Genomic DNA, 72089 nt, shown 5'->3' with positions numbered 1-72089 from the left:
GACCATGGTGCATTATCCCTCCTCATCCTTCTCAACCTGTCTGCGGCCTTTGACATGCTCCACCATGCCATTCTCCTCCAATACTGGATGCCAAGATATGAAGGAGATATTAGGAGGGCTGATGAAAAGCTTGGTCAGAATTGGGTTTTAAGAAGGGTCTTAAAGGAGCAGAAAGAGGTGGAGTAGTTTAGGGAGGGAATTTCAGAGCGTAGGGGCTAGACGGCTGAAGACATGGTCACCAATTGGTGGGGTGGAGAGATGGGAGATCCATAAGAGGCCAGAATTGGAAGAACTGAGTTGTTTGAGGCTTGTATGGCCAAAGGTTACAGAGATAGGGAGGGAAGAGGCCATGATAGGATTTGAACAAGACAATGAGAATTTTAAAATGGAGGCACTGGGGGACTGGGTGACAATGTTGCTCTCTGAGCACAGGGGTGATGGGTGAGGAAAACATGGTGCGGGCAATGAAGTTTTGGATGAAGTGAAGTTTATGGCGGGTGGAAGATGGGAGGCAGGCCAGGGAAACATTGGAATAGTCGAGTCGGGAGGTGACAAAGGCATGGATGTGGGTTTTTTTTTTACAGTCCACCTGTTCGGTCGGGAGAGCGGGAGGCTCCGCTCGGCGATGCAGAGAGCCCTGCAGACGGAGAAGATTGTCAACCAGAGTCTGCCAGATCTGCACAACCCTCCACTGGGAGCATCGACCCTCATCTGTGTGAATTCCTGGAGACCCGCTATCCGGATGAACAAGTGAAGACGACCAAGAAGCTTGTAGAGACTGTGACCCCTGCCTTGTAGGCATGAGGGCTTGTGACTTTGTACAAAGAGCTGAGACTTGAGCTCTGTAAATGTGATTTACTGTAAAATGTTCAATTTTAAAATTTAAAAAAATGGATGTGGGTTTGCACAGGATGAGCTGAGGAAGGGGAGGAGTCAGGCGAATAGGTGAGGGGCAACCTCATTTGGATTTTCAGAAGGCATTCGATAAGGTGCCAGACAAGAGGTTATTAAACAAAATTAGGACTCATGGGATTGGGGGTAATATATGAGCATGGATTGAGGATTGGTTAATGGACAGAAAACTGAGAGTTAGAATAAACTGGTCATTTTCGGGTTGGCAGGCTGTAACTGGTGGGGTACCTCAAGGATCAGTGCTTGGGGCTCAGCTATTCAAAATCTATATCAATGAAATGTAATATATCCAAGCTTGCTGATGATACAAAGCTGGGTGGGAACGTCAGTTGTGAGGCGGATTTGAGGAGGCTTCAAGGGGATATAGACAGGCTAAGTGAGTGGGCAAGGACACAGCAAATGGAATATAATGTGGAGAAATGTGAAGTTATCCACTTTGGTAGGAAAAATAGAAAAGCAGAGTATATTTTAAATGGTGAGAGATTGGGAAATGTTGGTGTTTAGAGGGACCTGGGTGTCCTTCTACAGGAATCACTGAAAGTTAACATGCAGGTACAGCAAGCAATTAGGAAAATAAATGGTATGTTGGCCTTTATTACAAGAGGATTTGAGTATAAGAGTAAAGGCATCTTACTGCAATTATATAGGGCCCTGGTGAGACCACACCTGGAGTATTGTGTACAGTTTTGGTCTCCTTACCTAAGGAAGGATATACTTGCCATAGAGGGAGTGCAACGAAGGTTCACCAGACTGATTCCTGGGATGGGGGCATTGTCCTATGAGGAGAGATCGAGTAGACTAGGCCTATATTCTCTAGAGTTTTGAAGAATGAGAGGTGATCTCATTGAAACATACAGAATTCTTACAGGGCTAGACAGGGTAGATGAGGGAGGATGTTTCCCCTGGCTGGGGAGTCTAGAACCAGGGGTCACAGTCTCAGAATAAGGGGTCGGCCATTTAGGACTGAGATGAGGAGAAATTTCTTCACTCAGAGGGTGGTGAATCTTTGGAATTCTCTACCCCAGAGGGCTGTGGAGGCTCAGTCATTGAGTGTATTCAAGACAGAGATCGATAGATTTTTGGATATTAAGGGATATGGGGATAGTGCAGGAAAGTGGAGATGAGGTAGAAGATCAGCCATGATCTTATTGAATGGCGGAGCAGGTCCGAGGGGCCAAATGGCCCACTCCTGCTCCTATTTCTTATGTTCTTGCGTTCTTTTCACATGTTCAGATATCACATTTTCACAGCAAATCATAGAATAGAGCCAAAATAAAAAAAAACAGAAAATGCTGGAAACACTCAGCAGGTCAGGCAGCATCTGTGGAGAGAGAAACAGAGTTAACGTTTCAGGTCGATGTCCTTTCATCAGAACCGGAAAAAGTTAGAGCTGTGACAGGTTTTCAGCAAGTACAGAGACAGCGAAAGGGGGAGGGGTGGAAAGAACAAAAGGGAAGATGTATGATTGGGTGGAAGGCAGGAGTGATTAAATGACAGAAGGGATGATGGTGATAGAGCCATTGATTCATGGAATTGTACAGCACAGAAGAAGGCCATTCAGCCCATTATGCCTATGCCAGATCTCTGAAAGAGCTGTCCACTTAATCCCATTCCCCTCCCCTTTCCCCCTATGCTATTGCGTTTTATTTTATTTTTCAACTATTTTGCCATTTACCTTTTTAAAAACTAATTACAAATCCTGCTCCCGTCACTGTTTCTGGCAGGGCATTGCATGTCCTAACTAGTCATGATATAACCTCTCCTATTTAGAGAGAGAATGAAAAATTGTACCTTCTGTATCATTTCGTTTGGTGGGAAATAAACCTTTAACCAGCTCAATGGGAACAGAGGTAGATGAATCACTGTCATTAATGACACCACATTCTGCTTAAGTATCCTGTATGATGGCTTCCGTCTGCTCAGTGTTTTTTGTAAATCAAGCGCCTATTCACTCCAGTCTAACGGTATTAAAGCTGTATTGTGTGCCTTTGTGCACTGGGTTTGGAAGCTAGCCAGTGGCACTCTGCACCTGTTTCTGATGATGCACCCGTCTGTGTCTAATGACTGCATTTCTAGCCTATTCTCTTTGATGTAATCTGATCCGTACATTTCCATATTATGGGATTTGAGGATTATAAAACCACATTTGAAGCACGTGCAAATCAAAAATAACTGGAGAAGGAGGTCGCTGGAAGGAGAAAGGTCGCATTTCAAATTGCATATGCAAAATATGTCTAGTAATAAGCGGATTAAAACCACAACAATGCAAGTGCTGAAAGACTGAAGTGTGGAAAATGATTACCATTCAGCACTGTGCATTAGTTACAATCCTATATAATTGAAATACAAGGAACAAAATTAAAAATCAATGAGAATAAACACAGTTGTAGTTTCCAATCTGCCTGTGAGTTGGAATATTACTGAAGCTGATCCTCATATTAGACTCTATCATTTACATTATGACATACCACAATCTAGTCTTTGTGTCGTTAGTGTGGATGTCAGTTCAGTTTCAGTAACTATTGAATTTTCAGCCTATCGGTTGTAATTATCCCCTTGGACAGGAATTTTGTAATGCCTGGATAAACATGACACAAACTCGTTTGCACTACTGTTTGCTGGTGCTAATTCAGAAGGTTAGCACAACAAAGCACTGCACCCAGCTTAAATGATATCCAAATACCGTGCTATATGGCATTTCTGTTTCCCTGTTGATACTCCAGGACAAACCCTCACGCCTTTTTGTGCATTCATGAACCATCGGTGCCAAATCTGTTAGCTATACGTTCTCTTTGCCGTTGCACACCCAGTTGTGCCAGCGACCTTTGCTGTTACTATTGCACTCTGAGGCACTCACCAACTCACTACTGGCCTAGGGTATAACACAATGAATGGAGATAGGCGCAAATGGCTTTAGAGCCACAATATTGCATGTGGCTCCCGAAGCATGATGACTGGTATAAAAGCCCAAATAATTCTAACTCCATTTTGTCGCCCCCCCCCTTCCCCCATGGGCGAATAGCTTGCTATCGTTCCTTGTCTGGGCTCGCCCATGAAGAACGGCCATTTGGGTGAGGAATCAGAGGGTTGCTGGTGCCTTGGGAAGTAAATCCAAGCAAAACTCAGTGCCTTCCAGCGAGGAATAGACAAGAAGGGGGAGAAAGTCCATTAAAAATCAGTATCCAAGCTTCAATTCCTCGTTTTAAATAGATCTCGTTGTCAGTTGTGCAAAATGGATTGAGATACCAATCTTGAAAATGTCAATTGTGCACCACCGTTATAATCAGCCTGGCTGCTGGGAAGTGTCTGTTGAATGTAGATTTGTGAATTTTTTAAAAATGCATTGAAACTTTAACTAGTTAGATAATAATCTGTTCAAATGTTCATTTATGAATAGGTTCTTGCATAAGGAACCCTGGAAGCAAAGCAGCAAGGAGACTGCGAGCCATTTACAACCCCAGGCAAAAACCAGAGTTTTGGCTCAGTGGGCAGCACTCTCGCCTCAGAAGGTTGTGGGTTCAAGGCCCACTCCAGAGACTTGAGCACAAAACCCTCGGCTGACACTCCCAGTGCAGTGCTGAGGGAGCGCTGCACTGTCAGAGGTGCCGTCTTTCGGATGAGATGTTAAACCGAGGCCCCGTCTGCTCTCTCAGGTGGATGTAAAAGATCCTATGGCACTATTTCAAAGGCGAGCAGGGGAAGTTCTCCCCGGTTTCCTGGCCAATATTTAACCAATGTTGCTAAAACAGATGGTTTGGTCATTATCTTATTGCTGTTTTTGGGATCCTGCTGTGTGCAAATTGGCTTATGTGTTTCCTACATTACAACAGTGACTACGCGTCAAAAGGACTTCATTGGCTGTAAAGCACTTTGGGGCATCCAGAGGACGTGAAAGGCGCTATATAAATGCAAGTCTTTCTTTCTTTCTTTCTTGGCTTCATCAACCTATTGGAAGCAAAACATATATGGACTAATGAAGCATCCGAGGAGCAGTTTGACACTGGCTGATGCCGTGTTGGGCGACAATGCTTCTTTCCAGGGTAAGTTGTGTATATCTGCAGAACGTGTCACGCTCTCAGCGATTCCATTCTGTTTCCATCTGTGAATAATTTAGTCAGAATACTTCGGGATGGGCTCTTCTGTGTGATGAAACAGAAGCAGAGCTGGAGGAGACTGTAATAAATGAGTGACAGCACTCGGCTCCTGGGGTTACCACATGTCCAAACCCATTTAAACATCTGTTTGAAGTTTCCAATTAATAACGCGACATGCCAAGGCACTTCGTATCACTTTCCAAAGTCTCCAGATAAAACAGCCACTGTCTCCATCATTTCAGATCAAAAAAAAATTCTGAATGGGACTGTAATGTTATATTAACAGTGTTACCTGCACCACACAATGTGGTTGCAGCCACTTTTAAGAATCTATCCGTAATGTATATCTTACTTTGTGGGTATCCCAAATGAGTCATTGTTAATTTCCTGTAACGTCATCATTTAAAAATGAGAGTTGCAAAGAACTGAATGTATTCCTTAAAACAGAAACTGCAACAAGATAAGCAATCATTCATTAAAAGTTAGGACATACTTTGCATTTGCATTCGAAAACATTAGGGTCTTCACAGCTTATTAAAAGACCATAAATATCCTGGCTAAGACCCGATGAACCATTTTAGGGTAGGAGGAATATTGTACCTATTTAAAATGTCAAGCATATTTATCTGATGAATGAATCTCTGGATTATTCTGTTTAAATCCTCCTTATAGTTGGACCACTTTGATCTAATATAATGGATCCCATTTAAGATAGACTCTGACAAGATCAAATACATGTTAAATAAACGTTCCCATGAAAAACTGGAGTTGGTCTTATCAGGGCTCTACTGTACCACTTTGAGGTTAGTTCTGCTGTAGACAGGCTCAGTCAGGTGGCTTTTGAAGTGGCTATTGTAGTCTAATAGTATTTCCCAACAGCTGTGGTTTACGTTCTTGAAACCTTTTGTCTAATCCCTGAGCTGACCTGCAGTACATAGCTACCAGTTTTAATTTGGATTCTTCAATGCTGCAATATTAGTCCTGAAATAGGACTACTTAATGATGTTTACACTGGGGAGGGAGAGCCAGACAGTACTGAAAAATATGATAGCAAAATACTGCGGATGCTGGAAATCCGAAATAACAACAGAAAACGCTGGAAAAACTCAGCAGGCCAGGCAACATCCGTGGAGAGAGAAACAGAGTTAACATTTCAGGTCAAAGACCCTTCGTCAGGACTGAGAAAAAAGCAGGAAATGAAACGGATGAAAAAGCAAGTTGGGGGCTGGGAAATGGAGGAGGGGATGAAAGAACAAAAGGGAAGGTCTGTGAGAGGTGAAGAGACATTAAGACATATTCAAGGCGAGACGAGATGGTAATAGGGCAGGCTTGCTTTTTCATCCGTTTCATTTCCTGCTTTTTTCTCAGTTCTGACGAAGGGTCTTCGACCTGAAACGTTAACTCTGTTTCTCTCCACGGATGTTGCCTGGCCTGAAAAATACATCATCGTGCAGCGTGTTTCCCCAATTTGTCCCTTCCTTTTCCGGAGCCAATGCCTTTTCTGCCAGCGGCCTTCTGGTGCCTCGCACAATGGGCCATATTTCACGCGTGGACCTAGACAACCTGTAACAGCTCACTTTTCAACCTCACACAGTATCACAGCCCACCCTAATCATATTCTCGCCAGTCTCCACACTATATGCATTCCAGCAAGGGGGGATCACCAGAGAGTGATCAGGTGTGGAAACCCTGGCTGATTGTTGCACCTCCCTTGCACAAAGGTCAATGGTAGCACCCCTACTCTGCTAACTAACCACAGGCCAGGGATCAAACCTGCAACCTCTTGCTTTGTATGGCTCGGTGCAAGACTGAATCAGTGGTACCATTACTTACTAGCTGTCTCCCTTCAATTTAGTGCAAATAGTGGCCAGTTTGTAATGTAGACCCATGCCCACTAGTAATTGTAAGAAGTCACACAACACCAGGTTATAGTCCAACAGCTTTATTTGAAATCACAAGCTTTCGGAGCGCTGCCTGACGAAGGAGCAGCGCTCCGAAAGCTTGTGATTTCAAATAAAGCTGTTGGACTATAACCTGGTGTTGTGTGACTTCTTACATTTGTCCACCCCAATCCAACTCCGGCATCTCCACACCATCACTAGTAACTGGATTGTGACTGTCCACATTCATTTCATGCAGTGCCCTTGCAGCCAGTGGCGGAGCTAGATTTGGCCGACTGGGGCGGGGAGAGGTCGAGGTTGAGATTTGGCCAACCTAGGCAGGAAAGCTGGGAACCGGGGAATGCTGACATACCCAGTCTGAAGGCCAAGCAGACTTGCAGGCCAAAGCTGGAGGCCAAAGGCGGGCGACAGAGGTTCCTGGGAGAAAAATGGAGGCAGTCCTCCAAAGCAGTCCTCCAATTGGCCGACCTCAAAATGATTCGGGGGAGGGCGGGGTGGGGGGAGGGTGGGGGTTGTTGATGACCCCACCACGCCCACCCCGGCTCCATCACTGCTTACAACCAGCAGAAAAAGAACATCTCCATCCTTAATGTGGTTGGGATTGAAACCCAAGACCCAAAGACAGTGTGTCAACCCATCACATTACCTAGACTGGCCTGAATTTCATTTGCTGCATTTTGTCAAGCAGAGCTGCTTGACTCTTCTGGGCACTACAATGAAGGCATTTTCCTGGAAAAGGTTGCTATTGCAGACTACTTTTTCTTATGGTGATGGAGTTTTACACCATCTTACTTAAAACATTACCTTCATCATACTCCACTATCTCCTTCTCCCAATTAAGGGAAAGATGTCCTGTTCTGAGCCAGGCCATCTAAATGAACATTCAACAACAACAACAACTTGTATTTATATAGCGTCTTTAACGTAGCAAAACATCCCAAGGCGCTTCACAGGAGTGTTATAAGACAAAAAATTTGACACCGAGCCACATAAGAAGAAATTAGGGCAGGTGACCAAAAACTTGGTCAAAGAGGTAGGTTTTAAGGAGCATCTTAAAGGAGGAAAGAGAGGTAGCGAGGCGGAGAGGTTTAGGCAGGGAATTCCAGTGCTTAGGGCCTGGGCAACAGAAGGAATGGTCACCAAAGGTTGAGCGATTATAATCGGGGATGCTCAAGAGGGCAGAATTAGAGGAGCGCAGATATCTCAGGGGGTTATAGGGCTGAAGGAGATTACAGAGATAGGGAGGTGCGAGACCATGGAGGGATTTGAAAACAAGGATGAGAATTTGAAATCGAGGCGCTGCTTAACCGGGAGCCAATGTAGATCAGCAAGCACAGGGGTGATGGGTGAACGGGACTTGGTGCAAGTTAGGATATAAATGAAAGGAAATGGCCCCCGATTTAATGGCTGGAATCCTGGCAGAAAAGAATGTCCATTACCTGACAAATCCACCCTGTAGACACATCAGGTCCCGTACAGTTCACCAATGAATTGTGCACCTCTCACTAAACCGTTAGATGGACTTTCTTTTTTTTACAGTTTTTTTGCCAGTTAGGACACGGGCAGCTGAGTTTTGGATGACCTCAAGTTTATGTAGGATGGAATCTGGGAGGCCAGCCAGGAGTGTGTTGGAATAGCCAAGTCTAGAGGTAACAAAGACATGATGAGGGTTTCAGCAGCAGATGAGCTGAGGCAAGGGCAGAGACAGGCGATGTTACGGAGGTTGGGGAGGACTTGTTTAAAAGTGGCTTAAAAATATCTGAACAAAAGTATTCAAAATGTCAGTGGATGAAGACAAAAGGATATTAAAAATAATCATAGAAATAGTTTCATTAATTTTAAACTGATCCTGGTAATAAGAATCCATGTTTAAGAAGATTTAAAACAAATTATCTTAGCCTGATAGCTTGATGTTGGTCACAAAAGATGGTGCTTTTTTGTCTTGCCAAACTTATTAAGCTGAGAAGTTCACAGAATAAGTGAAATCCAAAATGAAGGGTGGGAATGATGTGGACGGCATGCTTATATCATTAGTACGATAGCAAAATACTGCAGATGCTGGAAATCTGAAATAACAACAGAAAATGCTGGAAAAACTCAGCAGGCCAGGCAACATCCGTGGAGAGAAAATAGAGTCAACGTTTCAGGTCGAAGACCCTTCGTCAAGTCTTGACAAAGGGTTTTCACCCGAAACGTTGACTCTATTTTCTCTCCACGGATGTTGCTTGGCCTGCTGAGTTTTTCCAGCATTTTCTGTTGTTATTATGCTTATATCATTGCCTTTATGTCATTAAGCCATAATTTGCCTTAAGATCAAACGACTACCTGAGTGCTTGGAGACATTAGCACAAGAGGTCCAAATATATCAACTTCCCGGCCAGATATAAAAACATCCTCAACTGTAGACAGACGCCAGCCTTTAAAACTTGTTCTGATGTGTTGTGTATCAAGAGAACCATCTAAAACATTTCCAAAGTATTTTCGGCAAGTCATCAATATGTAAACAAAATATGTCTTTCCAGTTAAGTATCATTGGACGTTCCCATTCATCATTTACTTTACCAAATCCCCAGTGTTAACGATGACAGTCTTTCAGTGTAGACTCCTCACTGACGGTCCCAGTTAATTCATGGAAAATACATTGCTGAAGCTTCCATTTCTACCGGGAGTAGCACTAAAAGTAGAAATACTGCATTGTTAAAACCGGTGCATAAAACACAATCTTACAGTGACTAAGGTAGCACTTTGCACTGGTTATGACAACAGTTAAACAATTTTGTCGACGAATTAGCTTACAAAGCATCCTTAATTGCGCCATGGTGTATAACAGATTAAAAATCAATTTCGCTCAATTTGCTTGACAGCCTCTGATCAGGAGAGGGCTAAGCCACTCAATCCTGACACAAACATTCTGTTGATTTGTTCAAATATATGTTTAATTAGTAAACTCTTTTATGAATTTAACAATTATTTAAATTCTGCTTGATCCCAGGCACCGTTTCACAGGTAATTAAGGGTTACGGATCCAGGGCAAGTAGATGGAGTTAAGGTACAGATCAGCCATGATCTAATTGAATGGCGGGACAGGCTCGAGGGGCTGAATGGCCTCCTCCTGTTCCTATGTTCCTATTTATCGGCCTGTCTTTTCCAAAATTGCGTGTCTGTCTGGATGCTCCAAAGAGAGTTAGTCAAGGTAGGTAACATGGTGAGAAAAAGAAAAACACACCATTATGTAAGAAAATTATTTGTATCTTAGTTTAGCACAGGAATTGGAAACTATTTATTATTTTCTACTGTACAAGGAGCTAGCAAAGCTTAATAAGCACTGTACAAATATAGGTTGTGTTACTGTTACTGTTCAATTGTTTTAGTGTTGTTTGATCATTCTGGAAGCTAAAGCCTAAGACAAAGTTTAATGTAAAGTTATCCATTTTCTGAGAATAAGGAGGATCCCATGAAGGCACATGATAGAGCCAGTAGCTGAAATAACCAAAAATGGATTCTGTTTTTTTACCTAGACGCAAGGATTAGTGCAAACTCTCTCTCTAGGACATAGGAAGCTCGGACTCTCCTGTGAGAGGTCATCTGAAACACACAAACCAAAGATTTTTAGAATAAAAAAGTCAATTTTTTTTGTCTTATAACACTCCTGTGACGCACCTTGGGGCGTTTTACTACGTGAAAGGCGCTATATAAATACAAGTTATTGTTGTAAAATAAATATGGAAAAAGATACAATTTGGTGTAGGATTTCAGTATAAACCCTGGCAATGGATAACAGACTGGCTGAAGGGAACAACGAGTGCCTGTTAGAGGAGTAATATCAGAGTGCAAGGAAGTACTACCCCGAGCTTCTGGTCGCCTGTCACTTTAATTCTCCACTCCACTCCCACCCTGATCTCTCCAGCCTCGGCCTCTTACACTGTTCCAACGAAGCTCAAAGTAAGCTCGAGGAACAGCACCTCATCTTTCGATTAGGCACTTTACAGCCTTCTGGACTCAACATCGAGTTCAACAATTTTAGACTATAACCTCGGCCCATATATTTGTTTTCCCTTTTTTTCCTCTCATGGAAGCTGTTGATGATTCTGCCATCGCCATTTACACCTCATCTAGAGTCATCTTTTGTTTCTTAACTTGTCCCATTACCTTCTCTTTTTGAGTTGCACCATCATCCCTTTTGTCGGTCAATCTCTCCTGCCGTCCAGCCTATCACAGTCCCTCCCTTTGTTCTTTCCTCCCCTCCTCCCTGTCCCTGCCCCTGCTTAAAAATCTCTCTTCGCTAACCTTTTCCAGTTCTGACGAAGGGGTTCTCGACCCAAAACGTTAACTCTGTTTCTCTCTCCTCGATGCTGCCTAACCTGCTGAGTGTTTCCAGCATTTTCTGTTGTTATTTCAGATTTCCAGCATCCGCAGTATTTTGCTATTGTTTTTGAAGTTCTGAGTGTGGTGCCTCAGGGCTCAGTGCTGGGACCACTACTGCTTCCAATTTACATAAATGACCTGAATTCAGAAACGCAATGCAAAGCGGTCAAAGTTGCAGATGACACCAAACCAGGAGAGGCAGAGGAATTGGAAGAGACAGCTCAGAAATTACAGAACGAGTTGAAGATATGTAAGGAGACAGAACAAAAGCAGATTAAATTCAATGCAGCAAGTGTAAAATTGCTCTACATAAGAAGGAAAAATAGACAACACTCGTAATCCATGAAGGATATTAAAGTAGCTAAGGATGAAGCTGAGAGACCTCGTAGCTTTAGTAGACCTGATGTGAACAATGTCTAACCAATGCAAATCAGCAGCCAACAAAGCCAGTAGGATAATCGAAGTGTTAAAAGTGTCAAAAGGATTCGATAGGGTAGATAGAGGGAAAATATTTCCTCTGGTGGGGGCATCAAGAACAAGGGGACATAATCGTGAAAATAGAGCCAGGCCATTTAGGAGGCAAATCTGGAAGCACTTCTACACACAAAGCCTAGAGAGAATAGAATATGCGATCAATGTCTGGCTGGCGAGGTTGAAACAGAAATGCATTTCCTCCTAAAATGCGAAAAATTCAACACATCAAGAAACATATTATTCAACAAGCTAAGCCAAACAACCCCAGATTTCAAGGAATTGGATGATCTGTCAAAATTGAGATTAGTCCTAGGAGAAGGAGACAGACCATACCTTGGGGCCAAATATGTAACAACATGTCACAACCTGAGGACTGTTTAAAATTAAGACTGTTTAAAATTAATATTGAACGTACCAAATGAAGTACAAAGACTGTTTAAAATTAATATTGTTTAAAAGTAATATTGTATGTACCCAACAAATGTCAAATCGATTGACACCTACAGAATGTTGGAAAACTGTACCTTTTTGCTATGTAAGCTTTGGCAATATGGTTCTCTGTAAACTTTCATGCCAATAAAGCATTTTAATTGGAATTGGAATTGGAATTGGGTAGTGGAAATCTAGAATTCTCTCCCCTAAAGCCTGTAGATACTGGGACAATTGGAGCTTTCAAGACTGAGATTGATAGATTTTTGTTGGGTACGGGTATCAAGGGAAATGGAGCTAAGGTGGGTAAATGGAGTTGAGGTGCAGATCAGCCATGACTCACTGAATGGCGAAGCAGGCTCGAGAGGCCAAATGGCCTACTCCTGTTTCTCTGTTGAAATTAGTAACCAAAAGAGTAGAATATATGTCAGAGGAGGTGATGAACAAACTTAATAGTGCTCTAGTCAGACCGCACCTTGAATACTGCATCTAGTTCTGATCACCAAGAAACAAGAGAGATATTGAAGCACTGGATACAGTGCAGAGAAGAGCCAGGAGACTGATCCCTAACATCCAGGACCTGGGTCATGAGGAAAGACTGGAGAAACTTGAGCTTTTCAGCTAAGAGAGGAGGCATCTGAGAGGTGATCCTTTTGAGGCATAGAAGATTGTTAAGGGTATAGAAAAAGTTAACCCTGAATATTACATTATATTAAACTGTTGGAGAAGAACCAGGGGACACTGGTTCAAACTAGTAAAAGGTCGTTTTAGGACTGGTGTCAGGAAATTCTTCTTCATACAAAGAGTGATCAACATTTGGAATAAACTTTCAGAAAGTGTAATGGAGGCAAAAACCGTGGAATCATTTAAGAAACAATTGGATGCTACAATGGGGCGGGTGAATTAAGACGGGCCAAATAGCCTTCCTCATCTGTAATTATCTTGTGGGAAAAAAATGGAGCAGTGACGCAAAAAATATAAATATTTTTTGTTTGGTAGCATGAAGTGGGCTTTGGCCCCAACTACTGAATGTTTAAAATCTAATTATATCTCCTTCAGCCATGAACTTGAATGACTAGCTACCAAGGTGCCAGTGCTGAAGCATAGTCCTGCCCTAATTCTTTCATGAGCTCTTTTATATTGGGTTCAGGTGCAGGTTGCTGGCTCTCAACTCAAAGTCTTGGACTGCCAACAGTATCGGCGAATTGACCTTTCTGGATTCACGATGACCAACTGCCCGGTAGATTGAGATTTCCAGGTGGCTCAACCGTAGCAGATCCTGCGAGTTTACTTTGGGGTTGCTGGTGGTTGCGTGAGACCTGTGCATTGGGAACCACTGGCATTAGCACAGCAAGAAACCAATATAAAAGCAGCTAGTCAGCTTTATGATAGAGGGCCTACAACAACAACAACAACAACTTGCATTTATATAGCGCCTTTAACCAACGTTCCCACTGAGTTGCGCGGCTGCGCAGCGGTCTGGAGGTCCCGCGCAGGCTGCTCACCAGCTTTTACATGGAAGAAACTGCGCATGCGTTAAAATTTGAATGGGCCACGCAGCCAGTTACAGGGACTGCGCATGAAAAGAAAATTGAAGGTAACATTGCCTTTAACATAGTAAAACGTCCCAAGGCAATGGCCTAATGATCTATTGGGGTGTGCTGATGGCTCAGTAAGTTTGTTCGGTGACTCACTTAGCCAGACAGATGAGGAAGGTTGCTGGTTTGGTCCCTGTCTATGTTGCTAGTGAATCTCAACGATGAAAGCAGTAATAGAACTACAATTGCCCTCTGTGTTCCTGGGTAAGGACTGGACAAATCAGCTAGAGATGCCTCTACTGATTGCGACCCATCCGTTGGAAGTGTGCGCGTGCGTGTGGACGGGATCAAGCCTGGCTGGGATGCCTCCACAGCTGATTAGCCTGCTGATGCTGACTGTCGAAACTCACGCATAAATAATCACCACTTGGTCAACGAGAAGGTAACTGGCGTCTGTGCAACCGTAGTTTAACAAGAAGTCAACGTGTTCCGAACAGGAGGGGAAAGGAGAAAGCTGGCAGAGCAAATTGGTGAGATAAAATAGACTGCTTACAGGCAAGCTGAGTTTCATGGAATGCTGCTTATAACACAAAACCATCTTTAAGTTTATGCACAACCACATTTTGAACTTCTCTCTCTCTACATATCATTCAATCATGTTTTGAACTCTCTCTACATATCATTCAATCATGTTTTGAACTCTCTCTACATATTATTCAATCATGTTTTGAACTCTCTCTATATAACATTCAATCATGCTTTGAATATCCCTCCCGGTATAACGCCTAACCACATTTGAACATCCCTCGCTATGTAATGTTCAAATGCAGTTTGAACATCTCTAATACTTTTGTTTCCACCGTCTTGCCTGGAATATCAATCTGAGCATTTCTGAGTAAAGGAATTCTTCCTAATATCTAATTTATTTTTCACTAATTTAAACTTTTGTCCTCCAGTCCTATTTTCCTGATTTACTTTGAAGCAGTATTTTTTTTGATTTAACTATACCGTTTTATATTCTATAATAATACCTTGATGAGGTCCTCCTTTAAACACCATATTTGCTGTCTACAATGAGCCAGGGAACGCCTGTGTGGCTTGGCTGAGATTTCGATTGAACGTGACACAGTGGAATCTTTGGACTACAATGATCTCACCAATGTGTTTGCTATAATAAAAGCAAGAAAGTGTTCATTTCTGATTGTACTCCATTGTGAACCAAATTTCCTGGCATTTACTGTAGTTGAAGCCAAAAGAATGCAGCTAATCAGTGGGATACATGCACTGTAGATATTATAAACAGTGACCGTTTTGTATTGTGCTCTGATGATATAGTTATGCGTTTGTTCTGCTTTATTTAAATTTTCAGTAAAGTGTGCTCTGGTATCCAAATGATTCTGGATTTTTTTTTTAAAAAGGAGTAAATTTCACTATCCTTTCTTAGATGAGAAAATTTGGATGGACAATCCATTCTAGAGTTGACATTATAGCAATATATGCTTATTTAGTTTGTGTGCTATAATTCTTCAGTACTCGGGCCATAAACTTTAATAACATACAGAAAGTTTTACCAGCTCAGTAGAGAGATACGATAGGCCAGATTTTGCTGGGGTGGGGCATCTCGCAGTTAGTTAGACTTGTTCGTGCACATTTAGGTTTAAAAAAATTTTGCCCACCCAGTTGCTGGAAGTGCGAGTGGATAATGTCGCAGTGAGGGAAACGGGGCATCTGGGACCTTGGTGAACAACGGGACAAACAGTGTATCTCCTTAACCAATGAGATTAAAGGAGAAATAAACAGAGGAAGGACTGAGAACAAGGGGGAATTAGAGTGGGTGAATTCAATGCCAAATCAGGTACAGAAAGAGATTTATAGAGAGGGAAAGAATGATTGGATTAGGAGAGAGAGAAGAAAAAAAAGAGACAGAAAGGAAAAGTAAGAAACGAAAATTTAAATTTAAATTCTGATGGCTTTAAAATCTCCAAAAACAATTCACAGCCTGAAGGAATGAGACTCCACACTTATAACTGTTTACTTTCTGGGTGAAAGATTGATTGGCAGTCATTGCCAATTATCACTTTGTTAAAAGGCTATTAATTACTAGACTTAACTTTCTGTGGCGCATTTAATGGGCAATTAATGTGCAAATGCAGCAACCTCATGAAAGTCATGGGGAGGTTATGGGTGAGATGCAATGTTCCCCCTAAGGTGCACAGCCGCACACCAATCAGAAGGTCCCACACAGGCCGCTCAACAGCTGCTGCCGCTGGAAGATACTGCGCATGTGCAGCCGCGCAGCAAATTTAAAGGGACCGCGCACTTAGACCGCAAATTAGGGGGAACATTGGTGAGATGCCATTTTTGCAAAACTAATGGCAGAGCGGCACAAATCGGCCAGCAACTTGTGGCCATTTGCAATTTGCGGGGCATCTCTTCCTTGCAACAGATTGCTGGCCGATTTGCGCATTAATAACAGCATGCATCAGGAGCCCTGAAGTGTCAGCTGCATAGGAGCCAGCAAAATGAAAGGACAACCCTAGGGAGGAATAGCCAGACACTACACTAAAGAAGGAAAGAGATGGAGGGAGAGAAATGTGCAGTAAGCGTGGGTGGAGGGTGAGAGAGATCAAGAAAAAGACTTGCATTTCTATAATCTCGGGACATCCTTACTGAAGCTTTACAGCCACTGAAGTACTTCTGAAGTGTAGTCACTGTTGTAATGTAGGAAGTGCAGCTGCCAATTTGCGCACAGCAAGCTCCCACAAACAGCAATGAGATAATGACCAGATCATTTGTTTTAGTGGATAAATAGGACTTTCCTGCTCTTGTTTGAAATAGCACCATGGGATCTTTTGCATCCAACTGAGAGGGCAGACGGGGCTTTGGTTTAATGTCTCATCCAAAAGACATCACCTCCAACAATACTGCAGCCAATATAGCGTTCCCTCAATACTGCAGCCTGGATTTTTGCTCAAGTCTCTGGAGGGGGATTTGAACCAATAACCCTTTGAATACACAGGTGCTACTCATTGAGCCACAGCCAATACATAGCTTATGGTTGTTATTTTTTCTTCTGTTTCTCTACCACTTTTGAGCAGTTTAGTGGGCCAGCGCCTGAGGGTGGCTTGCCCTTAGTTCAATGCCTCCCCATGATGGTTCAACTGAGAAAAAGAATTCACCATGTGGGGAACCATGGATCTGAACCCATGGCCTACCACCCTGCGGTATAGTAAATTGGATGCCTGGTTTGGTGTGGGACTGCGTCACCTCACGGCACCACCCTCCCACAGAGGAGCCGATGCAAGAAATAGTTGAGTTAAATTGCTTAACTCCTTCCAGAAAGAACGGCCGCTGGAGAAATGTCTTGTTGAGAATAATGTTAGACATAACCTGAAATAATCAAATATGCCGTGGGTCGCAATGTTAGTGAGGATAGATGGAGGGCAGTAAGCCAGGATTAAATAGTAGAGATGGGAGGAAGGATAAATATTCTGTAGTTTTGCTTGTTTATCTTTGGGTCAGGGAGCATTTATGAAGAACTTTCTGTTAGGAGAGTAAATGGGTGGTAGGATAAGTTGTACATGGAAGGAGCAGGCCTGATGGGCTAAATGGCCATTTCTCGTTCATTGATTTCTTATGCTCCCCGCGCTCCCCCCTCGCCTCAGCCCAACATTCATTTGCATAAACTGGCAGAATGAAAATAAATCAAAAGAATTTTAGGATAGAAGTCTGAACATTTTATTTCTTATTTCTGTTATAATTTGTAAAGATAGTTGTGCCGAGGGCTCTGCTCTGCAGTAAAATGTAAAACACTGTTCCTGCCACTTGTTGTGCTGTATTCATGCTGATTTGCTTTCCTTCCCTACTGCTGTAATGCAGCATGCCTGAGCTAGCATAGTGGTGCTGATTCCGCTGAAAAAGGCAGTGTCTATCGAAGCCGTATAGATCCGAAGGTCTCGGGTTCAATGACCAGTTTGTGCTGAGTTAGCTAATCTTCTGGTACTTGGGCACTAAGATAAGAACATAAGAACATAAGAAATAGGAGCAGGAGTAGGCCAATCGGCCCCTCGAGCCTGCTCCGCCATTCAATAAGATCATGGCTGATCTGATCCTAACTGCCAATCCACTATCACAGAACCATCTCCTGAATCTAACAGAATTAGATACATGAAATAGGAGCAGGATCAGGCTACACGGCCCCTGGGCCCGCTCCGCTACCCACAGGGCCATGACCGATCCGAACCTAGACTCATGTTCAAATTCCTGCCCGCTCCCCATAACCCTTAATTCCCTTTACTTCTAGGAAACTGTCTATTTCTGTTTTAAATTTATGTAATGATGTAGCTTCTACAGCTTTTTGGGCAGCATATTCCATGGACCTACCACCCTCTGAGTGAAGTAGTTCCGCCTCATCTCAGTTTTGAAAGAGCAGCCCCTTATTCTAAGACTATGCCCCCTAGTTCTAGTTTCACCCATCATCGGGAATATCCTCCCTGCATCCACCCGATCCAACCCCTTCACAATCTTATATGTTTCAATAAGATCGCCTCTCATTCTTCTGAACTCCAATGAGTAGAGTCCCAATCTACTCAACCTCTCCTCATATGTCCATCCCTTCATCCCCGGGATTAACCGAGTGAACCTTCTTTGTACTGACTCGAGAGCAAGTATGTCCTTTCTTAAGTATGGACACCAAAACTGTACGCAGTATTCCAGGTGCGGCCCCACCAATACCTTGTACAACTGAAGCAATACCTCCCTATTTTTATATTCTATCCCCCTAGCAATGAAAGATTGGCCTCAGTGCCTGTGGACTAGGAAAGGGGAAAGACAATCAGCCAGTATATCATTTCCTGATTGCTTCCTGGAAAAAGCATGCTTGTGGCTGTGGCGTGACTACAGCACCAGTCTCGATTGTAACGCCCTCCACAGTTCAATAGCCCACCAGCACTCGCTGTCCAGACTGAGACTTGAGTGAGGTGCCAGGGCTCGTGGAACTGCGCCTCGGCATGAGTCAGTGCCTTCAGGAGAGCAGAGGAGACCATTGGAAGAATAATGATAAATTCGGTTTCCCCAGTGCCTGGGAACAGGTTAGTAAGCGGCAGGATTTAGCAAGTCAGGTCAGTGGGACAGGTCAGTTCAGCAGACAAAAGAACAAAGATTGCGGCCTACCGAAACCACAAAAGGGAGTCTATATCCTGCTTCAGCCCTCACCATAAAACTATAGCCTTTATTTTGTTTGAATTTAATCCAAAAACATAATTAAACAAATGTGGACAATGATCTCCAGGCGATAGCTAATAGCCTCTAGCCTTGGGGAGGTTACAGAAGACACCTGGAGGGTGCAGCAGTGACCGTAACCTTTGACTTCAGGCCTTATATTGCACTTTCTGTCGGCTCTGTGATCCCAGGGCAACAGTTTACAGCTACAGTCTTCAAAAAACAGTCCAAAGGCGATATATCAATCGCCAGGTGTACATTCCAACTTGGAACTGCTCAACACATTTGCATGGACTGGATAATGGGCTTTGCGTAAATTTAGCTTAAAGGCTCTTAATTAGAATGTACAAATGGGCGATCCTGTCTCACGTTAATTGTGAAACAACATTTTGTAACTATAGGGGATAATTTGAATCTAACTTGTCTGGGGGAAACCTGATGGTATCGGATTGACTGCCCATTAAGTTGGGAGGGGTGGGGGTGGCGGCGGTGTGGGGGGGGTGGGTGCGGGGGGGGGTGGTGGGCAAAACGTGGGGTGGGGGGAGGACGATTGGAGAACAAATGTTTGATCCAATCCCATCAGTTCCTGCCAAATAGGTTGAGTTAAAATCATCCCCTGTGTTTATTATTTCAGTTTTCACAAATGCTGCGGATTTACAGAAGCACTTATGGAAGTGTCGAATTGGAAACATATATGTTTTTTAATACACAAACACACTGCCCAATGTGATATTGAGTTATACAGACCAGGAAGGTTATGATCCAATTACGAGTTAGCTGATCCCGGCTGGAGCAGTAGCAGGGACATCACAATTGGCCTCGGTACTCTTAGAAAAGGGCAAGTTCTGAAAAACACAGCCTAGAAATCAGTCTGGGCCCGTTTATGGGCCAGGACTTGCCGTTCCGAACCAGGATGCCTAAAGAGAGAGCCCCCCCCACCCCAAATTTTGCAGTGGGACCATCGTCTGCGCAGATTGAGCGCAGGCCATCCCGCCGCTAAATCAGTATGCTTCCCAGTATCTTGCACGGTTTTGGAAAGCTGCAACATCGTGACTTTGACCAGTTTATTTCTTCTTTTCAACTTTTGCTGATCAGCTAATTTATGACCATCAAAATTAGCAACAAGTAAAAATTAATCTAAATGTATAAAATTTAATAATGTGGGCGTCCCCAAACTAAAATACTTGCTTTATTCTATGAATGAGTAAAACCCCAGTAGCTAATGATAAAGGCCAACGATTTGTGCAATGACTTGTTATTACTCAGGTCTACTCCAACACCAGTGTCTTCGCTGCTCTGAGACTGTTTATACAAAATTGTGATATTCGGGCAGCAAATGGCACTACACATGGTAAATGTAGACATTTGCAGACTGTGCCACAGGAAGTCACCAGGCACCAAATCACGTGGCTTACTGATGACTGAGGAGGTCACACACACACGCGTTGTGATTGTGTTGCTTGTGTAGTTCACACTCGCTCACTGCGCATTGTCTTTATACAGGCTGGAAAATGACTTTGTTTTTTCATTGTTTTAATGGAAATATGGACGACACTTTTCAAGTGAGTGCCCTTTCCAAATGTGACCGATTTCCATCTTAATATCAGATTTTCCAGGCTTTCTCAGTCCCAAATGACATTTATTTCATGAGAGTTATAAAGATACCATGAAGATTCAGCTCTGTGACTCAGCACAAGGGACACTATATTCACACTAGATTGATTCCTGGGATGAGAGGGTTGTCCTATAAAAAGAAAGAAAGACTTACATTTATATAGCGCCTTTCACGACCACCGGATGTCTCAAAACACTTTACAGCCAATGAAGGACATTTTGGAGTGTAGTCACTGTTGTGATGTGGGAAACACAGCAGCCAATTTACGCACAGCAAGCTCCCACAAACAGCAATGTGATAATGACCAGATAATCTGCTTTGGCGATGTTGATTGAGGGATAAATATTGGCCAGGACACCGGGGATAACTCCCCTACTCTTCTTCAAAATAGTGCCATGGGATCTTTTACGTCCACCTGAGAGAGCAGACGGGGCCTCGGTTTAACGTCTCATCTGAAAGAGGAGAGATTGTGTAGATTGGGCCTATACTCTCTGGATTTTAGATGAATGACAGGTGATCCCATTGAAACATATAAGATTCTGAGGGGGATTGACAGGGTAGATGCTGAGAGGTTGTTTCCCCTGGCTGGAGAGTCCAGAACCAGGGGTCACAGTCTCAGGATAAGGGGTCGGCCATTTAGGACTGAGATGAGGAGAAATTTCTTCATTCAGAATTCTCAGAATTTGGAATTCTCTACCCCAGAGGGCTGTGGATGCTGAGTCATTGAATATATTCAAGGCTGAGATCGATAGATTTTTGGACTCTAGGGGAATCAAGGGATATGGGGATCGGGCGGGAAAGTGGAGATGAGGTCAAAGATCAGCCATGATCTTACTGAATGGTGGAGCAGGCTTGAGGGGCCGAATGGCCTACTCCTGCTCCTATTTCTTATGTTTCTTAGAATATTTGAATATGTTGCAAATTTACCATCAACTGCTATACAGAGAAAACAACCTGTTCTCACTCCTTCAGTGAGAAGAAGGGTAGGCGCTGCTGTAAAATGCATGACTGCCGTGGACATCAGGCAAGAGTTAGAGAAATTGAAGAAGTAATTCTAGTCATGAGTTGTCACATTGCATGAAATTTCTTGTATGGACAACTTTCTTTTATAGAATCACAGAATTTTACAGCACAGAAGGAGTCTCTGAAAAACCCATCCACTTAATCCGATCCTCCATACCCTTTTAATTTTTGTTTCTTTTTCAAATATCTATACACTCCTCTTTTAAAAGCTATTATTGATCCTGTTTGTGGATGGGCAGTCCATAGCCTAACAACCCTCTGTGTAAAAACATAAGTCACCCAACTCTTTGTTGTTTTGGTAATAATCCTAACTCTTTGCCCTCCAATTAATGACTCACTGACCAGAGGAAATAGCTTGTCCCTATTTATCTTATTAACCCCACATAATTTATCTACCTGGATTAATTGAACTGCCTGGTTTAACACATAAACACTGAATTCTATTGCCTTTGATATTAATCACTTTGTCTTAGGATTTGGCCCATCAGACCCATGCCTTCCACACTCAGTGGTTCCACCCAGGTTCCGCCCAACCAACCCAACCTACTGAAGGAGCCAGGGCTACCCAACCACAAGTAAGCCTGCCAAGAAGATAAAGATCTGCTGAACTTCTCTCTAACAGTGAAGAATAAAACACCAGAATATTAATTCAATCTTACAGTCAGCAATCAAACTCTGAGCAATTGTGTTCTACAGGGCATTTGCCCGCAGTGCATGGCCCATCTTTTTCCCATACACTATCTGATTATTGGTTGTGTGGAGGGAGGAATACCAGGACACCAGGAAAATTCCCTGCTTTTCTTCAAATACTGCCATGGGATTTTTTTACATCCAACTAATCAAACAGACAGGACCTCAGTTTAATAATTCATCTGAAAGATATCGCCTCTGACAATGCAGCATTCCTTTAATTCTACAGTATCAGCCTGCCTAATACTAAAGTGCGAGCCTAGATTACGTGCTCAATTCCTGCACTGGGGTTTGAACCCACAGCCTTCTTACTCTGAGGGAAGAGTATTTCCAACTGAATGAAACTAACACCAAGAAACTGGTATTTATATTATATTACCAATCGTTTTGCCTTGATATTTAAGAAGTTCTGCCATGGGAAATGATTGTATAGAAGATTAACATAGGGCTCAATTATCTCTGGTACTTGAGACCAAATCCAACTCAGGCTGATGAGATGAAAGTTTCCTCAGTCTGATAGCTCTGTCAGAGTTACATGACATGAATTTAGCAGACTCAACCCAATGCCAAAGGCCCAACAAGACTCACATCACATCATGGCACAAATTAGGACTAAATCTCTCAGAGGATGGCCAAGATAATGGTTGGAAATGTTACACTGAGTGTTGCTTTCTGAAACTGGGGTTAGGGTGCATTGTTGGAGCAGAGTAGAATGTGCTTTAATCTGCAACAAACCTGTGCTATCTTTGAACTGGGAGTGTCCAAAGCGGAAACGTGCTCCAATCCTTAGCACTGGCATCTCTCACTTTGATGAACACCAAAAAAAAAAGCAAAAAATCTCTCTTGAGAAGTGGAGGGTATAATTCTGCTCGTTCCTGAGAGAGGTGGAGTTCTGTCAGGTAGGTCATGCCCTCCATAAAGTCTACATCAATGAGTTCGCCCTCTTCTCTCCCAGATGCTGGAATCTGCTGTGACCTGAATTGGCAGGAAGCCTTGGCCTCACAGATCATGACTGGATCCCTGGCAGATGATTGACGCTGTGGGATTAGCTCTAAATAATGTTTTGGATTGAACTTTACCTGAGATGACCTTAAGGGCGAAGAGGAAACAGATGGGGATTGATCATTACAGGGTGTCCTTTTGAATCATAGGCCCTTTGAAAGCGTGGCTATCAATGCACCGTTAGTTGCGTTGCAGTGCCACCACTTCCTAATGGTTCACGTGCTCCAGAGTTTCTGCCTCGCCTTCTATCACATTTCACTTTTTGTTTCCGTACCAACTGGTACCTCGCGTCTGCCAAAACGTCTGCTTCCTACTTGCCAGTTTAACTTGGATGAAGACGAACCGACTGCATCTGACAGGGGGCTGAAGCTGATGGGGGTAAAAAGCAGCAGCAAACGCGAAAACTTTATAAGAAAGCGAGAGAGCTGTGCACAGACAGAGAAGGGGAAATCGACAGATAGGGAATGATATTGGAAAAGTAGAGGTAGAAATTGACATGATCCCGGCCTGTGGGCTTTTTTTGTCATTCCCCATGACCTCCCTACAGCGCCGGCATTCTCAACAGACCAATTATTCATACTCCATAACGCCATGGTGTCTGTATCTAAACCACACTGACCATTGTCAGTCAGATACTGCGCACAATGTGGTCAATATTCTGTTCATTTTTGGCAGGTCCTTCAAAACCACTTCAAGGTTAGGTGAAGTTGGGTGATGCGATCTGATGGTTTAAAAAAAATGATTAAGCTGCCTGGGGATGCTTATCTTCTATGTTTCTATAGGGTACTGAATTTGGATGATCAGCCATGATCGCTTTGAATGGAGGAGCAGTCTCGAGGGGCCGAATGGCCTACTCCTGCTCCTATCTTCTATGCTATTTATTTTCGGTGGGGTGTGATAACAAGCCCAACCCATTTGCAGTTCGGTGTAAAGTAGGTTATCCTATTTTATTTCCTCCCTCTCTGATTTCGCAGACTATCATGTTCCTTGATCGGCAAACGGCGATGATCGCCCTGTAATGAATTGGTTCATTGTAGAGGGTGGTGCCCTGGGAGGTTTCACTGAAGATGCCGGCCCAGAATAACTGTCTGTGAGGCAACACGGCGGAAGGACCCTTGCAAAGGCCAGGCAGGTTCATGCAGCGCTGGTACAGATAGTTATCCTGGATTTAGTTTAGAACATAATTATTTCAAACGGATGATATTAGAAGGATATGCTGATGGGATGAGATGAAGAGGGGCAGCATGGACCAGTGGGGCCGAATGGCCTGTTTCTGTGCTGTAAATGCTATGTAACTATGGGTTCTCAGAAAGGGTGTACACGCCAACCCTGCTGACTGACCTGTTGTTGTAGTATCTGTAGCAGTCGCTTTTTATTTCATGAGCCATACAAGCTTTTATATTTTTAGTATATTTTAAAATTCACTACATTTAGGACAAAGAGTTCAAACGTTATCCTTGTAACTATCGTTTAAACATTGGACAGTTCCGAGGCTCCATCGACCTGCTCTGGCTGTCTGTTTAGTGTCAGCCAGTAGCTCAGTGGATGGCACCCTCTCCTCTGAATCAGCAGGTTGTGGGTTCAGGTCACACTCCAGAGACTTGAGCACAAAGATCTAGGACTGAGGGAGTGCTGCACTGTCGGAGGTGCTGTCTTTCTGATGAGACATTAAACCGTGGCCCCCGTCTGCTCTCTCAGGTGGATGTAAAAGATCCCACGGGCACTATTTCGAAGAAGAGCAGGGGAGTTCTCCCTGGGGTCCTGGGGCCAATATTTATCTCTCAATCAACATCACTAAAACAGATTATCTGGTCATTATCACATTGCTGTTTGTGGGATTTTGCTGTGCTTGTTTTATGTTAACCTGCAAGGGGCCTTGGTTTAACATCTCATCCGAAAGACAGAGCCTCTGACAGTGCAGCACTCCCTCAGCACTGCACTGGAGTGTCAGCCTTGATTATTGTGGGCAAGTCTCCGGAGAGGGACCTCAAAAGTACTTCATTGGCTGTAAAGTGCTTTGGGACGTCTGTTGGTCGTGAAAGGCGCTATATAGATGCAGGTCTTTCTTTTAGATTATTTTGTTTTCTCTATTTAATGCGACCCCTTTCCTTTGGGAGCTTCTGTATGGCTGCTTTCCCCCCCCCCCCCCCCCGGAGCTGACCTGATACCAACCATAGTCACTGATCCGCTGCCCTTAACCCCAAGGGTAAATCGGAGTCAAGTTCACAAGGGCGCTGGGTCAGGGGTTTGTCAACGATTGCATTCGTGGTAAATCACGGGGAATGAAATGGAGCCCCGCAGCTGGACTCTCTCCGCATACTTCTCAGCAACAAGCAGCGATAGATCTGGTATCCCATTGGAAACTGATGACCAGGTCTATTACACTTTCAGAAGCCACTAATGCCTTGGAGATGAGTATGTGCGTGTTTGTCTCATGGGTTCATATGTCATTGATGTGAAGTTCTTGGACCCAGTAACAAAGTACATTTTAATCCCAGTCCCTGGAGGAGAAACGATCAAAAGCCTTCGACTCCAATAGAACCGCCTGCTCCAATCGCCGACCCAGCTCAGAGTGCAGCCACCCCATCCAAACCATCCGTGTCTAGCAAGGTAACTCCTACCATAAGGCGATTTCTCATTTCCCTTTGATCTACCAGTACCTCCCCACACCCGCGACGGAAGTGTCACGTTGTCCCGCCACGGGCTTTGAAGTGATTATGTGATCTTGTGTCTACACCAAGGTCTTCCGGACCCAGGTAAGACATTCCGGAGGCTCCCGCCCCTGGAGATGAGGTGATAAACCCAGAGGGAATCGTGTGTGCCCGCAAATGAAAATGTTTTTGTAAATTCATTCGGAACTTGTCCCTGTGGTGGGACTCGATTTGAGACAACCCAGAGATAAGGGAAAGCGATGAATTGAAGCTGCGCCTTAATCTCTCCTAAAACCACTCTCCCCCGCCTCTCCCCCTCCTCTCCACCACTCTTCCTCCACCCCTCTCCCTCCCTCCACTACTTCCTCCATCTCGCTCCTTCCACCACTCCTCAGCGTGGCTGTGTCAGAAGGTTGTGGGTTCAAGTCCCTCTCCAGAGACTTGACCACAATAATCAAGGCTGACACTCCAGGGCAGTGCTGAGGGAGTGCTGCACTGTCAGAGGCTCTGTCTTTCGGATGAGATGTTAAACCAAGGCCCCTTTGCAGGTTAACATAAAAGATCCCATGCCACTATTTTGATGAAGAGCAGGGGTTTTTCTCTGGTGTCCTGGGCCAATATTTATCCCTCAATCAACATCACTAAAACAGATAATCTGGTCATTATCGCATTGCTGTGTGTGGGAGCTTGCTATGCGCAAATTGTTTCCTATGTTACAACAGTGACAACACTTCAAAAGAACGTCATTGGTTGTAAAGCGTTTTGGGACGAGCTGAGGTAGTGAAAGGCGCTATAGAAACGCAAGTCTTTTCCTTTATCTCTCTCACCCTCCAGCCACTCTTCCTGCACATCTCCCTCCATCCTCTCCCGCCACCTCTCTCCCTGGACCTACTCTCCCTCCACCGACTCTTCCTGCACACCGTGTCCCATCTGATCAACTGGACCTCTCCCAAGCTTTTCAGCGCCTCCCATTGCATCCTGTACCCAAGGGAGAGAACTCCGGAGCCTCGCCGCCCTGCAGTCCCAGGCAGCACATAACTCGTTAAACTTAACTTGTTTTTGTTTCCGTGTTGTTTCTTGAATAAACAACCCTTATCTCAACTCCCCATCCCTTATCTGAATCAATCACTTCAAAAAAGACACGTTTAATTGTTAATTGAAAACAGAGAAAGGGCAACCTGTTTGCTTCGCCCTTTGAATGAGGTTTCCGCGCCGCATTAGTAATCGCGCAGACAATTTAAGAGCAATGATTATACATTGAATTCTGTTGATATTGTTGTCTAAAGTGTGTGTAAACAAGCCGTGGCTGGAAATAATAGGGGGATGTGACTGAAGGCATTGGGCAGGACAGTCTGGGGCGGCTTGAGGAGTGGTGGAGAAGTCGCCTGTGGGTTTTTTTTTCTCTGTCGATAAAATCCATTTCAAAGTATAACACCGGCGGCGCATCGCTCAGTGGCCGCGTCTCCGGACAGCCTCCGCCCACACATCGACAGCTCCGGCCACTCGCCAATAAAACCTGCCGGCGGGTCAGGAGGATGATAAGGAGTCAGAAAGCAGCTCTTCGGCACTTGGATCCCAGTAATAGATTGTTTCGGTTTGGGGAGGGAGGGAGGGAATAAATAATTTGATTGCAAGCGCAATAATCGGGAAGAAGAAATGAGCCTGGGTTAGATTTCAATACGGGATTCACATTTCAAATACATGGAGCATTTTTTTTGCAAAGAGCACGAACTGTTCTCAGTGCAGACCGCCTCACTGACAGGCAACACCGGTATAATGCAATGCACTTAGCTGCAAAATATTAATCCTTAATATCCAGGAAACGGGCTTTTAAATCGCAGGTAGGATTTTCTTTTCAAATTATTTTGGCTAAACCATTTTCCTCCTTCATCAACACCCGTGGCTGGATCAATCGTGTCTGATCTTCAGGAGCAGTTACACGGCGGCGACATCAAAGGATTCCCTCTCCTGCAATATTCAATTCCTGTAATGTTTGTTGGGGAGTGGGGGGGGGGGGGGAGTCTGAACGAGAAAAAGAAGCCCGCGCTCACACTAAGCACCCCCACCCCTTCCTTTCCTTTTTTTTAAATCTTCCCTCTCTCTCCAAAAAGATCAAACGCAACGTGGAAGCACCTCACCCTAAGGAGAGAGAGCGAAAAAAAATCTGCATCTACAAACAGCATAAATAAAAGACGCCCATTTCTTCAGTCCCCAGAACCAGCGCGTTCATTGGCAGTGAGTCAGAGAGAAAATGAAATAAGCGGGGGGGAGAGAGAGAAACCTTCCGACCCATATTAATTACCTAAATGCACTGGGCTTGAAGTTGAGTATTTAACAAGCGAGGCCGAGGTAGGCGGCAGGAGAGAGAGACAGATAGACAGAGAGAGAGAGACAGATAGACAGACAGACAGACAGAGAGACCATTCCCAAACCTGCTCAGCACCCAGGCTGAACAAGGCTTCTGAGCAGATCCCACAGGTTTAGTTCAGGAATTGCACCGAACTTTTTTTTTTAATGTTAAGCAGATTTAAAGAAGAGGACTTTTGAAATAGTAATTATTGGGGGAGATTTATCGCGACTTGCAAATTAAATCATTTGGGCCGCACTTTGTTATTCAAGTCATCCGAGGGACTGCCTCAGAAGAATTCCCTAAATTCCTCATTTTTGTTAACTTTAGATTTTTTATTTCCTATTTTAACCCCCACCCCCCCACTCTCTCAGAACATTCAGTGTCGCTAGGCTGACTTGTCCTCAGTCAGTGGGAGCAGCTTCTGCAGATTGTTCTGTCTTTAGGGGGGGTGGGTGGGTGAGAAGGATGGGTTCTGACCGGAGTTGGCAGCCCAGTGCCAGGCTGTGGCGCCCGCTGCTCTTCGGCTGCATGGTCCTGCTGCAGCTCGGCGGCTCCTCCGAGGGCAGGAAGAGCTGGCGGGCCGGCCGCCAGAACTCGCACTACCGGCGGGCGCAAGGGGCGGCCGCCCGGGAGAGGAGCCAGGCGCCCGGCTGGAGCCAGCAACATCATCCGGCGGCGGCAGCGGCGGCGGCGGACACCGAGGAGAGTTTCACCCTGGACTTCACCGCCGTCGAGGGAAACATCGATAACTTCATGGCTCAGATCAAGAGCTTGGCTCAGTCTCTCTACCCCTGCTCCGCTCAGAAGCTCAACGATGACATGAGGCTGCACTTTCTGACCAATTCCTCCGTTACCTGTAACGACGGCACGCCGGCGGGGTAAGGAATTTGATGCCAGTCTGACTGGCGCCTGTAAACACTGTTAAAACTCGCAGCCCAAGTGTTGACAGTCGGCGCTACCCTCACCAAGACAAGCAACAACAAAAAGCCCCTTTAACCATGCCATGAGACCGCTTGAGATGATTGGTTTAAACCCGCTGTCCCTCCAGAGAAATACAACCCAGCCAATATTACAACGGGCGGTCGATATCCCATAAAATCTGTTAAAATTCTGACGAAGCATCCCCAGGCGCCATTTCAACCCAGCTTTCAGATGCTGGTCGACTTTGTTGTGAATCTCCTGCAATTTCTGTATTTCTTTTCTTAAAAATCCAGCTTTTTTCCGGAGGGTTTATTCCCTCCTCCCCCCCCCCCCAACCAAAAAAAACCAGCTAAAGATTTGTTGGGAAGTTGTGGATTTTGAATGAAGTGTGAAGGTGCTGCCTCCTGCTATCTGACCACCTCAACCCACCCTCGCCACTGTCCAGGGTGTCTGCGCTTCACAAACTCCAAGTGCTTCCCCTTCCCCTCCTTGTGAGACAGAATAATCTTCCTGCCACTTTCACAACCCCAGTGATCCAGCTCTCTTCCAATCACCATTAGCAGCAGAAACAATACTTCAAGTCCCAGTAAATGTATGTATTTTATATCGTTCAAATAATGTAAATGTCACCGATTGGAGTTACAAGTAATCAGAAACGCCACATTAACCTGGTTCCCTTCTCCGGACACAAGTGTGGATGGGAGGGGGGGGGGGGGAATTCGCTGATATTTCGATATTGTGATTAATGTAGTCATGTTTATTTTAAACGTGAAAATAGTTAATTAAAAGACAGCCTTGTGTGGTGGATATGGAGCCGGTGCTGGTGCTGGGACCTCTCTGATACTCTCTGCACCGCTACCTGACTTTTTTTAAGGCGAATTTAATTTTCCAGAGACTGCAACAGTGAATACATTAAAGTCCACAGGCTAGACGGCACTCAATCTCCATTCACAACCCATCGAACAATGTTAAGGGCGAAGGCGTGCAACCTGTAAAATCCAAACTTTCATTCTGCAAGATGCACTTTCTTCTGTTTTTCTTGAGTGCGAGGGATGGTCTCGGTACCAAAGGCTTCTCTCAGTGTTACAACCTCCCCCACCCCACTCCGCCCCGGTTACCTCGAAATCTTTCCAGCTTCGGGTAATAACACCCGCTGAGGTTTAACATCCCGGTGGGTAGTCTCCTGAACAACCCGATTCAGAAATAGCCAGCCACAGATCCCCTTGTAACCGTGGATTAGTGTTGAGAACGCGGCATTTGTAACAGGAATTTCCACTTGGGGAAAGGGTGAATCGACTCTCTGAGACAGACAGCAGTTGTTTTTCACTTTACGCCGGGGGCGGGGGCACCGGCTCCACACGAGGCGCCGGTTCTGACTAAATCGCTCGTCTGATGAGCTCTCCCAAACTTGCAAATCAGTAAAAATCCAGATTCCCATCTGACAACAACGGAATCTGACTTTTTCGGTCTATAGAAGCCACTGAACACAGAAACTGTTGGCGGGAGCTCCGAGTTTAAACTAGCTTTTACACCAAGTATACATATATACTTTTTAAAATAGATTCCCCTTTTTTTAAGTTCGTTTCATTAACAATCGATTGGCTAACCGATTTGTCATTGCCCTCACAGGTACTACATGAAAGAGTCGAAGGGCAGCAGACGCTGGCTAATCTTTTTAGAAGGTGAGTTTGGGGTATTTCGTGAGGATGGGTCAAGTGTTCATGTTTGAGTGAGTTTTAAAAAGAAAGATCTTGCATTTCTAAAGCGCCTGTCTCGACCTCAGGACGTCCCAAAGCGCTCCGCGGCCAATCAGGCGCTTTTTTTTGGAAGTCCAATCATTGCTGGAATGTTCTGCGCTTTGTTAGAAGAGGATAACGCCCAGGGACCGTCAACATCTATCTCGGCGTGTATTTCAAAATAAAAATGTTGCATGGCCCACTTTACATTTTCGTTGACCCGTTGCTTCCGTTTCACCGCAACATCCAACAATTGCTACCGATCTGGAGGGTTTGCAGTGACCGAGACCCCGCGTTGCCCCTTTAACACAGAACATGCGTGAGATACTCAGCGGGTCAGGCAGCATCGGTCCAGAAAACACCAGACCTTTCAGGTAGAAAACCATTCCTCTCTTTACTTGTCCTATTACCATCTCGTCTGGTCTTGAATACCTCTTAATGTCTCTTCACTTCCCTTTTGTTCTCCCCCATTTCCCAGCCCCCAAACTGGCCTTTTAATCTGTTTCATTTCCTGCCTTTTTTTCTCAGTTCTGACGAAGGGTTTCGACCCCAAACGTTGACTCTATTTCTCTCTCCACGGATGTTGCCTGGCCTGCTGAGTTTTTCCAGCGTTTTCTGTTGTTATTTCGGATTTCCAGCATCCGCAGTATTTTGCTATCATAAAACCATTCCTGGTGCTTTCCGGACGGATGCAGCCCAACCCTGCCGAATATCTCCCCAGTGCTTTCTGTGTTTTTTTTCCTATTTCGGATTTCCAGCACCTGCAGTATTTTTGCTGCTGGTTGCCCTTTTAACATTAAACATAAGAATTAGGAGCTGGAGTCGGCCATACGGCCCTATCCAGCCTGCTCCGCCAGTCAATAAGATCAGGGCTCACCTTCCACCTCCAATCCACTTTCCCGCCGGATCCCCATATCCCTTGATTCCCCCTATCGATCTCCACCTTGAATATACTCAACACTGGCACTGGTACTGAATCAGGCCACCCCGGGTCCACAAAGGGATTCCTCCTTACTTTCTGTGTCATGTCACCTGCTCCCAGTCGCACTTTTATCATCTGCATCAGATCCAACCCGGATTTACATTTCTAAAACCCTAACGATGGTTGCAAATTTTATTTTGGACAGCAAGAAGGAAAGTGTAATTTGAAAACACACAATATTTTGACAACAATTTGATATGATCAAAATAATGTTTTTTTTAAAAACGTCCATCTAACGTTTTAGTGAGAGGTGCACAATTCATTGGTGAACTGTACAGGACCTGATGTATCTACAGGGCGGATCTGTCAGGTAATGGACATTCATTTCTGCTAGCATCTCAGCCATTAAATCGGTGGCCATTTCCTTTCATTTATGTCCTAACTCACACCAAGTCCCGTTCACCCATCACCCCTGTGCTCCCTGATCTACAGTGGTCCTCAATTTTAAAATTCTCATCCTTGTTTTCAAAGCCCTCCATGGCCTTGCCCCTCTCTGTAATCTCCTCCAGCCCAACAACCCTCCGAGATCTCTGCGCTCCTCCAATTCTGGCCTTTTGCGCATCCCTGATTTTAGTCGCTCCACCATTGGCGTAGGTGCCTTCAGCTGCCTGGGCCCTAAGCTCTGGAATTCCCTCCCTAAACCTCTCTGCCTTGCTACCTCTCTCTCCTCCTTTAAGACGCTCCTTAAAACCTACCCCTTTGACCAAGCTTTTGGTCACCTGTCCTAATATCTCCTCATGTGGCTTGGTGTCGAATTTTTTCTGATTCCACTCCTGTGAAGCACCTTGGGACATTTACTATGTTGAAGGTGCTATATAAATGCAAGTTGTTGTTGTTATAGATTGACTAGTTTCTTTTTTCAATCAATTTTCCTCATCCCAGTTTTCTCCAGTTATCCTTCCGGATGGTGGTGATTTATTCTGGGGAATGATTCCATAGGGAACAGGCCCTGTAACAGCTTGGCCATTCTTGGTGTGGTACCCTGGGCACTGAATGGCAGAGGGCAATTCATGGAGGAATAAGCCCCTCCACTCATTTGGGAACCAGTTGGGTGGGTGGTTGGGCAGAGTGACAGTAGGGTCCTTTTGGATGGATGGAACAAGCTAAGTTGGACCCAGCAACCTTCTTCCTAGGTTTCTATCTTGTGAATTTATAATTCTGTGGGGACCACGTCCAATCTGCCCCTACCTAGCAAGGGGATGCTTAGGCCGACTGTAGTGACTCCACTGCAACATCAATCATTTCAGCAAAGACCACAGTTAAAACTTACCACCTCCCTGTGTCAGTCACTGTTGGTGGTAGTGGTGGAAACAATTTGAGATGATAAATTTAAGAGCATTAAAAAGTGCATTGGCATAATGGCAAAGCAAATTGGGTTACGCAAAAGTTTTCATATTGTGTATTCGTACCAATATGTTAAATAAATACATAGGTAAGGCAGTCCAGTTGTGAAATGGAATGCAATAAATTTGGTAATTTCTGACCTAGCATCATAAAAATGACCATGAATGCTGCTGGATTGTTGTAAACACTCAACTGGTTCACTAATGTCCTTTCAGGAAGGGAACCCACAGCCCCTACCTGGTCTGGTTTACATGTGACTCCAGTCCCCACATTATGTAGTTGACTCTTAATACCCTCAGGGTAACTAGCGATGGGCAATAATTATTGCCTTGCTCGTGTTACCCACATCCCCCCTCCCTCCCCAAAAATCCTAGTGCCAATATTGCTGGTTTCTGTAATAGAAAGGAGCAATTACCATACATAGTGTATCAGAGGACACTGTATATCTGAAAAATGCTGTAAACACTCAGCGGGTCAGACAGCATCCGTGGAGAGAGAAAGAGAGTTAACGTTTCAGGTCGATGACCTTTCATCAGAACTGGAAAATGTGAGAGATGTAACAGGTTTTTAAGCAAGTACAGGGGCAGGGAAAGGGGGGAGGGGAGGAGAGAACAAAAGGGAAGGTCTGTGATAAGTCATGACCCCATCTTTTCAGACGGCAGCTGTTGATGATTCTGCTATTCTCATTTACACCTCCTCTGGACCCATCTTTTGTTTCTTTAACTTGTCCCATTACCACCCCTTTTGCTTTGCACCATCATCCCTTTGGTCATTTAATCTCTCCCTACCTTCCATTCTATCACTTTTAGTCCCGCCTCCATCGACTTGTGGCCAACCCACACTATTTACCCTTGATTGACCTTGTTAAGCCCACCCAGCGGGCTCAGCAGGCCAATTAAGGGACACCTGGTTACCGGTGACGTCAGCGAGTGACATTTCATCTGTCAAGAGCTTTTGACAGATGAAATGTCATCGTTTGACTGCTCTGTGAAGCTGTCAGACACTGACAATCTGTCTTCTAAGTTGTGTCTTTACTCAAGACTCAATTAGAAAGCCTTCCTGACCAGAAAGCTGCAGCTTTTGACAGTTCAGCGGCCATTCTGCTTTCTGTGCCGGTGAGCTGAGGGACTCCCGAGAACTGAAGGGAGGAAACCTGCAGGAAGAAGTAAAGGTAAGTAAAACTTATTAAAACACTTTACACACACCTCACACATTTACCTCTGCACACATGCACTCATTACTCACCTGCACACCGGACATCTCGACCCCTCCAACCCCTGCAGACCGACGGCCTGCCTCGCTGACCCTGGCGAGGTTCGGAGCCATCGGGAAGCCCACACTTCAGGGCTCAAAATAGGGATTAGCCAAAAAACTGCCTGTTAACTACCTGTTAACAGGCAGTTAATTGGCATTAATCTCCTTCCCGACTCGAGGAGGCGGGACCCGGCGCGGGTCGGCTACCTGCCTCCTGGCAAGATGGCATGGAGGCGGGTTTGGGGCGGGTTGGGCACCCGCCCCCAAATTCTGCCATTTTCCCGCAGTACCGCCTCCTATAAGTTTATTCATTTTGGGCTGGTTTTGTAAAAGGTGCCAGGGGAGCCTATAATTGGTGACACAGTGACACTGCATCACCGTTGACTTCAGTATGTTCCATTTATTGTATTAATCTTGTGTGCCATTTTAAAGAAGAGGATTTCAAATTAATCTGATAATGTACCAGGAAAAGAAAAAAAATGCAATAAAAACACAAATGAACATTGGCTGAGCACCTTTCGACCTCTTAGTCACGAGAACTGGGGATGTATTGGGGCTTGCTCACTGTCTGTGGGTTGGCTGGGGTTCTGCGCCCAGGGTGTTGATCGGACAGGCCTGCTGTGTGTTTCCATAATTTTCTATGTTTCTTCCAGCTTTCATGTATTTGCAGTTCTTTTTCATTTTGCCCCATTTTTCCTTCCTGTGTCTTTTCAACGTCGACTTATCCACACTAATACCCTGTTGCCTCATAGAGTTGATCACCACACTTAATCCACCAGCTTTCCTAAAAACCCTGTTTGGACATTCAAGCCATTCTTTCCTCCTCTTCCTCACCACTCCCGCCCCCCCCCCCCCCCGCCCGCCCACTTTTTTGTCCATGATCTCACTTATCTTCCAGTTCCCGGTTCTGAGGAGGAGTTTGCACCCAAATGTTAACTCTGTCTTTTCTCTGGTTTTTGACGTTGAAGGACTTGTTGCAACTCGGAGGGATTCTAACGCATTAGTCGTGTCGCACTGCTTGTCCTGGTCTTGCATATTAATTTTGCCGTTTGTTGTTTTTTTGTTCTTCCAGGGGGCTGGTATTGTTTCAGCAAAGAGAGCTGTGACACTCGATATGACACCATGCGCCGGTTAATGAGCTCCACCAACTGGCCTCACAGTAAAACAGGTCAGTGTCGGCAATGGCGGCTCGGACACAGCGCCATTAGTTTAGACAATAGAGGGAAAACACTGAAGCAAAATAAAGCATTAAAATAATCTTTTCGAGATCCATTAGACCTGTGGTATGGTTATTCAGTGAATTACCAAAAACCTGTGGAAATGTCAGAACTATTTATTATTGGACAAGGCACCAGCAGTTGGTCGGTCACCTAATAGAATAAGTCATTGCACTCATACCGTACCCCTTTAAAAAATGCCCATAATCATATAATCATATGGATGTTCTTGCCATGGAGGGAGTGCAGCGAAGATTCACCAGACTGATACCTGGGATGGCAGGAATGATGTATGAGGAGAGATTGGGTCGATTGGGCTTATACTCGCTGGAGTTTAGAAGAATGAGAGGGGATCTCATTGAAACTTATAAAATTCTAACAGGACTAGACAGACTAGATGCAGGAAGGATGTTCCCAATGGCCAGGGAGTCCAGAACCAGGGGTCACAGTCTAAGGATAAGGGGTAAGCCATTTAGGACAGAGATGAGGAGGAATTTCTTCACCCAGAGAGTGGTGAACCTGTGGAATTCTCTACCACAGAAGGCAGTGGAGGCCAATTCATTAAATATATTCAAGAAGGAGTTGGATATATTTCTTAAGGCTAAAGGGATCAAGGGATATGGGGAGAAAGCAGGGACAGGGTACTGAATTTGGATGATCAACCATGATCTCATTGAATGGCAGAGCAGGCTCGAGGGGCCGAATGGCCTACTCCTGCTCCTATCTTCTATGTTTCTATGTATATATATATTGCTAACGCTCCTGTGAAATGCCTTGGGACATTTTACTACATTAAAGGCACTATATAAATACAAGTTTTTGTTGTTGTTATATGCAGGGACTGTATCGTGCTTTGGGCACTTGGATGGGATAAAGGACTACTTTCATTCACTCTTTCTCCCCCTTCTCCTCTCCCATGCTCTCTCTGGCTGTGTAGCTACTTTGCCAATGAGCTTTCCACAGTATCCTAGAATCAGTCAACCTAGTTTCCAATAGGTGGGGTCCACAACTGAAAACTACCTACAATTTATTGCAGATTGGCATTAATTGGCAACCGCACTGAGAGACACTACAAAAAATGATTCTTGTGGAAAAAGACACTTGCAGATGTGCCAATCATTTGTAACTAAATGTACCATCATTTAGCTAGAATGTGCCCAACATTCGACAACTCATACTACAAGCTAAGAGCCTGTACTGAGAAATCCTGCACCCCCCAGCCTTGACTTTCCAAACGCTGAAATCCGTGGTTGGAATTTCCTGATACGCACAACCAGCAGGCACCAGGACTGACCATAGTTTCTTTATACTTCTGACACGTCTGAACACTGGTTTCCATCAAAATGTTCCACCAAATAGCAATGAAATGTGGTGTGTTGACAAATTCACATTAAGCATGTGGACCTGACCTTTCTGGGGCTTTTATTTTAACAGGAACTGGAATCCTTTCCCCTCAGCCAGAAGAAAACCCTTACTGGTGGAACGCTAATATAGTGTAAGTTTTGGTCAACTCATTGAATCAAGACAGAAAGACTTGCATTTATATAGCGCCTTTCACGACCACTGGCTGTCCCAAAGCGCTTTACAGCCAATGAAGTATTTTTTTGAAGTGTAGTCACTGTTGTAATGTAGGAAACAAGGCAGCCAATTTGCGCAAAGCAAGCTCCCACAAACAGCAATGTGATAATGACCAGATAATCTGTTTTTAGTGATGTTGGTTGAGGGATAAATATTGGCCCAGGACGCTGGGGGAGAACTCCCCTGCTCTTCTTCGGAATAGTGCCATGGGATCTTTTACATTCACCTGAGAGAGCAGATGGGGCCTCGGTTTAACATCTCATCCGAAAGACGGCACCTCCGACAGTGCAGCGCTCCCTCAGCACTGCACTAGAGCGTCAGCCTAGATTTTTGTGCTCAAGACCCAGAGGCACGGGTGCTACCCACTGAGCCACTGCTGAACCAAAAATAGAAAATAGAAAAGTTGCACTGTGTGAATATTAAGCACAACAGTATAAAACAAAAACGAACTCACTCGATGGCTCACTGGGAAAATGCAGTGTCTGGTTTGGTACTGAATAATACAAAGCAAGAGGGTCCTGGCTTCAATTACACTTCTATGCTGGGTCAGTTGATCATAGCTGGGGCAGGGATGAAGGCATTACAATTGGCCTTAGCCACTTGGATCAGGAGGGAAAGAATGAGCTGGGGATTCCTGCTCCTGATTGCTGATCAGCGCTTCTCGTGTGAACAACGGGTGAGGATAAGATGGGGCTCACCTGTGATGCCCCTCACAGTCAGCTAGCCTGCCAACACTCACTGGTTAGACACACAAGAAGAACGCTCATTTGGGGTGAGGTGCTAGAGGGCTGTTGTCATACCCCAGCAGGAATTGGCATCTTTTGGGTGAAGAGGGGAGCAAGGTAGGAAAATTAGGAAAAATAATGAACAACATAACCCTGTTAAACACAATAGACCTGAGAAAAAAAACTGTTGCTTAGAACCACATTGCATATACCAGGACTGACATATCCGCAGCATAACAAAGACCGCCTATTTCCACCTCCGTAATATCGTCCATCTCCGCCCTTGTCTTAGCTCATCCGCTGCTGAAGCCCTCCTCCATGCCCTTGTTACCTCTAGACTTGACTATTCCAATGCACTCCTGGCTGGCCTCCCACATTCTACCCTACATAAACTTGAGGTCATCCAAAACTCGGCTGCCTGTGTCCTAACTCGCACCAAGTTCCGTTCGCCCATCACCCCTGTGCTCGCTGACTTACATTGGCTCCTGGTTAAGCAACGCCTCGATTTCAAAATTCTCATGCTTGTTTTCAAATCCCGCCATGGCCTCGCCCCCATCTCTGTAATCTCCTCCAGCCCCACAACCCTCCGAGATATCTGCGCTCTTCTAATTCTGTTCTCTTGAGCATCGTTGATTATAATCGCTCAATCATTGGTGGCCGTGCCTTCTGTTGCCTGGGCCCTAAGCTCTGGAATTCCCTGCCTAAACCTCTCCGCCTCTCTACCTCTCTTTCCTCCTTTAAAATGCTCCTTAAAACCTACTTCTGTCTAAGCTGTTGGTCACCTGCCCTAATTTCTCCTTAGGTGGCTCGGTGTCAAAATGTTTGTCTTATAATACTCCTGTGCAGCGCCTTGGGACGTTTTACTAGTTAAAGGTGCTATATAAATACAAGTTGTTGTTGTTGTTGACTACAGCATTCCCATCTTGGGAACCAAATGGGAACTTGTTATAAATTTGCTTGCATTCTCATTGAGACTATGCCGATGTTATGACTTCTTATGCTGGGATTAAATTATATTTAGTTCTCCCTGTAGTGGTTATATAAGCAGAGCTATCTGCAAAAAGGTAGAAAACACACCAAAGTATGCCATGTAATCATTCCAACAATTCCTGTGTTATCTGAAAGCCGCACAATATATATATAAATAGCAGAAGTACAGGGCGGGAGATATAAAATCTCATGCATCATTTGCAGGTTATTTTTCTGCCTCTGTCTTTCAATCCTCTGCACCAGGACAGAAGGCAGTGGTGACCTGCTCCCTGACCTCGAGTCAGTCCTGCTTTTGAGACATTAAGAGGTTCAGGAGAGCAAGTGGCAGGGTGAATGGTCCTCTCGATCTTCCTTCTCTCCCTGCAGTGAAGGGCCAGAGGTCTGTTTCTCAGTTCCACCACCTCCCCCGCAGTCATTTTGCTGAAATCTGGGACTGGCTCTGTGGGGGAATCATAGGCATGAGTGTGTGATCTACATCTATTCCCACTCATAAGCAACCTGTAATCCTAGTGACGTAATAAAACTCACTACACACTTGGTTTGAGTATAAAGCAAGGCTTTAATCAACTTGTTTCAGAACATGGAGGTCTAGTTGTACTTCACTAGCTCCTGTCTTACAAAATGTCCCTGGGGAAGCTGGGCCCACGCCTGAGTATTTATACTCCTTGGACGGCGCCACCAGCTGGCCGTCTAGTGTTATTTCATGAGTAGTTTCTTTATGAGGATGAGATTTATGACACCTATGTTACACTGAAAATATTATTTCCACTTGAATCATTTTATCAAGCACATCTATTAAATGCACTTCTGTTTTCCATTTCAGTTTCATACCTTATTGCTCAAGTGATGTTTGGAGTGGAGCATCCCAGAAATCTGAGAAAAGTAAGCTTTCATTTGCCTCCTCATGTTGTTTTAAGCAGAATTCATCCCTGTAGAACTTAACTGGAGTTACCCAAATGGATTAATGAGTACTGGGGCCACACACATTTGGAAGGTCTCGGGTTTGATCATTGATCCGAGTTCAGTTAGCTGGTCATGGCCAGGGCAGTGGTAAGGGCATTACTGTTGAACCATAGTGTCCTTGAGCTAAGGCTCCGACTCCTGATTGCTGTCCAGTGACCGCTATCAGAAAGCCTGTGTGTGTGTGTGTGTGGATGTTGCGTTGGGGCAGAATCAGACTTGACTGTGTTGTCTTCCAAGGTGAAATAGCCTGCCAGCGGTCATTGCGAAGGGTCACACATGAAGAATGGCCATTTTGGTGAAGGTATTGGAGGTTCCGTAAACTGAGCCCGTAGAACCAAAGAAGTTTACAGCACTGAAGTAGACCATTCTTAGGCTTATATTCACTGGAGTTTAGAAGAATGAGAGGGGATCTCATTGAAACTTATAAAATTCTAACAGGACTAGACAGACTAGATGCAGGAAGGATGTTCCTGATGGCCAGGGAGTCCAGAACCAGGGGTCACAGTCTAAGGATAAGGGGTAAGCCATTTAGGACTGAGATGAGGAGGAATTTCTTCACCCAGAGAGTGGTGAACCTGTGGAATTCTCTACCACAGAGGGCAGTTGAGGCCAATTCATTAAATATATTCAAGAAGGAGTTGGATATATTTCTTGAGGCTAAAGTGATCAAGGGATAAAGGGAGAAAGCAGGGACAGGGTACTGAATTTGGACGATCAGCCATGATCTCATTAAATGGCGGAACAGGCTCGAGGGGCTGAATGGCCTACTCCTGCTCCTATCTTCTATGTTTCTATTCAACCATTTAAATTTTAAAAAGCTGGTCTCAGTAAAAGTGACCATGAAGCTGTCGGATCGTCATAAAAACCTAACTGGTTCACTAATGTCATTTCAGAAAAGAAACCTGCTGTCCTTACCTGACCTGGCCTATATTTCACTCCAGTCCCATGCCAACATGGTTGACTCTTAACTGCCCTCTGAAGTGGTCTAGCAAGTCACCCAGTTATCATCACCTTCTCAGGGCAACTAAGGATGGGCAGCAAACGCTGCCCTTGCCGGCATCACCCACATAAAAAGCCCCATCATATCTGTGCCAACTCTTTGCTAGAGCAATTCAAAACTAATCCCACTGCCCTGCTCTCTCCACATAGCCCCTATAATCTTCCTCTGCTTCAAATATTTATCCACTTTTCCCTTTAAAGATGTAATAGTCTCTGTCTCCACAACTCCCTGTGGCAAAGCAACAACTCTCGGCGTAAATACATTTTTCCTAATCTCTCTTCTCACTTTCTTGGTGACAGTGTTATATAGTCTTTCCCCTATTCACTCTATCAAAACCCTTCAAACTTTGTCAACAATCTACATTAAAGCTCTTTTAGCCTGTTCTGCTCCACTGGATATAGTCCCATGCTTCCTGCTCCCGATTGCTATCCAATGTTCCCTATTGGAAAGTCTATGTGTGTGAATGTTGTGTCAGGACATAATTGGATTTGGCTTTGATGTCTCTCGAGACCAAATAGCCACCAGCGCTCACCGTGAGGGGTCAAGTAGGAAGAATAGCCACTTTGGTCTTTGGTACCCTGCATTAGTCAGTGCCTTCAGGAGAGGGAGAGGAGACAAACTAAAACGTAGGATTTTACTGTACGAGCCTATCCCAGTGTTGTGTGCACTCACTGTCCTCTGCCTATTGTTTGTTGAAGGTGAATACGCTTTCATGGGAGCACTGATAATACAAGAAGTTGTCAAAGAGCTGTTGACTAAAGGCCTTGAGAATGCAAAGATTCTCCTGCTAGCAGGAACCAGGTATGTTGTTTGGGTTTTCGGGGTCCCAATGCCGAGACTCCTTCCTCTTTGAGATGTACTCTGATAAGATCAAATGCTCCTTGAGATAAAAGTGAATTCCGTGTAGAAAACTGCGTTCAGTCCCTGCAGTGGGAATTATCTTGGCTAGGATCAAATCCTACTTTGGATCTCAAACTCTGCCCACGGTCATTAAAGATTAAATTCCATACCATCTCACCCTACCTTGATAAGATTAAATGAAGATGTGGATTAATTAATCATTGCTGCAAATCAATCAAAAAGTTAGCGGTTAATGTTTTTTATCTTTCTATCAACTTCCTTCCCTGTCTGTGCCCCTCCCCCTTCTTCTGAAGGTATTAACTCCTTTCTGGGATATAGTTCCACAGCTCTGTTATCACAGCCAAATTGCCATTCCTCATGCACAAACCTAGACAGAGTGTGTTGGCGGGTTATTCATCCAATGTGGGGCGAGGGCACAACATAGTTAACCCAAATGTCTGCGCAAGGGTATTCAGGGATATGGAGCCAAGGCAGGTGGATGGAGTTAAGATACAGATCAGCCCATGATCTCACTGAATGGCAGAACCGGCTCGAGGGGCTGAATGGCCTCCTCCTGTTCGTAAGTTCACAGGCACATTTCCAGCAATGACCCCAGATAGAAAACAGGAGTGGGAGAGCTGGATGACTTCTCCCTCTCTAACCCACAGATAAGACCCTGCAAACCCTTCCCCTGCTTCTTGCTGTCTGAATCTGCTGACTCGGAAACCTTGGACTGAACCAATGTTTATCCCACTCTATATCCAGCTTAGCTACTCACTGCCATAACCAGCTTAACCATTAGGTGAGCTCACCGTTATTGCTTTTCTGAGATAAGGTGAACGTGAGACCAATGTCCAAAGAATTTATGAAGCTATAAGGCTATTTATGACTCAATTGTTTCGCAAATCAACCTTCAGCATTATCCATTTAGCTGGAGTTAAAACAGTGGAGCTGAATGGTCACATGGATTGTAACGTGGGCTAAATTACTGGGTAAATGGGCTATTCATATGTTTAAACATCCTCGCAACTTTGCAACTGCAAACTGTTGCAGTGGATTTCTTAAGCCACCTTTGTCAAGTAGAGGAAGTAATTTGCAATATGCAAGGAGGGCGCCACCACACACAGTAATGATGGTTTGGTTGGTTCTGATGTTCTGCTGCATATTTCTGTCAATCTTTCTTCCACCCACTTTGCAGCATGAACATTCAACAAATTGAGTAACTGTTCACGAAGGCAGTGCAGGTTAAAAAAAAAAACCCAGACAGGATGCTGAAACTATTGCCGCAAAAGGTGGGGAGGTGCTAGCTTGAAATTTCTTGCCATTTCATGGGGGAAAATGCGGAGAAGCTGCAGTGGATTTAAAGTGGTCTTATAATAGCAGTGAATAAACAATGTAGGCTTTATATAGACTTTAGCTACCAACTACTATGAAAACAGTACGTCTAGTGCACATTTCTTTCTGTGAGGAACATAGGCACAGGAGGAGGCCATTCAGCCCCTCGAGCCTGTTTCGCCATTCAGTTAGATCCTGGGCTGATCTGTATCTTAACTCCATCTACCCACCTTGGTTCCATAATCCTTAATACCCTCGCCTAACAAAAACAACATTCTATGTCGCATTTCAAAACAAAAGTATAAAGAAACAAAAAGCAACTCTCCAGGAACACAAAATATTGGAGTCAGGAAGTCTTCAGCCTTTTAACTGGGCTCTGTATCGACTTACCCAGTGTTTACTTAACAACAAGTATACTTTGTAGCTTTAAAGGAACATATTACGTGGTTTAATATTTCTTGACCTTATAAAACAGTGCCTGCTCTATGAGCAGTGCCACAGGAAATTTGCTATTATAAAAAATGGTATGTTTTGCACGCATTTCCGTCTCCCACTTGAAAAAATACAACAATGGCATTCATTTGATACAAGGCCAGAATGCCTGTAATCTTTACCAATCACACTTACAAAAAAAAACCCCAAAAGGGTTATGACTTTAAGCCTGAAGGACAATTAAGTTGTGACCTCACCCACTATTGGGTCACCATAGCAGGTGAAATCAACTTGATGAAATCAGCTAAATCACCACAAACTGAGAATGGAACCTGGGCTTCATGCTAACCTGATCAGTACCGAACAGTGTGAGGTCTGTAGGCACAGAAAGCCGCCTCCAATTGCAGCACCATAGAAAAGATTCACTAACAACGTCCTGAAGCTTCTTCCTGCACCCGCGGAGCAAAACCTAATTCTCTTTGCTTGTGTTGGCAAACTTTGTGATCTGTGTGCCACAGGAATGGGCAGCATATTAAAACCTCAATGTGTTCACACACTGTGACTAAACACACTTTTATGGTTTGATGCGCATTTACCAAATCATATAGAAAATAATTCAATGGAAATTACATACAATGAAAGCATACTTGTGCATGGTACTGAGATTTGACCATTGTAATATCATTGTAAAGCCTAGAGCTTCAGTGATTGTCTCTTCCTTCATTACACTGATGTGACTGAGATTGGCAGTTCAATAGAATAGGAGATCAAGTCTACATTCCCAATGCTGTGTGGCACTAAGTGTTGGTGTTCGAATGTACCATGCCATCCAGCTTTAATCTTGCATATAGAACAGTTAACCTAACACAGGAAATCTAGTTGCCTTTCTCCTATCCTTGTTCTCTCATAATGGGCCAACATTTGCGATCGGAGGCTTCCCGCGGGCGGACGCCTCCGACCTGCAAAATGTCTACGAAAGTACCTGGTGGCCCGGGAGGAATGGCGGCTTGCGATCCTGGGCCTCACCGGGTCCGTGCGGGCAGAGCCCCCACGTATCCCAGGGGCGCAGGCGGTTCAAAGGCGCTCCTGGGATCACGTGGATTGGCCCAACCAATGGAAGAAGAGAATCCCCATTCATACTTTTGACAGTTCTGTACGTACGGAACCATAAAAAGTATGAATGGGGAATCACCTAAAAAAAACACCAACACATTGAATAAATTTGTTTTTAAATTACATATTTAAAATTAATTAAAATGCCATTTAATTAAATATTTTAAACAAAAATTTAATTTTTTGAAATTATTTTTTAATGTTTTTACAGGGCTAAAAATAAACTTAACTTTTTGAAGAGTATTTTTTAATATATAAATGAGTGATCAAATGTTATTTTTCTGTTTTTTAAAACCCTTATGCTGGTAAAATCAGGCCTTATACTTGCTTTTACCAGGCGTAAGAATTTGACAGGCATTCAGCGGGCGGAGGTTGTGCAACTCTCCAACCGCAGAGGCCCTTCTCCTGCAGATGCGGAGGATTCTTGACAAATCGCAAGTGCCGGGTTTCAGCACATGCGCTTCGCATGTAACGACTGTTCCCAGAGTTAGACAATTCACTCCTGCATATGATATAGTTACTGACTGCACTGCCAAGTCTAAAATTGGGAAAACAACATCATTGATTAAAATAGACATTCATGACATAAACCAATAGCTGAAATGTGACTGTAGCCAAGTCAGGATTGGCAACGAAATATACCGAGATGTAAAACTTTCAGGAGGGATAAGGAAGGAAGAACAGGAAGGGGCATGTATTAATAGTTGATTTATAATTGTAGGAGATTTTAATTATCCAAAAATAAACGAGGGAAATGTTTGCGAAAGAGAAGAAAGGCTTTTTACAGCGTGTTCAGGACTGTTTTCTCAGGCAATATGTTGCTACTCCAACAAGGAAGGAAGCACCATTTGTCCTGTTTCTGTGTAATGAAATGGAGAAAGTAGGCCATGTTAAGTTAGGGGAAAATTTGGGAAACAGTGACCACAATATAATTACGCTGAATGTAAGAATAGTAAGGAACAAGAAAAGTGAAAGGCATGTGTATTTGACTGGAAAAAGCAAATTATACCAAGATAAAAAGGGACCTTGCCTAGATTAAAGGGAATGAAAAATTGGCAAACAGAACTGTATTTAACAGGAAATATTTAAACAGGAGACAGAAAGAGTATAAATTAAGTATATTCCAGTAAGGCAAAAAGGAAGTGTATTGATGACTAATAGGCACACTAGGGGAAGGGCTGCTGAGTGATCAAGGTACTGTACCAAGCTTGGAGTGGTGTGTGAGGGAATGGCAGAAATGGTAAATAATTTGTCTTCGTTTTCACAGAGGAGGCCAGTACTGTGGTTGCAGAACCAGCAGAGGTGGGTGTGGAACAGTTAGCAAAGGTTGCAATTCGAAGAGAAATGATACGAAAGCAGTTACTCAAAACTTAAGGTAGACAAGTCAATTGGATGTGATGGTTTACATCCGAGGATCCTGAGGAGAGTTAGGAAAGAAATAGCTGAGGCTCTGACTATAATTTTCCAAAATTCTGTGGAAAGGCAAATTGTGCCAGAGAACTGGAGGGTAGCAAAAGTGACTGCCCTTTTTTAGAAAAAAAAGAGACAAGGATAAACCAGGAAATTATAGGCCAGTCAGTCTCGCATCCATTGTTGGTTAACTACTGGAGTTTATAATACAGGGTGAAATTGCTAAATGTTAGTTAAACATTCAAGGCCATTCAATACAAATCTCTGAATAGCAAGACATACTTGGTCAACATATTGAATTCTTGGAAGAAATAACAGAACGGTTAGATTACGGAAATACGGTGGATGTAGTTTATGTGGATTTTCAAAAAAGCATAGAGACCTATGGCAAAGATAGCGACATCTGAAACTAAAGGGAATGTGCTCACAGGGATAGAGAGATGGTTATAAGGCAGAAAGCAAAATGTGGGGGCAACAGGAAGTTTCTCTGACTGGGAAGATGTGAGATGTGTTCCATAGGGTATTGCATTGAGGCCACTTTTATCTACAATATATATATAAATGTCTTGGACTTAGGGATTGAGGGAACAGTACTGGAATTTGCTGATGGCATCAAATTAGGGGATATGACAAATTATGAAAGATTGCAGAAAGACATAAAATGGACACAGTTCAAAACATGGAAAAATGTGAAACAATACATTTTGGAAGTAAGAATAGGAAACACACCTTAAATGGTAAGATTTTAAATGAAGTAGAGGAGCAGAGAGACCTCGGTGTGTAGATACACAGATAAAGGTGGATTTTTAATTTAAAATTTATTCAGAACAGTGGCAAATGGAATTCAATCCGGAGAAGTGTGAGGTAATGCGTTTGGGGAGGGCTAACAAGGAAAGGGAATGCACATTAAATGGTAGGACACTGAGAAGTGTTGAGGAACAAAGGGACCTTGCAGTGCAGGTCCACAGATCCCTGAAGGTAGCAGGCCAGGTAGATAAGGTGGTTAAGAAGGCATATGGAATGCTTGCCTTTATTAGCTGAGGCATAGAATACAAGAGCAGGGAGGTTATGCTTCAACTGTATAAAACACTACTTAGGCCACAGCTAGAGTACTGCGTGCAGTTCTGGTCACCACATTACAGGAAAGATATGATTGCACTAGAAAGGGTACAGAGGAGATTTACGAGGATGTTACCTGGACTGGAGAATTTTAGCTATAAGGAAAGATTGAATAGGCTGGGTTTGTTTTCTTTGGAACAGAGGAGGCTGAGGCGAGACCTTATTGAGATGTATAAAATATTGAGGGGCCTAGACAGAGTGGATAGGAAGGACCTATTTCCCTTAGCAGAGGGGCCAACAATGGGGGCATAGATTTAAAGTAATTGGTAGGAGGTTTAGAGGGGAGTTGAGGGGAAATTTCTTCACCCAGAGGGTGGTTGGGGTCTGGAACTCACTGCCTGAAAGGGTGGTAGAAGCAGAAACTCTCACCATTTTAAAAAAAGTGCTTGGATGTGCACTTGAAGTGCCGTAACCTACATGGCTATGGACCAAGAGCGGGAAAGTGGGATTAGGCTGGATAGCTCTTTGTCGGCCGGCGCGGACACGATGGGCCGCAATGGCCTCCTTCCGTGCTGTAAATTTCTATGATTCTATGATTCACGGGATGTGAGCGTCGCTGGCAAGGCCAGTATTTATTGCCCATCCCTAATTGCCCTTGAGAAGGTGGTGATGAGCCGCCTTCTTGAACCGCTGCAGTCCGTGTGGTGAAGGTACTCCCACAGTGCTGTTAGGTAGGGAGTTCCAGGATTTTGACCCAGCGACGATGAAGGAAGGGCAGTGTATTTCCAAGTCAGGATGGTGTGTGACTTGGAGGTGATGGTGTTCCCATGCACCTGCTGCCCTGATCCTTAATTGGTAGAGGTCATAAGTTTGGGAGGTGCTGCCGAAGAAGCTTTGGCGAGTTGCTGCAGTGCATCTTGTAGATGGTACACACTGCTGCCACGGTGCACTGGTGATGGAGGGAGTGAATGTTTAAGGTGGTGGATGGGATGCCAATCGAGCGGGCTGCTTTGTCCTGTATGGTGTTGAGCTTCTTGAGTGTTGTTGGTCCTGCACTCATCCAGGCAAGTGGAGAATATTCCATCACACTCCTGACTTGGGCCTTGTAGATGGTGGGAAGGCTTTGGGGAGTCGGGAGATGAGACACTCGCTGCAGAATACCCAGCCTCTGACCTGCTCTTGTTGCCACAGTATTTATGTGGCTGGTCCAGTTAAGTTTCAGGTCAGTCGTGACCCCCCAAGATATTGATGGTGGGGGAATTCGATGGTGGCAATGCCATTGAATGTCAAGGGGCGATGGTTAGACTCTCTTTTATTGGAGAAGGTCATTGCCTGGCACTGTGTGGTGTGAATGCTACTTGCTACTTAGCAGCCCAAGCCTGGATGTTGTCCAGGTCTTGTTGCATGCGGGTATGGACTGCTTCATTATCTGAGGAGTTGCGAATGGAACTGAACACTGTGCAGTCATCAGCAAACATCACCACTTCTGACCTTATGATGGAGGGAAGGTCATTGATGGAGTAGCTGAAGATGGTTGGGCCTAGGACACTGCCCTGAGGAACTCCTGCAGTAATGCCCTGGGGCTGAGATGATTGACCTCCAACCACCACAACCACCTTCCTTTGTGCTAGGTATGACTCCAGCCAGTGGAGAGTTTCCCCCCCAATTCCCATTGACTTTAGTTTTACTAGGGCTCCTTGATGCCACACTCGGTCAAATGTTGCCTTGATGTCAAGGGTAGTCACTCTCACCTCACCTCTGGAATTTAGCTCTTTTGTCCATGTTTAGAGCAAGGCTGTAATGAGGTCTGGAGTCAAGTGGTCCTGGCGGAACCCAAACTGAGCATTGGTGAACAAGTTATTGATGACTAAGTGCTGCTTGGTAGCACTGTCGACGACACCTTCCATCACTTTGCTGATGATTGCGTGTAAGCTGATGGGGCGGTAATTCGCCAGCTTGGATTTGTCCCGACTATTGTAAGTCTGTGTATAATAATTCACTGCACATAGCAAGTTATTAGTCTGTGTGTGACAAATCACTGTGGATAAAAGTCAGTGGGAGTAGATCCTTTCCGGGTGCTGTGTGTAGCAACATCATAAACACACTGATGTAGGTTTTCCCTGTTGGGTATTTCCATTGAAATTGTAAACATGTTCTCTTAGTGCGTGCCATCACTTGACATGGAAATACTGAACAAAGGAAATCTTCAACAAAGATATTGACAACATAGCAATGAGAGGAAATCCTACTCCAACTTGAGTAACACGCTGTGGTCTTTATAATTTCAAATTTCTTTGAGTTGTGGTGGTCAGGCTCAAAAGGATTGCTGTCTGTACACGAATGGAAGTGTAGTATAAGTGGCAATGTGGATGTATAGTTTCTACGGCAACACAGTAAACAGTTGTCAACAATTACTGTTGTTAGATAACTCAGGGAGCAAAATAGCTTGTCCAGTCATTTGAGGCAAGTTTGAGCTTGGAGAAAGAAAAGTCACCCAATTTTTATAATGTCCATTTCCAACAAAACTGACTGTCTGAAATGAAATGCTAGGAGGGAGGATGAGTCAGAAGCCAGTTACACCTGCGGCTCATGTGGGTCGTAAAAGTACGAGACTGAGGGCTGGATTTTGTCAATGGGGAGCTTTTGGAGGCGGGACTCCCACTTGTTGGGTTTCAGTCCCGCCTCCATCAACTTCTGGCCAACCCATGCTATTTTCTCCTGATTGACCTTGTTAAGCTCGCCCAGCGGGCTTAGCAGGCCAATTAAGGGAAAGCCGGCTACAGAGCACATCAACGTATGATGTTTCATCTGTCAAAAATTTTTGACAGATGAATTGTCATTGTTTGACAGCTCTATGAAGCTGTGAAACACTGACATTCTCTGTAGTTTGATGAGTTCTTGAATTCAAGACCTCATCAAACATCTTTCTTTTGCAGAAATGTGATGGTTGTTGCATTGGAGAATGCAATGGCCATCTGTCATCTCTACCGCGGAGGTGCAAGACTCTCCGCATACCCACCGATTGAAGCCTGCACTTTACACTTACCTCAGATACTCACCTCTCCACACTTGCACCCATCACTCACCTTCACACCACACTTTTGGGCCCCACCGACCCCTGCAGACCCACTGCTCGCCTCGGTAACCCTGGCGGGGTACGTAGCTTTCGGGAAGCCTGCACTTGTGAGGGCAAAATGGGGTTAATCTATTTTCAGCCTGTTAACAGGCAGATAAGTGGCTGTAATTTCCTTCCTGCCTCCAAGGAGACAGGACTCGGCGCGGGACGGCTACCCGCCTCCTGGCAAGATGGCACGGAGGCGGGTTGGGTACCCGCCCCCAAATTCTGCCATTTTCCCAGCAGTCCCACCTCCATACCCGCCTTCCCAGGGCTGGCAAAATCAGTGACTATGCCTCAAAAAGAAAGTACTGTACTTCATTGGCTTTCCTGAGGTCGTGAAAGACGCTACATTAACGCAAGTCCTTTTTTTAGGTGATGCAAGTCATGGGGCGTAGGTCAGGGAAGGTCTGTAGCATTGAGGGGGGCGGCGGGGATGAATTGGCTTGTAGTAGGGGGGGTGGTCTGCTTAGTCATTCTCGCCGATCTGGCTTTACAAGGTGTCTCGGAATGCACTGGTTGTGCTTTGGGTCTGTGTTCAGTGAATAATATCCGAACTGGATGGGGTGGGGAGAGCGGGCAGTGGGAGCTGAAGTCTGATGTCAAAGGGATTCCAGTTTATCCAACACATTACCTTCAACTTGATCTATGCTCAGCGATGGCCATGCCAACATATGAGTGCAAATCAATTGATCTCCTTTTATCGCCGCTTGCTCTTTGTGGAATTTTGGCAGAAACACCAGAGCAAAGCTGATGGGTTCACTGCCCTGGGAGACGGCTGCACTTTATTTACGGGCAAAATTCTGAAGCTCACCCGGCTGATAGTTGGCATTTCTGACTGACTTGAGTTGTGTGTGTGTGTCTGTAGACAATAAATACTTCTTGTTTATGAACTATTTTATAGACAATCATGAAAAGCAGATGCTGGAAATTGGTTCTGACGTTAATCCTACCTTCCTCCTCCGACAGCGTCACAGATGCTGCCTGACCTGCTGAGTGTTTCAGCATTTTCTGCTTTTATTATAGGAAATCATCTTTTTTCATATATTTTTGGAATTTTAAGGAATATTAGGCACATTCATTTCCTTTTTTGCCCCAGATCTCTCCTCCTCTCCTCCCCGCATCTCTCCTCTCCCCTGACTTCTCCTCTCCTCCCCTACCCTATTCTCCCCCCCACTCCCCTCCCTCTCTTCCCCTCTCCTCCCCTCTCTACTCTTTCCCTCCCCTCCCCACTCCTCCCTTCCCCTCCCCATCCCTCTCCTCTCCTCTCCCCCACTCCTCTCCTCTCCATCCCTCTCCTCTCCTCTCCTCTCCCCCTTTCCTCTTCCCTCCTCTCTTTTCTATCCTCCTCTCCTCCCTTCCCCTCCTCTCCCCCACCCCTCCCCTCCCCTCTCTTCTCCTCCCCTCCCCTCCTCCCTTCCCCTCCCCCACACCCCTCTCAACTCCCTTCCCCTCTCCTCTCCCCCACTCCCATCTCCTTTCCTCCCTTCCCCTCCCCTCTCCTCCCTCCCCTCCCCCTCAATTCTCCCCACTCCCCTTCTCCCCTCCCCTCTCTTCTTCCCTTCCCTCCTCTCCTCCCTTCCCCTCTCCTCTCCCCCACTCCCCTCCTCTCTCCTCTCCTCCCCTCTCCTCCCTTCCCCTCTCCTTTCCCCCACTCCCCTCTCCTCTCCTCCCTTCCCCTCCCCATTCCTCTCCTCCCTTCCCCTCTCCTCTCCCCAACTCTCCTCTCCTCCCTTCCCCTCTCCTCCCTTCCCCTCTCCTCCCCTCTCCCCCACTCTTCTCCTCCCTTCCCCTCCCCATTCCTCTCCTCCCTTCCCCTCTCCTCCCTTCCCCACCCCTCTCCTCTCTTCCCCTCTCCTCCCTTCCCCACCCCTCTCCTCTCTTCCCCACCCCTCCCTTCCCCACCCCTCTCTTCCCCTCCCCTCTCTTCCCCTCCCCTCCCCTCTCTTCTCCCACCCTCTCCTCCCTTCCCCTTCCCTAACCCCCCTCTCCTCTCGGTGCTGGCTCATTCCAACTTGTTCCACAGACACCTAACACCCTTCAGTACTTTGCCCAGGTAGTGGTTCTTCATGGGAGAATCCAAATGGGGAGTGTTGGCAAGGTATTCAACTGTGGAGGCATCAGAGCTGTTCTCTCTTCATCTGGCATCCGTACGCTTACGGGCAATTCCCTGGTTGAGATCAGCCACAGAGCAGGGATTGAACCTGGAATCTAATCAGTAGGGCTCTGTTCTACATTGGGAGCTGCATATAACAACTGGGAAACTCAACGAGCTGTGTTTCTGCTATATTCCCCATAGGAAACGCCAGCAAGCTGGTGAAAATAGTTGAAACAACATCAAGGCAGGAAGGTTATGTCGGCACACCCTCCCAATTTCTTTTGGGACCTTTTAACAACTGTTGGAAAGAGGAGAGGTTGTCCCAACATTGTGGGCTGGATTCAAAGCAAGGTCCCGCAGATTAAAGGATGTTCTGCTACCCACTGTGCCACTCAGCCTCTGATTATATTTATTTTTCTCGTGGAATTGCCATTAACAGTCTGGTATCCCTTTCCTTGGGAAAACATTGTTTTATGTGGCCGGGTCGTAATCACTATTATTACTATTACACAATTAGATACAAAGGCTTTTGAAATATAAGAGAAGGCTTTTGTTCATCTAATTCAAAAAAACTCCCAACACTGAATCGCCCTTGCTCACGAAGTACAGCGTCTTCATTAAAACCCCACAAAAGCTCCGTAAACTAACGCTCGCAGCTCCTCCAATGTAGATTAGAGCGGTCATCCTCGGTTCCGAGGGCTACCTAAGAAGAAGAGATTAGAACATCAGCCAAACTGAGAAAAGTAAAGGAGTACACCATCTTGATTTCATTTATCGACAGTTTAGTATACATATATATCAACAAGAAGCAATGGTAACTTCTTAAAAGGGAGCAAAATGTAAGCCTTTGTTCCTGTGAAGCCAATCAATGATTGATCACATTGATTTGTATTTTTCTTTACAAGACTCGCATTTGATAATTCAGTGCAAAATCTACAAGGCTTTTTAGTTTCTCGGGCCTGGTGATGCCTCTCCCACGAACGCACGCACCATGTGACATCATTCCATCAACTGATTGATGTGCGCATGGAATTTCCAACCTAATGCTTCCCACGACAGCTGCTACACACACATTGAACAGCAGCCAGGAGAGCTGTTTTGATATTTCTTAAAAGGGGACAGGAGCACAGCAGTCGTCCTTCATTTCAGTGCAGGACTCCAGTCCTTCCTTTAATTACTGAGAATGTACCTCAGCTGGTTTTTTATTCTTCGTCTCGTTTTGCTGCCCTTTTTTCTCGTAAGGAGAGTTATGGCCACGTGATGTAAGCAAGAAGGTACAGGCCCCGAGTAAGGTCCAATGACATAATGCCAGCTGGTGAAAGGAATGGGGCTTAGTCGAACCGTTCAGTAATGAAACGGACTGACTTATTCAACAGGGCAGCACGGTGGCATAGTGGTTAGCACTGTTGCCTCACAGCGCCAGGGACCCGGGTTCGAATCCGGCCTCGGGCGACTGTGTGTGGAGTTTGCACATTCTCCCCGTGTTTGCGTGGGTTTCCTCCGGGTGCTCCGGTTTCCTCCCACAGTCCAAAGATGTGCGGGTTAGGTTGATTGGCTATGATAAATTGACCCTTAGTGTTAGGGGGATTAAATACATGGGGTTACGGGGATAGGGTGGGATATGTGTTGGTGTAGGGGTTACGGGGATCGGGTGGGATATGTGTCGGTGCAGGCTCGATGGGCTGAAATGGCCTCTATCTGCACTGTGGGGTTTCTGTGATTCTGTAATGAGGCGGGAGGGAGGTGGAAGTGACTTCTTCTTCTTAGTTAGTCCCTCGGAACCGAGGATGACTTGCTTCCACACTAAAAATGAGTTCTCAGGTGACTGATGAGTCCAATGCGGGACCTACCATCTCTGTCACAGGTGGGGCAGACGGTGGTTGAAGGGGTGGGTGGGTGGGGTGCTTGGGTTAACGTGCGCTCCTTCCGCTGCCTGTGCTTGGCTGCTGCTTGCTCCCGGCGAAGAGACTCGAGGTGTTCGGCGCCTTCCCGGATGCTTCTCCTCCACTTTGTGCGGTCTTGGGCCAGGGATTCCCAGGTGTCGGTGGGGATGTTACACTTTTTCAAGGAGGCTTTGAGGGTGTCCTTGAAGCGTTTCCTCTGCCCACCTGGGGCTCTCTTGCCGTGTCAGAGCTCCGAGTAGAGCGCTTGTTTTGGGAGTCTCGTATCGGGCATGCGGACAATGTGGCCCATCCATCGGAGCTGATTGAGCGTGGTCAGAGCTTCGATGCTGGGGATGTTGGCCTGAGTGAGAACACTGACATTGGTGCACCTATCCTGCCAATGGATTTGCAGGATCTTGCGGAGGCAGCATTGGTGGTACCTCTCCAGTGCTTTGAGGTGCCTGCTGTACATGGTCCATGTCTCTGAGGCATACAGGAGGGCGGGTATCACTGCTGCTCATTGGCAGGTCTGGGACACGGGCTGAAAGGTTGGGCTGAACTAGAGGAATGAGCTTTTCTCATTTCACCTGTGTGTGCTCCAAATAAATTGTCAAAGAGAAGTGCATGGATCCAAGAGAGCTTATGTGATTAGTAGAGGTGTCTTGTTAGTTCCAAGGCCAAGTTCTGTGCATATATGTTAGTAACACGATGGAGGTTTTGAATAGTAGGGAACACACTTTTTGCAGGTATTGGACTGGATGAATTTTTTTCCAACTTTTTAAGCTTCTGAGTCTGGAAAAGTGATTTGTATTGAAGATTTCCCATGTCTAAAGAGCTTAAACAATAAAATAAATATATATATATAATAGTTGGCTTCTTTTAAAGAAAGAAAGACTTGCATTTCTACAGCCGCCTTTCATGGCTTCAGGACGCCCAAAGGCAATGAAGTACTTTTGACGTGTAGTCATCGTTGTAATTAGCTGTAAAACACTTTGGGACGTCCTGAGGTTGTGAAAGGCGCTGTATAAATGCAAGTCTGTCTGTCTTAGAAACCAGCTATTATATTATTTAATATATATATTCGTTATAGTCCTTATGCATTATTAAAGCTCTTTAGACATGGGAAACCTTCAATACAAATCCCTTTCTCAGACTCAGAACCTTAAAAAGTGAACTGACCGTTATAATAGTAATAGTTTGCTTTTTGATGAAAGGATGTGAATCTAATAAATAGAGAAATTTCAGCCTGTTCGCAGGTGCATTATCCCCCGCCCCCCCCCACCACAAAACTACTGCAAAAATGAAGAGCTGAGCTCCATTCTATTGCTGCAATGACCTCTCGCACACACACGTGGTGTGATCGTGATTTACACCATCGTCTTATGTTGTTTATAAACAAGTTAAAAAACGGAACAGAACTCTCTTCCATGAAGACAGTGCTTCTTTAACGCCTCACTCCACCCAGCTATTACCGTGACATTAGCAGAATGTACTAATTGTCTAATGGCAACTAGAGCAGCACTTGGTTGGTCTGAAGAGTTAAGCACACCCTTCAGGACAGACTCTTCCAACAAGCTTGAGTTGCACGGTCTGAACTAATGCTGAATGCATATGGATATTTGGACGTGCAGACCCAGCTCGGGAGTGCAAATGCTGCAAGCCGTTTGCCTACAGTTGTGCTATCCAACCATTCTTCCTCTGTTGCGTAACCAATATTTAAACAACTCATTGCTGCCTAAATAATAACAATCTTGTCCATAGTTTAGCTTACATTTTTCATATGGGCGCTTCAAAGCATGTGTGTCTTTGTTGCCTTTTATTTTCGTGGTCCATGTGGTCCTAATTACCTCTTTGTGGGTCCCATGTGTCTCCAGATGTGGATTAAAAATTTTTTTTTTTTAAGTTTGAAGCTGTTCAGCAGCTCCCTCCCATCTCCCTGACCCAACCCGTTAACATTCCAGCTCACAGTAGAACTCACTGAAAGGCTATGGTCAACAAGAGCTCGGTGCATATGGCGTCTTCACCACTCACATGATCTCTTTATATCTGTCGTAAATGAGGGGGGTGGGGGGGAGGTGGAGAGAGATAGTCCATAACTTCACAGCGGCAACAATCCTCCTTTAAAGAAACTGGGTTGAATATTTTTGCATTTTGCCTCTTTGCCAGATTGCTGTCTGCAGCGGTTCACATTTCCTGGCATATTGGGCTGTACATTTGTTGTGCTGATGTGCAGGATCGGCAATGGGGTTCTCTCATTAGTTATCGGAGCTTTTTTCAGATGGAGCATCATCTCCAAATGGCTCAGGATAGTGGGATTGTCTGATGCACTGTCAGCGTCGAGCAATGCAGTCTTTTATCAATTCAAAACTGACACAGTTTAGATCAAATTTAGAGTTTCTCAGACTCGTTTGGACTTTGGATACCACATTGGCTCATTCCAGGGAAAGTCCCTGGGGCAGCCAAAAAGAAGGAATTTTATCAACAATGCAAGAGACAAATGTTATTCTACAGCTGAGGGACGTGATCATTTGAGATGGAATTTCAAACGAATGCAAAAGAACCAGAGGCGTTGCGAGGAAAAACTTTTTTACGCGACGAGTGGTTAGGATTTGGAATGCACTGCCTGATCGGGTGGTGGAAACAGATTCAATAGCAGCCTTCAAAAGGGAATTGGATAAATACTTGAAGGAGAAAAAATTGCAGCGATATGGGGAAAGAGCGGAGGAGTGGGACTAACTGGATTGCTCTTCGAAAGAGCCGGCGCAGACTCAATGGGCCGAATGGCCTCCTTCTGTGCTGGACTATTCTAGGATTCTATGATTCTCTCCTTTGTTAATTAAGAATTCTGCAATATGTTTGTCCTGCAGCAAACACTGCATGACGCAGGGAAGCAATATATATGGTGATATACACTGGACAGATGTACCCATGAAATGTCAGAAGTGATTATGGAAAAATGAACAATTGACGTGTATCTCATAGTACAGTATATGGATGTTTGTTCCCTGTTTTGGGGAAGCTGTGTTAAATGATGTTGACAAGAGATGAACAAATAAGGCCTTGTAGTTCTTACCTTACCATTTGAAACTTGGGTTCAGAAGAATTATTGCCATTCTTTCATCTTTCGAATGAGACGTTAAACGGAGGCCCCGACTGCCCTCTCAGGTGGACGTGAAAGATCCCATGTCATTATTTCGGAGAAGAGCAGGGAAATTCCGGCCAATATTTATCCCTCAACCAATACTTAACAATCAGATTATCTGGTCACTGTTTGTTGTGCGCAAATTGGCTGCCGTGTTTTCTACATTAAGTGTCAGTTGTGGCTCAGTTGGCCGCCCCGAGGGAGTGCTGCACTGTCGGAGATGCCGTCTTGCAGATGAGGCATTAAACCGCTCTCTCAGGTGGACGTAAAAGATCCCATGGTGCTATTTCGAAGAAGAGTAGGGGAGTTATCCCCAGTGTCCTCAATCAACAAAACAAAAACAGATTATCCGGTCATTATCACATTGCTGTTTGTGGGAGCTTGCTGTGTGCTAATTGGCTGCTGTGTTTCCGACAATAACACAGTGACTACACTTCAAAAGTACTTCATTGGCTGTAAAGAGCTTTGGGATATCCAGTGGTCGTGAAAGGCGCTATATAAATGCAAGTCTTTCTTTTCATTATTACAGTGACTGCAGTTCAAAAGTACTTTATTTTGCTGTAAAGCGCTTTGGGACATGCTGAGGTCGCGAAAGGCACCATACAAATAAATGCAAGTTCTTTCTTTCTTTCAAAGTAGTGTTATTAACTGGAGTGGTTGTCTGTTTGTTTAGTGCTGGTGGGACTGGGGTCCTCCTGAATGTAGACAGAGTGGCTGAACATCTTGTAGAGCTGGGAGTCCACGGGGTGCAGGTTCGCGGTCTGGCCGATTCAGGCTGGTTCTTGGACAACAAACAATACCAAAGAACTGATTGCATCGACACGATATCATGCGCCCCCACCGAAGCAATCAAGAAAGGAATAAGGTGAGACATTTTTGCTATCATCCCTTCTTCCCCTTGTGAGCTTCTGCACATCGTGGGAACCTGCTGAATAGAAAATGCGGGCTTACCGGTTCTGATTTAATTCTCGGTCAGCCCTTGGCCGACAACAGCAATTCCATGATAACGGAGATATGAATACATTGTTCCCAAGTTAATGACCCAAGCTGCTTGAGCATCTTCTGGCCTGATAGTCTCCTGCCAATCAGGAGAATCTATGGCCGTCTCACTCACAACAGGTTAAAGCACCCGTGTACTAGAAATTCGGGTCCCCGCGGGTGAGTACGCGCTGGGTACTCACGCGTAGGCCCAACGAAAGTGCCGGTTTCGTGCATGCACTGCGCATGCGCGGGAAACCGGCACTTCCATTCCCCTGAAAGAAGGGGTTGACAGGTGGAATGCGTGCGCCGGAGAGGCAGCGCGTGCACATCGAACTTACGTTTTTTTTGCCGGTTTCTCCGGGAGGGTAAGTCTCCAGCAGTTACACTTTTAAAAAGCAGTCGCAAGGCCTGATTTTAACAAGGTAAGTGGTGAATTAATTAAAATTAAAACATTTTTTCCACAGGTTTATTATTTTTAAATACTTTAAAGAAAGGTAAGTTTATTTTTAGCCCCATTAGAAAATATAATTAATTTTTTCAAAAATTTAAATTATTGTTTAAAATAGTTATTTCATGTAATTTATAGTTATTTTAAAAATGTGATTAAAAAAAAAATTATTTGAAGTTTTAGTGATGTTTTGGGGCTTATAGTATTTATAGGTTTGACAGCTCTTCCTGTCAAACTTATGAATGAAGCATTCCCTGCTACCATTGGCTCTCCATGGCCCACGTGATCCCAGGGGACGCATCGAACTAACTGCGCCCCTGGGATACGCAAGCACTGCGAGCCGGCAGTTGGAGGAGGCCCAGGATCGGAATCCCACGTGGGCCCACAGCTCAACGGCCGGCGCGCTAGGTAAGTGCAGGTCGGGGGCTTGCACTCGCGGGAAGCCACCGACCCGAATTTCTGGGCCATTATCACAGGCACTTCTGACCAATGAGGATTACTCTTTGCTATCTCGAAAGTCATTCTTAATGAACAAAGGGCACTGGAATATATAGTTTCAACCATTCTGTTTCTATGACAACTTGCTTTATCCCTTGAGAATATTTCTAAAGATAATATAACCACAGCAGGAGATACACTTGCTGCGATAGATCATGGGGTGGAGTCTCAAGAAGGGCACTCTCAGCACAGAGGCAAGATGCCACAAAAGTACATCATGCTATTGTAGTAGCTACTGTAGTAGGTAACAGTACATAACAGTTTATGAGTTCTGACGAAGGGTCACTGACCTGAAATGTTGACACTGTTTCTCTCTCCACAGATGCTGCCTGACCGACTGAGTATTTCCAGCATTTTCTGTTTTTATTTCAGATTTCCAGCATCCGCAGTATTTTGCTTTTGCATAACAGTTTCTATTACCTTGAAAATCCCCATCGACTGCAACACATTTGCTAATTACAGACACCAAACAGGCTCACGTTGTAGAAGAGGGAGTGGTTATTAATGGCTCTAATCTTCGTTTCCGCCAGTTCATCTCATGTCATCCACCTTTTATTGAACCTGAAAAGATGACAGAAAAATTGTGCAATTAATGACTGCACCAAAATGCAACATAGAAGGGAACAAGGGTATTAAGGGCTATGGAGCCACAGTTAGGATACAGATCAGCCATGATCTCATTGAATGGCGGAACAGGCTTGAGGGGCTGAACGGCCTCCTCCTGTTCTTATGATCCACGAACAGCATTTGGGAACCAGTCTGACATGGTTCAGATTCCACTCCTGAGGCTGCTTCATTGCTTGTGGGTTGCAGTTCTTCTCAGTTCTGTCAGGCTGATTCCCACACAGACTCCTCTATTCAGTAAGAGGGGATCCTTGTCTCCTCTCTGTGGGTTGATCTGAATTTTCGGGCCTATGAACCAGTGTGAAATGACTAAAATCATCCTTTATGCTTTCAGGTACTGGAATGGAGTTGTACCTGAACGTTGCAAGCAACAGTTCAGAGAAGGGGAAGAGTGGAACTGCTTCTTTGGATATAAAATATATCCAACTTTAAGAAGTAAGTTAAAAAAAATTAACTATATCAAAGTAAATCTGATCCATAGGACATTCTCTTGTTATCTAGAGTAACCCTGGTAGCAAGGGCCTCAAATAGCCCTCCAATTTCTCAATGGTAAATGGGCCCTTCTGATCTGAAAACTGTGGGAATAGTAGCTTTGCGTCAAAGGGAAGAGGGGCGGAATGTCCTATGAATATGGATCTGTAGAACTCTACATACGACCTTCCTCTTTCTGCTATATTAACAGAAGCGTTAACCCATTTGATTTAGACAAGCTAACACCTTCACTCCGGGTACCATAGTGTAGTGGATTAGTAAGCTATAGGTTGTGAATTTAAATTCCAAATTGGGAAATTGAATTCAATAAATCAGTCATTTGTGAGCTAACGCCATAAAAAAATGATTAAAAAAATGTTGGATTGTTGTATAAACCCAACTGTTCATTAATATCCTTCAGGGAAGGGAGCCTGTTGCCTCTACTTTCTCTGGCCTGTATATCGCTCCAGTCCCATACTGTATGATTGACTCTTAATGCCTCTGAAGTGACCTAGCAAGCCACTCAGTTTAGGGCAACTGGGGGTAGGCAATAAATGTGGCCTCACCAGCACTGCCTGCATCCCAAGAACAAATTTAAAATAATGGGCTAACACCTCAGGTCAGAGGAACGCTACTGAAACATGTTAAGCATTTGTCTATCTAATATCGTCAGCAGCAAGTTCTGGACTTCGATGCCATTACTTGATGCCATGTAGTCCAAGTGTTCAGTCCATAAGAACATAAGAAATAGGAGCAGGAGTAGGCCATTCGGCCCTTCGAGCCTGCTCCGCCATTCAATGAGATCATGGCTGATCTTCTACCTCAACTCCAATCACCGGTCCTATCGCCATATCCCTTGATGCTTTTACTAGTCAGAAATCTATCGACTTCTGTTTTGAATATACCCAATGACTGAACCTCCACAGCCCTCTGGGGTAGAGAATTCCAAAGATTCACCACCCTCTGTGTGAAAAAATTTCTTCTCATCTCAGTCCTGAATGGCCTACCCTTTATCTTGAGGCTGTGGCCCCGGTTCTAGACTCCCCAGCCAATGGAAACATTTTCCCAGCATCCATTCTATCAAGCCCTGTAATACTTTTGTATGCTTCAATGAGATCCCCTCTCATTCTTCTGAATTCAAGAGAATACAGGCCTAGTTTATTCAATCTCTTCTCATATGACAGTCCTGCCATCCCAGGAATCAATCTCATGAACCTTCATTGCATTCCCTCTATGGCAAGTATATCCTTCCTTAGGTAAGGAGACCAAAATTGAACACAGTACTCCAGGTGTGGTCTCACCAAGGCCCTATATAATTGGAGTAAGACTTCTTTACTCCTGTACTCAAATCCTCTTGTAATGAAGGCCAGTATTCCATTTGCCTTCCTAATGGCTTGCTGCACTTGCACATTCACTTTCAGTGACTCATGTACAAGGACCCCCAGGTCCCTTTGAGCATCTGCATTCCCCAATCTTTCACCATTTAGGAAATACTCTGCCTTTCTGTTTTTTCTACCAAAGTGGATAACTTCACATTTATCCACATTATATTCCATCTGCCATATTCTCACCCACTCACTGAGCCTGTCAACATCCCCTTGAAGCCTCTTCACATCCTCTTCACAACTGACACTGCCACCTAGCTTTGTGTCATCAGCAAATTTGGAAATGTTACATTTAGGCCCCTCATCCAAATCATTGATATAGATTGTGAATAGCTGGGGCCCAAGCACCGATCCTTGCGGTACCCCACTAGTCACACCCTGCCGTCCTGAAAAAGACCCGTTTATCCCTACTCTTTGTTTTCTGTCCGCTAACCAATTCTCAATCCATGCTAGTATATTACCCCCAATTCCATGTGCCCTAATTTTGTTCACCAACCTCTTGCGTGGGACCTTATCGAAGGCCTTCTGAAAATCCGAGGACAGATTGTCAAGGTTAATTGTTCAAAATGATGAGGGGTTCTGATGGAGTAAATAGGGAGAAACTGTTTCCACTGGAGAGTCGGTAACCAGAGGGCGCAGATTTAAGCTATTTGGCAAAAGAACCAGAGGGGAGATGAGGAGAATTTTTTTTACGCAGCGAGTTGTTGTGATCTGGAATGCACTGCCTGAAAGGGCGGTGGAAACAGATTCAGTCGTAACTTTGAAAAAGAAATTGGATAAATACTTGAAGGGGAAAAATGACAGGGCAATGGGGAAAGAGCGGGGTGGGGTGGGGGTAACTAATTGGATCGCTCTTTTAAAGAGCCGGCACAGGCATGATGGGCCGAATGGCCTCCTTCTGCGCTATATGATTCGAATTGCTGTTACAGTATTTTGGAAAGGCCTAAGAAATCAGATTACTCAGTGCTTGGAGTCCCAATGCATTTATAAATAATGGTTTTAAGATTTTGCGACACTTGATTGGGAAACCCCAGTTTAATCCCAACCTCTGCTAACGTTTATCCACATGCTTTCACTGGAGGGTGAGATATTTCCGAAGGGGGATGTGGAGAAAAGTCCCAAGAAACCTAACTTCATTTGTTTTTTTCCCCCACAGGTCCGTTGTTCGTGGTGCAGTGGCTCTTCGATGAAGCACAGCTTACAGTCGATAATGTGCACCTCACTGGGCAACCCGTTCAAGAAGGACAGTGGAACTACATTCAGAACCTGGGGAGAGAACTGAAAAACACTCTTAAAGACGTTCCGTAAGTTCTGTCAGCTCTGCTACACTGTGAGCGTGTTTAATCCTTGGGCGTTAAACATTTTCCTTGCATGGCAGTAACCTGCTGTTGTTAGGAGTCATTGCCAGAACTTCGGGTCTCCACGGGTGAGTACGCGCTGGGTACTCACGCGTAGGCCCAACGAAAGTGCCGGTTTCGCGCATGCACTGCGCATGCGCGGGAAACCGGAACTTCTGTTCCCTTGAAGGAAGGGGTTCACAGGTCGAACGCGTGCGCTGGAGAGGCAGCGCGTACACCTGGAACTTCCGTTTTTTTTGCAGGTTTCTCCGGGAGGGTAAGTCTCCAGGAGCTACGCTTTTAAAAAGCAGTCGCAAGGCCTGCTTTTAACAAGGTAAGTGGTGAATTAAGTTAAATTAAAACATTTTTTCCACAGGTTTATTATTTTTAAATACTTTAAAGAAGGGTAAGTTTATTTTTAGCCCTGTTAGAAACTGTAATTCATTTTTTCAAAAATTTAAATTATTGTTTAAAATAGTTATTTCATGTAATTTATAGTTATTTTAAAAATGTGATTTTTAAAACATTTATTTGAAGTTTTAGTGATGTTTTGGGGCTGAATTGTATTCATAGATTTGACAGGTCTTCCTGTCAAATTTATGAATACAGATTCCCTGCTACCATTGGCTCTCCATGGCCCATATGATCCCAGGGGACGCTTCGAACTAACTGCGCCCCTGGGATACGCAAGCACTGCGCACTGGCAGCTGGAGGAGGCACAGGATCAGAATCCCACGCAGGCCCACAGCACAATGGCCGGCGCGCTAGCTAAGTGCAGGTCAGAGGCTTGCACCCGCCGGAAGCCTCCGACCCGAATTTCTGGGCCAATAATGCCTATTTTATGAACAAGTTCATGCATGAAGAACCAGGGGTGAGCCATGCTTGACTGGCTGGTGGGTCATGTGGGTGAGGAGGAGTTAGGGGTGGGGCTCCTCTTTCTTTATGTTGCTGCATGTAGGCATCAACTAAGGGAGATTGAAAAAAAATGTCCTCAAAAAAGAACTAAACTATGTCCACCTCACAGGTGGTGAAGCTCTTGGATATTCATCCATCGCCATATCTTCCTTATTCGATCGTAGGCTGCTGTCCCCCTACAGACAGTTGAATGCTGTGATGAAGAAACTTAAAGGCCTCAAGTTCCTGGAGATCGGAGAGGGTGAAGGGCAAACGAGGGTGGATTGCTGGGTTTCTGCCCCGTTTTAACATCTGCCCTAAATTTCAGCAAGGGTGGGGCTGAACCTTGCCCCCACCGCCCATGCCAATGGAGCATTGTCTGGAGGAGTTGCCGGGCTAAGCCGGGAATTCTTCCACTTACGCTCTTGGGAGGCCTAAACGGAACCGTCTCCAGCTGAGCACTTGCATGAGTTCTGAGGAGGTTCCTGGAAAGCCCCTAGACTTTACCAGTACAAAGGTAATCAATCCCTTAATTTAGAAGGTTGGGAGCTCCTGTAAGGGCAGAGGATTATTTTGCTTGACTTCTGTCTTTAACCCAGGCAGGACCTTGGGTGTTCCCCTAGCAGAATGTCTGTGGGCTGGGCCACCTTCCATGGGTGGGTCAGGGTGAGTGCCTCTGATACACCCTGAGAGGTGTGGATGGCACTCTGACTATGTAATGATTTGGGACAGGGTCTGCTTCTTTGAGAACGGGCAGATGGGGTCCCACTCCATCGCACTTCCGCTGGTGGTGTGGGACTGCTAGAATTTCAAAGTCTAGGCATTTCTGGATAGTTGAGCTATAATAGGCTGGACTTCCTTCCTCACCTATATTTATCTTATGATCTAAGTCTACACCTATCCATATAGTCTGCAATCCGTTCCCAAACATATATTTATCCTGCTGCTTTTTAAATGAGTTAATCGTTTCAACCTCAATTTGTTTATTTGGAAGACTGTGCCAAACAAGGTTAATTCACATCTGTAAATACAGGCATAAATCCAGCGTACTTATGCAATCTCGTCATTTCAAATAAGAACATAAGAAATAGGAGCAGGAGTCGGCCATTTAGCCCTTCGAGCCTGCTCCGCCATTCAATAAGATCATGGCTGATCTTCTACCTCATCTTCACTTTCCTGCACTATTCCCATATCCCTCGATTCCCTTAATATTCAAAAAGCTATCGATCTCTGTCTTGAATATACTCAACGACTGAGCCTCGACAGCCCTCTGGAGTAGAGAATTCCAAAGATTCACCACCCTCTGAGTGAAGAAATTTCTCCTCATCTCAGTCCTAAATGGACGACCCCTTATTCTGAGGCTGTGACCCCTGGTTCTAGACTCCCCAGCCAGGGGAAACATCCTCCCTGCATCTACCCTGTCAAGCCCTGTAGGAATTTTGTATGTTTCAATGAGATCACCTCTCATTCTTCTAAACTCTAGAGAATACAGGCCTAGTCTACTCAATCTCTCCTCATAGGACAATCCCCCCATCCCAGGAACCAGTCTGGTGAACCTTCGTTGCTCTCCCTCTATGGCAAGTATATCCTTTCTTAGGTAAGGAGACCAAAACTGTACACAATACTCCAGGTGTGGTCTCACCAGGGCCCTATTTTAATTGCAGTAAGACATCTTGGGGGAAAAATTTGGTTGCTTTGCGCCTCCAGTTAGCATCCTAAGAGGCCGCTAGTGGGGTGCAAAGCAACTAGCACCCGGGCGTGGCGATGTTTGCACCGCTCGTGAAATTGACCAGACATTTTGCGGCTGTGCTAAACACTACCGCCACGATCTCCTGCGCCTGCAGATCGGGATGTCAGTCGAGCGCGCAATGCCCTGGTAGCGCCCCGGACCAGATATTGAGTGGCGCCCCCTGCCTTACCGCCTGCCGCTAGCAATGGCAGGTTGAGGGGAGCGTTTTGCAGTCGGGAAGGGACTGGGGGAGCGCTATTTAAAGGCGGCCGCTTCCTGACTTTTTTTGTTGGTGACATTTTTGCACCACGCATTCTGAAAGAGAGAAAGAGACTTCTGGAGAGATTCAACGCTGTGTGAAGGAGTTTTGGGTACTGAGCAGCACTTTGCAGGTTCATTTTGATTTGCCCTTCCTTGTATCTATTTAGAAGACACTTTGGTGGTTGCACTCTGAGCTCTTTCTCTGGGCCTCTCCATTGTTCTTTCCAGCAGATTTGATGTACAGGTCTCTCCAGGCCGAGATTCAAGGCTGCAATGAACAGGATGTGGATGGAGAGCAAGATCGACCCTCCCCTTTAAGAACTGGCCGGCGCCAGTGTGTCTGTGTTCCATTGTTGACTGACATCACCTGAGCTTCGCCAGCGCTCTGAGTTAGCGCCTCGCTCCTTGGCGTTAGTGCCTTAAGAGGTGTGAAGTGCCTGATTTAGCGCTCCAATCACCTCCGGGGGCGATAGAAGCCAAGTTTGCAGTCGGAGGTGATAATTAACGCCAGGCGCTAAACTTTGCGCCCAGCCGATAATTGCACCCAAAACAGGGCGATACTGAATTTCTCCCCCCTTTACTCTTATACTCAAATCTTCTTGTAATAAGGGCCAACATACCATTTGCTTTCCTAATTGCCTGCTATACCCGTTTGTGTACATTAAATCCATTACTTTACACTGTCAGCCTCAGTAAATCATCCAAGCCAAAAGTTGTCGTCATAGAATCGTACAGCACAAAAGGAGGCCATTCAGCCCGTCGAGCCTGTGCTGGCTCTTTGGTAGAGCTATCCAACTAGTCCCACTCCCCCTGCTCTTTCCCCATAGCCCTGCAATTTTTTCCCCCCCTTCACGTATTTTACCAATTCCCTTTTGAAAGTTACTACTGACTCTGCTTCCATCACCTTTCAGGCAGCGCGTTCCAGATCACAACCACTCGCTGCATAAAAAGACTAGATAAGAACTAAAAAGAAATCAGCAGAAATCAGGGCACGCTTAAAGTAAACTTGTGCATTTGTTTGAGAGCCAAAACCACAGGTTTAGCAGATGTGAATTGTGCATGAATTTTCTATTATAATATCATTGATTTAAATACTTTTTTTTGGTTTTAGGGCCGTTTTTGCACCTGCGTGCTTGTCTCATGAAGTAATCACAAAAAGGTAAGATGGAAATAGGGAGCAAAGGAGAAAAGGTTCTTGATCCAATGCACCCTTTCCTTTATAATCCAAATCGCTGAATGCTGCTTCTAGATATTGACCCTTTCCACCCTTGTTCTTAACTTCACTTAATCATTATTCCATTTAGAATTCCTCTTGAAATGTGCCAAACCCTAATCTCTTCGTAAACACCCTCTGCTCCTATTGTATCCTTTCCTTCCCTGTCCTCTGCTTCTCTTGCTCAGAATTTTTTTTTACCAATAACATCGAACCGCTTTGCTAAAAATTAGTTTATCATTATTGCATTAACAACAGCTTCCATTTATACAGCTTCTTTTATAATAAGGGAACGTCCCAAAGTAATTTACAAGTGGATAGTCAGCAGAAATTCAGGGAGAAATGCACAGAGGCGACTAAAGCACACTGGGTGGCATTTTATTCTTTGACTGGTCTTACTTTGCTTACATAACAACAGTAACTGCACTTTCATAGAAACATAGAAGATAGGAGCAGGAGTAGGCCATTCGACCCCTCGAGCCTGCTCCGCCATTCAATGAGATCATGGCTGATCATCCAAATTCAGTACCCTGTCCCTGCTTTCTCCCCATATCCCTTAATCCCTTTAGCCTTAAGAAATATATCCAACTCCTTCTTGAATATATTTAATGAATTGGCCTCTACTGCCTTCTGTGGTAGAGAATTCCACAGGTTCACCACTCTCTGGGTGAAGAAATTCCTCCTCATTTCTTTCCACTTTCGAAGCTATTACTTCTGTGTGAGACAGTTTGAGATGTTTCAGTGTGTTCAGATTCTATATAAATGCAAGTATGATTATATATAACTGGATTTGGCTCCTATCTTCTTCCCGAAATGTTCAATATCTTATATTCGCATACTCCGTTTCTATGCTCTACATCCAGTGAAAAGTGGTGAGGGCACTTAGCGTCTCCAGTCCAGGGACGAGTAAGATCTACAAGGGTTCTCATTTCTGATTACTAGCCAGTGACCTTGTGAATGGTGCCCCAACATGAGTTATTGACTTCAGACGAGGAGGCGATGAAAAGGTGGAAATGCAGGGGAAAATTCTTCAAAAGGAGTAGATCCTTTTCCCCATCTCTGTCCTTCTGTCTCTCTCTCTCTCTCTCTCTAATCCTTGCATCTAATGCATGCCTATCACATTCTGAATGTCACACACCAGCCCTCACTATCCAGGTGTCACACACCAGCCCTCACTATCCAGATGTCACACACCAGCCCTCACTCTCCAGATGTCACACACCAGCCCTCACTATCCAGGTGTCACACACCAGCCCTCACTATCCAGATGTCACACACCAGCCCTCCCTATCCAGATGTCACACTTTGTTTGAGATGCGAAACGATCTACTTAAAAAAAGAGAGAAAGAAGCCCAGTCATTGGCATGGAGCATAAAATTCCTAAACCATTCAACTGCCCCGCTGAATGCCTTCAGAGTTTATAAGTCGCTATAATTATTGGCTTGGTCTTAAAGGCACTGGCCAGGTTAGCAGCTGCTCCACAATGATCCATCAGACAACCTGTGAGCATAACCCACAGGAGATCGGATAGCTCCTTTAATAATGATCCACTGAGAGAATGGCTGTTTTAAGCTGAGCATTATTTGCATTTATATCTTCAGAACATCCCAAAGTGCTTCACGACCAATCAATTACTTTTTGAAATGCAATCACTCTTGTTATGTAGGCAGTGTAACAGCCAGCGTGTATACAGCAGGTTGTGAGGAACAGTAAAGTTAATGAATGATCACTTCATCTGATTTTGGTGGTGTTGGTTGAGGGAAGAATTTTGACCAGGACGCTGGTAGAATGCTTTATCGAATAGCGCCATGGGATCTGTTACAGTCACCTGAACAAGCCTTGGTTTAACATCTCACTCGAAAGGTGAACTGGCAGCAATTCAGCACTCCCTGAGGGCTGCACTGAACTCCCAGCCTACATTATAAGCTCCAGTTATGCAGTGTGACTTAAACCTAGAGCGTTCTGACTCAGAGGTGAGAGTGCTACCAACTGAGTTCATGCTGATGCAAAAATGGAACAAACAAGAAGTCCTTTAAGATGTATGGGACATTTTATACATCCTGAAAACAGTGCGATACGGTGTATTTAAACAAGGAGAAAGCTGGATGAAGAGCCAGGCTCTATAATGCAAGACAGCACCGACGTTGACATAAATCGAGATAAACCAGGAAGTAGTGGTTAAGGGGGACACCAAGTTTGAGTTTTATAAACCTGCTGATTGCAAGAAAAAGACATGACTGAGGGAGCGGAGTTCATCATTTTGAGATTCAGGGAGAGGTTGATTTAGAGTTGCGGACAATACAAAGAGGGGAAGCCAGATAATCATAGATTCATAGAATAGTCCAGCACAGAAGGAGGCCATTTGGCCCATCGAGTCTGCGCCGGCTCTTTCGAAGAGCAATCCAGTTAGTCCCACTCCCTCCCCCGCTCTTTCCCCATATCGCTGCAATTTTTTCTCCTTCAAGTATTTATCTAATTCCCTTTTGAAGGCTACTGTTGAATCTGTATCCACCGCCCTATCAGGCAGCGCATTCCAAATGCTAAATACAGTCACAATAATTAAACTGGTATCTTCAACAACAAAAAAACCATCGCATAAGTACATGAGGAATAAAGGACTAGAAGGTTCTGCTGATAGGTTGAGGTAAAGTAGGGTTGGGAGGAGGCTGGTGTGGAGCATAAACACCGGCACGGACCCGTTGGGCCGAATGGCCTGTTTCTGTGCCGTAATTCTATGTGTCTTGATTTTACACAGTGAGGAAGATGATGTATTTCTTCCTGTAAGGAATACAAGAAAAGCCGGCTCAGCATTGATAAAATAGAAATGTGATGGGAAGGAAAGGTCGGAGGCTGGAAGTGAGAAGTATCACTTGAAGTTGTTGATGGGAAATGTATAAACGTTTCGTTTCAAGCACAACGTTACTTTTCACGTTTCATTTCCAGCTATTGGTTGAACCTTCAAGTGAAAGGGATATCCCTACCCCGGGCACTGCACTGTTGGGATCGGAGCCTCCAAGATGGTAACAAAAACGGCAAGAATTCACTGAAGGGCTGTCCCATCCATCTGACGGATGGCTGTCACTGGCCACACTGTAACCCTACCTGTCCCACCATCAGAGACCAGTACACAGGTCAGGAGATGACTGTTATACAGTTCCTAATGCACATGGGTTTCGATATACAGAAGATGGCCCAGCAGCAAGGCATGGAGGTGAGCAAACTACTCGGGATGCTGAGCAGCGGGAGCTAAAATATCTGCACACCGGGAACTGACGGGACTTTGAATGAGAGGGTTGGGGGGGTGGGGGGAGAAATATTAAAAGTCCACACACAGTGGAGGAGCAGGGCAGGCTTTTCTAACGGGACCTCACAACCTCTCACAACAAAACCTGCAAGGACACAAATAAAATTCAAAGTGGTGGAAAGCACTGGATTGTTCAATGGAAGGTGAAAGAAAAGACTTCAGGTCTTTTTAAGCGACTGACGGTCTCCATAGATTGGTTCACAGAACAAGAAGATCAAAAACGGATTCCTTTTCCCTTTAGTTAACAGCGTAAAACAGGACAGTGGGATTCAAACAAGGTCAAAACTGATGCAAACTATAATGCTGTGTATTTTTTAACAAACTAAAACCCATGCTAAGTTGGTAATTTTACATATTTATTTTATTATGTAAATCATATTTATAAGTGTTATTGCAGGCAGAGAGCTAAATATGTTTCTTTATAAATTGTAAATACTGTCTCCTAATTGCATGTTTTTTTTGTAATGGAATTAAAACAAACAATCTTATGACAACCACTTCGGTGTGTTTTGTGTTGGTATGTGAACACTGGAAGACACAAGACTTGTTGCATTTTCACTTCCAGGACCAGTTTACAGGTACCGAGCGTACACCCCCTGTCTTACATAGAATTAAATAGAATGTACAGCCCAGAAACAGGCCATTCGGCCCAACTGGTCTGTGCCGGCATTTATCCTCCACACAAGCCTTCGCCCACCCCTCTTCATCTAACCCTATCAGCATATCCCTTGATTCCTTTCCCCCTCATCTGCTTATCTAGCTTCCCCGTAAAGGCATCTACGCCATTCGCCTCAACTACTCCTTGTGGCAGCGAGCCCCACATTCTAACCACTTTCTGGGCCCTGAATTCCCGATTGGATGTATTAGTGACCATCTTATATTTACGGCCCCTGCGATTGGTCTCCTCCAATGGGGTCTCTCTCTCTTGCAATAGGCACTGTAATCTTCTCACTGCGAGTATTCAAATGTGACGCTCCTGCTGTCACCAGTTTAATGTGTGATGGTAATGTTAAAACGACGATATTGTCACACAGAGCTCTATAGTGGTAGCTCGCTGATGCTGGGGAGAGATGGAAGGAGCAGATCAAGGAGTTGGGGTTTATTCTACAGCTAATTGCCCCCTAACCGCTCACAAAGCAATGTTTCCTACTAGTGTAGCTGTTGACAGAGATACGCCTCACAGAATGCAAAATCCATTCAACAAACAGGCCCGTATTTAAATGCTGGACTTCCAGCCATGTAGTGATGACTCACTCTTTCGATGGTAGAGGCAGTACCACCACCAGCAAATTAATTTGCTACCGCAAGTGGCGGGGCAAATCCAGTCTGAAGAACATGACATGGCTCAATGACACCATGGTTAACCTCTCATCTAAAGACTAGCAGCAACCAACTCACTGTAGCCAAATATAAAACAGAATTGGACAGTGATTGCCATGTTAGCCTCTGCACTAAGTATATAGGAGCATCTTTCGGATGAGACGTTAAACCGAGGCCCTGCCTGCCTGTGGATGTAAAAGATCCCCTGGTGTTAACTGAAGCA

General features: G+C 44.9%; 1 protein-coding gene and 1 long non-coding RNA gene across 2 annotated transcripts; one reads left to right on the top strand and one right to left on the bottom strand.

Moving 5' to 3' along the window:
* Positions 1 to 27931: 27931 nt before the first annotated feature.
* Positions 27932 to 71044, top strand: notum1a (notum, palmitoleoyl-protein carboxylesterase a). Its single transcript, XM_085963841.1, has 11 exons — positions 27932 to 29142; positions 30815 to 30867; positions 35574 to 35669; positions 37153 to 37213; positions 39835 to 39893; positions 41673 to 41775; positions 58075 to 58266; positions 60287 to 60387; positions 62965 to 63112; positions 67141 to 67188; positions 70186 to 71044. The coding sequence occupies exons 1-11, from the start codon at positions 28730 to 28732 to the stop codon at positions 70490 to 70492; spliced, it is 1581 nt and encodes a 526-aa protein (XP_085819967.1). The 5' UTR covers positions 27932 to 28729; the 3' UTR covers positions 70493 to 71044.
* Positions 52266 to 60296, bottom strand: LOC147102910 (uncharacterized). Its single transcript, XR_015073155.1, has 3 exons — positions 59619 to 60296; positions 57333 to 58326; positions 52266 to 53079 (listed from the first exon to the last, which is right to left on the bottom strand). It is a non-coding gene; the product is annotated as an uncharacterized LOC147102910 (long non-coding RNA).
* Positions 71045 to 72089: the final 1045 nt, after the last annotated feature.

Source organism: Somniosus microcephalus, chromosome 21 (genome assembly GCF_052327205.1).
Source record: "Somniosus microcephalus isolate GS21.2 chromosome 21, FLI_Smic_1.0, whole genome shotgun sequence".
In the NCBI taxonomy this organism is placed as follows: Eukaryota; Metazoa; Chordata; class Chondrichthyes; order Squaliformes; family Somniosidae; genus Somniosus; species Somniosus microcephalus.
This window is presented reverse-complemented; position numbering and strand designations above follow the sequence as displayed.

Excerpts from the sequence above, each read along its gene's own strand:
- notum1a (XM_085963841.1), top strand. The coding sequence starts at position 28,730 with ATGGGTTCTGACCGGAGTTGGCAGCCCAGTGCCAGGCTGTGGCGCCCG. Across the intron at positions 60,388-62,964 it reads AATATATCCAACTTTAAGAA|GTCCGTTGTTCGTGGTGCAG; the intron begins GTAAGTTAAAAA and ends TTTCCCCCACAG. Across the intron at positions 63,113-67,140 it reads AACACTCTTAAAGACGTTCC|GGCCGTTTTTGCACCTGCGT; the intron begins GTAAGTTCTGTC and ends TTTTGGTTTTAG.